Source organism: Aphis gossypii, chromosome 3 (genome assembly GCF_020184175.1).
Source record: "Aphis gossypii isolate Hap1 chromosome 3, ASM2018417v2, whole genome shotgun sequence".
NCBI lineage: Eukaryota > Metazoa > Arthropoda > Insecta > Hemiptera > Aphididae > Aphis > Aphis gossypii.
In genome coordinates this window covers 854,022-926,110 of record NC_065532.1, presented here as the reverse complement: position 1 = coordinate 926,110, position 72,089 = coordinate 854,022, and the positions used below count along the sequence as shown (strand labels likewise).

The 72,089-nt window shown below is 28.8% G+C and overlaps 4 protein-coding genes, 2 long non-coding RNA genes and 1 pseudogene across 6 annotated transcripts; 3 read left to right on the top strand and 4 right to left on the bottom strand.

The window, feature by feature from the left end:
* Nucleotides 1–12,685: 12,685 nt before the first annotated feature.
* On the bottom strand, nucleotides 12,686–13,849 carry LOC126550782 (putative nuclease HARBI1). The gene has a single exon (XM_050202910.1). It carries the CDS (start codon nucleotides 13,463–13,465, stop codon nucleotides 12,686–12,688), a length of 780 nt encoding a protein of 259 aa, XP_050058867.1. The 5' UTR covers nucleotides 13,466–13,849.
* A 10,211-nt stretch (nucleotides 13,850–24,060) lies between these two features.
* LOC126551292 (uncharacterized) lies at nucleotides 24,061–28,046 on the bottom strand. Its single transcript, XM_050204238.1, has 2 exons — nucleotides 27,323–28,046; nucleotides 24,061–26,025 (listed from the first exon to the last, which is right to left on the bottom strand). The coding sequence occupies exons 1-2, from the start codon at nucleotides 27,767–27,769 to the stop codon at nucleotides 25,213–25,215; spliced, it is 1,260 nt and encodes a 419-aa protein (XP_050060195.1). The 5' UTR covers nucleotides 27,770–28,046; the 3' UTR covers nucleotides 24,061–25,212.
* A 16,936-nt stretch (nucleotides 28,047–44,982) lies between these two features.
* Nucleotides 44,983–45,391, top strand: LOC126550780 (uncharacterized). Its single transcript, XM_050202901.1, has 2 exons — nucleotides 44,983–45,061; nucleotides 45,176–45,391. Exons 1-2 carry the CDS (start codon nucleotides 44,999–45,001, stop codon nucleotides 45,389–45,391), a joined length of 279 nt encoding a protein of 92 aa, XP_050058858.1. The 5' UTR covers nucleotides 44,983–44,998.
* Nucleotides 45,392–48,049: 2,658 nt separating this feature from the next.
* On the bottom strand, nucleotides 48,050–48,483 carry LOC126551272 (death-associated inhibitor of apoptosis 2-like). Its single transcript, XM_050204179.1, has one exon. It carries the CDS (start codon nucleotides 48,446–48,448, stop codon nucleotides 48,050–48,052), a length of 399 nt encoding a protein of 132 aa, XP_050060136.1. The 5' UTR covers nucleotides 48,449–48,483.
* A 2,903-nt stretch (nucleotides 48,484–51,386) lies between these two features.
* On the top strand, nucleotides 51,387–55,246 carry LOC126551253 (uncharacterized; annotated as a pseudogene).
* LOC126551255 (uncharacterized) lies at nucleotides 55,196–56,696 on the bottom strand. The gene is made up of 4 exons (XR_007605123.1): nucleotides 56,570–56,696; nucleotides 56,387–56,473; nucleotides 55,632–56,286; nucleotides 55,196–55,545 (listed from the first exon to the last, which is right to left on the bottom strand). It is a non-coding gene; the product is annotated as an uncharacterized LOC126551255 (long non-coding RNA).
* Nucleotides 56,697–59,216: 2,520 nt separating this feature from the next.
* Nucleotides 59,217–60,217, top strand: LOC126550875 (uncharacterized). Its single transcript, XR_007604926.1, has 2 exons — nucleotides 59,217–59,410; nucleotides 59,489–60,217. It is a non-coding gene; the product is annotated as an uncharacterized LOC126550875 (long non-coding RNA).
* The last annotated feature ends 11,872 nt before the right edge of the window (nucleotides 60,218–72,089 follow it).

The following is a 72,089-nucleotide window of genomic DNA, read 5'->3' as shown; positions in this document are numbered from 1 at the left end:
GCGGAAATAATATTCATAGTTTTTGTTTACATCCCGAGTGAGCTATCTGTTTTCATATAGTCTGTGCTGTTACTTTCGTTTTCACTATAACTATTTTCTTCTTCTTCCTTATTCATAAATTTATTTTTATACTCATTTATTATAACTTAAATTAATTATATTTTATTTTTTATTTCTTCAATTATTATTTGTTTTACGCAATTTACTATTTTTTCTCAATTATTAATTAAACATTAATCTCTTTAAATAATATTTATCAATATTATTTTATTACAAAATTTTTCCGTAAAAAATTTTTTATTATATTCCCCCAATTAATTCTCTTAAAATTTTTATTTTCTTAAACTTAAGATTTTTTTTTTATATCCTCTCTTTTTTTTTTTTATTTAAATATAAATGATATTACAATCTGTGTTTTACATCACAATAAGCAAATTGGATAATTTATGTACATGTTCAACTTGAAAAATATGAAGAGGGAGGCCAACCAGTGATGGAACCCAACGTGAATTTATTTTAGATTAACAAATCTCTGCAATATTTTCTTTTGAGCCTATGAATGGGATTTATGGGATGAGTAGATGAGATTTGTGATACTAACGGGTTAGTATGGGAAGGTAGTTTGGAGTAGAAGGATCTGTAATGTTTTTTGGCTAATTGGTCAACTGACTCAATTTTTAGGTCGGAGTGAAGTGAAGAGTTGGAATCAAACCAAGGAGCAGACGTTATCATACGGAGGGTAATGGACTGGAATGCTTGTATCGTGCAAATTTGGGACGGCTTAGCACAGCCCCAAATTTGGATTGCGTATGCCCATATTGGGCGCAAGAGAGATTTATACAATATAAGTTTGGTTTACACTGGAAGTTTTGACTTTAAAATCGGACGAAGTAGGTGAAGGCGGCTGTTGAGTGTTTTTCTTTTTTGTTTAAGATGTGGGCCCCAGGTTAAACGTTTATCAATGGTGATTCCGAGATATTTGACATTTGGAGATGATGGTATTTGAGTACCTTGAAAGTGAACAGGTGGGGGTTCTGTTCTTTTTAAAGTAAATGGTACATAAACAGATTTGTCTGGATTTATTTTTATTCGCCATTTGGTTGCCCAGTTGTCAATGGAATCTAAGTGTGCTTGTAAACAGTTGGATGTTTCGTCAGGGTCGTAATTAGCACAAAGTATTGCGGTGTCGTCTGCGTAAGTAGCCAAGGTGGTGTTTGTTGTAAATGGTATGTCGGCCGTATAAATATTAAATAGGTCAGGAGAGAGGTCGCTGCCTTGGGGCACACCGGCTTTAATGGAAAAGTGTGGTGAGTATGAGCTACCATATAGGATTTTGTATGAGCGGTTTTCGAGATATGAGCGAATAATTAGATAATATGGCGCAGGTAGAAAAAGTTTGAGTTTGTATAGTAGGCCATCGTGCCACACGCGGTCGAAAGCCTGCGCTACATCCAGGAAAACACCAGGACAGAATTTCTTCATTTCAAAGGATGATGATATTTTGTCTGTCAACCTATGAATTTGATGGACAGAGGAATGTTTTGCTCTAAAGCCAAATTGAGAGTTTGGGATAATTTTATGAGTTTGCATAATAGGTCTAATTCTTTTGAGTATTATTTTTTCGAACAGTTTTGCTAGAGTTGGAAGTAAGCTTATCGGCCTGTAGGAGGTGGCTAGAGTCTTTGGTTTATTTGGTTTAGGTATAAGTATTACAGATGACAACTTCCATATTAGCGGAAAATATGATAGTCTTAGCATAGCGTTGAAGATAAAAGTAATTAGTAGAATGGGTTGGCGAGGAAGATTTTTCAGAACTTTATTTGTAATTAGGTCGTGGCCAGGTGATTTCCCATCTTTTAATTTTTTAATTAAAAATAATATTTCGCTTGGCGAGGTATGTTTAGCAGGTAATGACATAGGAAGAGGGCTGTTGATAAATTGTTCAATGGTTTCAGAGTGGTCAGAGTTTGGTATTATATCGGAGTGAGGTATGAAAATTTTTGATAAAGGATTACCAAACAGATTTGCTTTTTCGATATCGGAGATGGCCAAGGAGCCGTCTGAGTCTGTTAGGGGAGGAAGTTGTTCCTTTATTCTAAGTAAATTTTTAGTTGTTTTTTAAAGAGAACCGTCTGTTTGGTTTAGTGATTGGAATTTATTTTCAAAAAATTCGGATTTATTTTTTAATAATAATTTTTTTATAGTGTTCGCTAAGTGGTTGTACAGTTTTTTATCAGATGGATAGTGATATTTTTGCCACCTAGAGCGCACACGCCGTTTTTCGGAAATCAGATTTGTAATATTTATAGGTAGATATGGATTGCTTGTATTGTGTTTACTTGATTGGGTAATTGGGTGTGAGGATTTAAATATAGCAGATTGAATTGACGTTACAAGATTTTGAGCAGCGCTTTCTATATCATCCTTATTTTTAAGGGATATATTAAGATAAGTTGTGTTTTGCATAATTTCGGAAAATTCGTCCCATTTGATTGGACCTTGAGATAATGATGGATGCGGAGGAGTTGGTTCAATTGATGCAATCGTAGTTAAAAGGATTGGAGTGTGATCCGAACTAAGGTCATTGAGATTGTTAACAGAATGTTTTATGTGTCTAGGTAGTGAAGATAAAAAGAAGTCAAGTATATCAGGGTGTCTGTTATGGTGTTGGGGCCAGTAAGTGGGGCCTTTTGGACTTATGAATATGTAAGGTGTATTTTTGGTTATATTTTGAAGCATTTTGCCTCTTTGGTTATCTGAAATGCAGCCCCATTGGGAGTGTTTGGCATTAAAATCGCCGCCCACTAAGAATTGTTGACCAAGAGATTTTAAAAATTGATTTAGTTGTCTTGAGGATATGGCCGGGTGAGGAGGAAGGTAAACTGATGAGATTTTGATAGGAACGTGGTTTAATGTTATCTGAATAGTTGTAGATTGGATGGTGGGAAGCTGAACGCTTGGAAGTAGTTGATGTTGTATTTTAGAAGATATTTATAAGATAGCAGTCCCAGCGTGGGCTGTTTTATCAGGGTGATCGGTTCTGAAAATTTTAAAACCTGGGAAGAAGAGTTTGGTATTTGGTTTGCAGTGGGTTTCTGTTATGAGCGATATGTCTATTTGTTTTTCCAATAATAAATGTAGTAATTCGGTTTCATGTTGTTTTAAGCCATTTGCGTTCCATAGTAATGATTTCAGTATGTTTAAATTTGGTTTTTTAGTTGACATTGATTATAAGTTTATTTATTACAGTTGTAAGTAGCGATATGAGTGGATTTATTATTAATTTAAATTCAGAAATGAAAGATGAAAGTTGTGTAGCTAAGTTTGATTCAGATTGATTTTCAGTATCATTTGGGAGAGTATGTTTAGGTAAGTTAGGATGGAGAGACTGTGAGGACAGCTTTGGAAAAGATGAGGTGTCATTAATGTTGGGAGGGAAAAGGTTGGTTTTGACACCGGAGTCCTCCCCCTTCTTTACAATAGAATTATATTTAACATCATTTCTTAGATTATATTTTTTATTTGGAGTATTTTTACCGTATTTGAAACTTTGAAGGTTTTTGTGGACTTGGCAGCCTCGGTAGTTAGCTGTGTGATTACCTCCACAGAGGGCGCAGGCTGGTAGTTCATCTTTGGATTTGGTGCAGGTGGAGGTTGAATGATTGGCGGCACATTTGACGCATCTTGGAGGGTGGGCACAGTATGATTTGGAGTGACCATACTCCTGGAAGTTTGTACATTGTATAATGATACGTCTTTTGTACGGCTCTTCAATTTTTATTTTTGTATTTAATAAAGAGGTGATATGAAAAATGTCTTTGTTTATTTCCGCAGGTTCCAAGTCAATAAAGAAAATTGGGAGTTTATTTTTAGTGGTTTTATTCAAGATGTTGGATACATTACGGACTGAGAAAGGTCCAATTTCATTTATTGCTATGCCTATTTCCGCTAGTGGAGTTGATGGGTGGATGTTTCGAATCACTACTCGGAAGGGTCTTTCATCTTGAGCTTGATATGTGTGATATTCGGCCTTACTCTCTTTTAGAAAATGGATGGTTGTTCTGTATGAATCAGCGTTGTTGGTTTGAATTTTTAAGTTGTTGACATTTGATTTAACAAAGAAACTGTCAGCACCAATTAGTTCAATTAAATGTGAACGAAATGCAGAAAAATCCAAAATTCCACTTATAAAGATGGGTGGAGGTGGTTTGACTTTTTGTTCGGCTTCGGTGTCCGGGTCGATATCAATGGGAATTTCAAAGGAATTTTCGGTTTCATCATTTTCGTTTGTAAGTACAGCGTATTTATTTGAAGATGCGAAAATAGGTTTATTTTTTTTAGTTGTTTCCATTTTTTCATTTGAGTTAGAGGAAAGATTTCGTTTAGATTTATGTTGGACTGTTATAAAATCGGTGTCAACATTTGGTGAGTTTGAGTAAAAAACATCATTTGAATCGCTCTGTATACGATTTTTTTGTGAAACATTTGAATTGGTACCATTATTTATTTTTGAATTTGTTGTTGAATTGACACCGTTCTTAATTGGTTTTTGTGAGTTGTGCATTGTGCGTTATCGGAATGCGATAAGGGAAAACGCGATAGGTCGGCCGCGGCCGCCAGCAGTGGATGTCGGGGACTCTTGCAGTATTTTATAGCCAATTATATTTACCAGGTTTTGGAAAAAAATCCAATTTGATGTTGTTTTGAGACCTTTTTTGGAGGTTTGAATGTATTTGGTTTCGTTTTCCGCATCCGTAGATACCGAAAACAAACGTCACGTCTGGTTGTTGATATGAAGAAATAAATAATAAAGTGTATAAGAAGAAATATACACGCGTGTGCATCGAACGGCATGCCATGCGATATCCTCTCTAAATTATTATATAGAAATTCACAATTATTTCTCAATTATTTTCTTTCTCATAAAACACGTCTCTTCTTGGCCCAATAAAATTCACAATTATTTTTCTTCACAAAATACGGCTCTTCTCGGCCCAATAAAATTCAATACTTATTTAAATCACAATATATATGGCTCAAATCCGCCCCAAAATAATTCTTTTCATCAACTTATAAAATATGGCACTTTTTCAGCCTAAAATAATTCAATATATAAGGACTTATTACTTGCATTCCCAATAATTCAATAAATAAGGTCTTAACTGCCTTAAATAAAATTTTCAATTAATATTCTCTCTAATTCTCAAGACAATTTTTTCTCGCGTGTTCCTTGACGTATAATTCACTTATAATTTTTTTCAAATAAATATTTATTCCGTATTTCTCACGTATAGTTCTTTGTAAATAAAATATTCCCCCTTAATTATAATTCTCCTTTTTTTTTTATTATTTTTTTTAATAAATTTATTTTTATACTATTTTTATAATAAACTTTCCAATAATTTTTCCGCATAAAAAAAAAAAATTCTTTTGTAAAAATATTTAACTTAAATAAAATAATTTAATTTTCGTATTTAAAAAAGCGGGCAAGTGAGTACCGCTGTGCTGTACATTAGGTGCTGTATGGAACATTATTATATATTATAGGAGTGTTAAATTTGAATCCAATGATAGTTATCATTGTATACGAAAAACGATTCTGAACGAAGATGATTTGTCAGCCTAGGATATAATTTCTAGTGGTTGGTGAAAAAGGTGGTTTATGTTTTAATTTCCTGAATACAACAAAATTTAAGTTCTTTTATAACAATTGTAAGCTAAACTTATGAAAAACCTTGTGTTAAATTTTCAACTCTTAGCTACTTATACAAAAATTTTTATGAAATATACCTACAAAATAATTTGCCAGTATTCATAGTTTTGACGAATTTTTGTTAATATTTGAACTTCAAATGCTAATAAAAAAAAATTGTGCCTATGTATTCTTATAATTTTTTAATCACTATAATAATAACTTATGAGGAACTTTGCATTAAATTTTCAAGTATTTTGATAGGGCCAAAAAGATTTTATCGACACATTAACAAACAATTTTCAGAAAAATTGAAAATTTCAGCTGTCTATGAATACCTCAAAAAAAGTCAAAATATTTTGAAAATTAAATCACGTAAAGAAAACGCGAATCTTAATAACTGGTAAAATGTTCAAGTATCTACGACTTATACTTTTTGAATAATAACAAATATTTAAAATCGTTATCGTTACGCTATTTCGTTAAAATTTAAAATTCAAACGCACTAAAAATTTTTCCTATAATGATGCTTCGAGTTTTCTCTATAGATACTTGAAGGTAAACTTATGGAAAACTTAGTGTTGTATTTTTAATCCTTAGTTATAAACACAAAAAATTTTATGATTTTTCAACTTCAAATAATTTGAAAATATTCATGCACTCAAAGAAATATCTTGTGTAGAATTAATAAAGTATGTTTGTTAATTATTAATACACTAATTATTGTTGAAAATAAAAAAATGTTGTTAGTATAACAAACTGATTGTTCATTTAATAAAATCTTTGATAACTTCAATAAACTTAATTTGTTAATATGTATACAATATTTAACAAACCATTAATATGGAAACTACCAATATTTTATAATTTTAACAAAGTTTTTTAGTTATTTTAATGAACCTTTTGAGTTTTGGTTAATTCAATTGACCCTGATGTCTGTTTATTATATATATACACTCACTGAACATTTAACAGACATCCCTGTTAAAACAAAAAACATATTCATTGTCTTAATCAATTATTTTTAAAGATTTATTATAGAACTATTTATAAGGTTTCTAATATTATGGAACATGGGTTTTTCTCATAAATCGTTGATAACCGATGGTCGGGCGGTCTCGGTTCGCGTCAACCGATCACATTGGCTCAATACAATTTACGTTTTCGTATTTCTTTGTCATTTAACTCCGTGACCGATGTGACTATTTTGTATTTTTGTAGTTAACATTTTAAATCATTGTTAATTAGTGACTATTAATTTGTTTTATTATACAAAAGTAGTGAGTACAAGACGTCAAGACAACGTTGACGTAACAAAGTGACGAACATTACTACGTTACTTATAGTTAATCACTAACGACAATATTTAAGGTACGTATAACAATTCTATATTAAACTATATTATTACTATAGAGCCAAGAGGACACTAATACTCGTATGAGTGATGTCTGCCCCCCTTGAAAACATCGACTGATACATAGGTATAATATATATTTTTTTATAAGTTTTTTATTTTTCATTGAACTCTCAAATTATAAATTAGTTCATTTACTTTGAATATAAGATCAATTTTGTCCATATCTATCATAATTTAGAATGATTTGTTTTATATGTAAAAATGATTTTCCGTTATTATCAACACTAGTGGGGCATTACAAAGTAATACATTTGTTGAAGCCGTCAAGTACATATGAATGTACTGAAAATCAATGTACTCAAATGTTTCCTAATTTAAATAGTTTTAAAAAGCACATTACACGAAAACATACCATAGACAATCTAGAAGGTACTGTTCCCAAAAAATTAAAACTTAAAGAAATTGAGAAATGTGATGTAGAAGTTAACAATACTGTAATATCTCAAATATCTGATGAAATTAGTACTAATAACGTCCCCGTAGAAATAGATAATAATTGTACATTGGTGTGTGAAAATACATTACCTGCTAGTACAGTGATTAATATTGAGAATGCTATTAATTTAATTTATCAAGCCGGTATTAACTTAACAATGTCACTACACAATAATAGTAACTTCACAAGAAAAGATGTTGTAAATATACAGAAAGAATTTTCGCAAAGTTTATTTAAACCTATTGCTGATTTGTTGAAAAATGTTGTAAATGATGCAGTTAAAGACCCATTAATAGTGTCTTCTTTTCATACTATTATTTCAGCTATTTCTGCACCATTCAAACTATGCTATTCGGAATATATTTTAGATAAATGGTTAAAAAATAACAATCTATACTCTGATATTCAGCAGTTCACTATAAACAATGAAATCAATTTAGTTTCTTCTCTTGGTGAAACTAACTATAGTGAAAATATTACAAAAGGAATATTAATGCCAATACAATTCCAATTTAAATCATTTTTTGAGCATAATGATAATTTACTAAAAACATTAACAGAATATGAACATTTAACAAACACCTCAGATGACAAGGTTTTAGCACATTTTGTTCAGGGTGCTTTATGGAAAGAAAAGATAGCTCCTAATCATAATAATATTGTTATACCATATTTTTTATATGTGGACGACTTTGGAGTAAATAACCCATTAAGTTCTCACTCTTCTTGCCATTCCATTTGTGCTATATATTATAGTTTCCCGTTAAGCGATCAATCTAAATTATGTAACATATTTATTGCAGCCTTACTGAAGTCAGTTGATATGAAACAATTTGGTAATGACCTATGCTTACAAAAATTAATTCATGAGTTAAATAAACTTGAAGTTGATGGTATACTTATTTCAAATAAAGAAGGTTTAAAAAATGTTCATTTTGTATTAGGTTTACTTGTTGGCGACAATTTAGGTTTGAATACTATTTTAGAGTTTAGCAAGTCATTTTCTGCAAATTACTTTTGCAGATTTTGCAAAGAAAATAAAAGTGTTACTCAAAAGTCATCTGAAGAAAATGTTTTATTACTTCGTAACTCTGAAAACTATTTAGACGATTTAAATATAAATGATTTTAAATTAACTGGTATTTATAAAGAGCCAATTTTCAACCAATTAATTTCATTTCACGCAACAACAAATTTTAGTGTTGATTTGATGCATGATATTTTTGAAGGGATCTGCCATTACAACATGTGCCATATTATTAAATACTACACAGAAAGTGTACAAATTTTCTCATTAGAAACTTTAAATTTAAGAAAACTTAACTTTAATTATGGTTGTATTGAAATTGGCAACATCTCACCACCTATTAAATTAAATAATATTAAAAAATTTCACTTAAAAATGACTGCCCGAGAAATGATGACATTTGTTCACTTTTTTTCATTAATGGTTGGTGACTTAGTCCCAGCTGATGATCCAGTATGGATGTTTTTTTTAAATTTTTCAGAAATAATAACTATACTCCTTTCATACCAAATTAAAGAGAACTCAAACATTCGTTTAGAACAACTTATTAAGTATCATAATTTAAATTATGTTTTACTATTTCAAGACACTTTGAAACCTAAATATCATATTCTATTACATTATCCATCAATTATTCGAAAATCTGGCCCTCCTAAACATTTTTGGTGTTTTAGATTTGAAGCTAAACATAAAGACTTGAAAACATATGCTCGAAACATTAGTTCTAGAAAAAATATTACATTATCATTGGCAAAAAAGTATCAATATAGTTATGCATTCAACATATTAAACAATATAAATAACAAAAATATTGAAATGAAAGAAATACATAAAATAATAAGTAACAGTTCTAAATTTCTACATAGAATTTATGGCTATCCATCTGATCATTTACTAAGTTACTCCCAAGTTAAATATAAGGGCACAACATATAAAACTGGATATTTTTTAACAAATTTTGTTGATGAAGTCTGTCTTTATGAGTTGTTAGAAATTGTTTATAACATAAATACTTTGGTAATTTTCTTTATAGTTCACCAAATTGAAATTGATGATTATTGTTCTCATTTAAGAGCTTATAAAGTTAATAAAAATAAAAATATAATATCAAAAACTGTTTTGTATCCTGAAGATTTTATTGGACCTCCAATTAGGGCCGGTTCTACCAACTATAGATAAAGTATGAGTTAACTATCTATTAGATACCGTTATCCAAGACATTTATCTTATTGATAATCAATGTGTGTTCTACAAATCATATTTGTGTTATGAATTACTATCTATTGGATTGTTAACCTGTAGTTAAAATACATTTTTAATTTGTTATTCTTTCCATGATATTGTTGTATTATCAGTAATAAATATAGTTGATTATTGATAATAATTAAAATATCATAATCTTAATTCTTAATATCGTAGTATCGTACTAACGTCTTTTAAAAAATTAAAACTGAACTGGTTACCTACTCAATTAAGATTTTTATATTTTTAATATATTTTATTATTAAAGTTATAAATTAAAATGTCGGCAATTAAAAATAAAGATAAATCTCGGTCAAAAAACTTTACTAGTGATGAAGTAAACAGGTTGATAAGTTTGGTGGAGAAGTATAAGAATGTCATTGAAAACAAAGAAACTGATTCAGAAACGTGGAAACAAAAGGATAGTTGCTGGCAAACGATACAAAATGAGTTTAATGTTAATGTGACTAGTGATTTTAGATCGGTTAAAACATTAAAAGATAAATACAATGGGTTGAAAAAGTGTGCAAGGAAAGAGTATGCTGAAAAACCAAAGAGTTGTTTAAAACTGGTGGTGGTGAAAAAAGAGTTGTGAAAATTAGTGATATATCACAAAGGATTCACAAATTGATATCAATTTCAATTACTGGGAATCCTAGTGAATTCGATAACGATCAAGGTAACATTTATTTTCATTTATTGCACTGATTAATTCACATAATTGACATTTAACAATGGTAAAGTAACAATGTAAAATTATTATTAATTTAAAATGGATAGTTAAATAATAATTATAATTAAAAACATATTTGAAAATTTATAGATCTTACTACCAGTAATGAAAATAATGCTCCTGAATTTGGCTTGGTTGATACCATGAATAATTCAGAAACTTCACATCATGAATACAACAATGAGTGTAAATTTTTAGTACTTTAACATAATAGGTTCCACATTTAATAACAATGTGGGAATGTGAAATGTATTTGTTCACTAAAATCAACTGTCAATACACATGATTGAATGGGGGTTTAATATAATATATAATATATTGTATCCAATACAATAATAAAAATTTAGATAATAATATACAAATAAAGGTAAGAAGAAAAATAATTAGGTACTATATAGCCTAATATGATACATATTCAACCAATATTCTATCTGCACATCAATAAGTAGGTACATACACAAATAAATTAACACACTAAATTTGATGTTACTAATTCAATACAACTATATTTATGCAATATGCATGCATAACATTTATACTTATATAAGCTTATTATTCTTATTGATCTGTTCTTTTTTTAGATAGTATTGGTTTTTATTTGAATTTTTTCCTTCTCTTATTTTTTAGATTAATTTTTTATGGGCTATGTTCATTTTTAATAATTTATCAGCATTTGCTAAGGTATCTAGCAAAAAGTTGAATGTATTAAATTATTAATTAATTAAACAAAAACGTCTCACGTTAGCTTAATATAGTGTTTTAATGATAAATACATTTTACACCAAGGTGGATATTTGGTTGATTTTATTTTTATGACAGCTAGCATCATCGAAGGTGGTCCTGTGCCCAAGTTACTAAATGTATTGTCCAGGGATGCATGTACAATTCAATATGGAAGGCTATTGAACTTTCTGGGTGTATATCCCCACCCAATATCCACCTTTGATTTTACAACATTGATATCATATACTTATTAATTCTTTTTTAATGTAGCTATAGCTTTGCATTCTTCATTTATGCAAACAGATTTACTGGAGCATGATAATTTGGATTTAGCTGATCTTAACCATGTAATTATGGACTTTTGCTATTTTTAGAATCGTTTTTTATTTTATTTATTTTATGATTCATGTATTGATGTTTATTATTGTATTTTGCTATGCATAGTTGGTTAATAGTAGTGAAGGGCCTGTTGCTATAACTTTGCCACTAACAGATGTGTCAAATGCTTCCTTTGAGAATTGGTCTCCGGCATCCTTAAAAACTCCGCGCCATCCTTTATTAGTTCCACCTACAAATCCTTCAAGCTATACTCCTGTTATCAAAAGTAACTTTATATATATATTGTATTATATTTCAACTTTATAAACTATATAATATGAATATGTAATGAAAGTTTAATCTTCATTCTGTTTTTATTTGGTAGGTAAATGGTAATGCATTTTCCTATATACCTATTTAATATCTGTATAATAATAGATACTTTAATTTATAATTATTAAGTATAAATATTGAAAATGTTAAATGCTTACTGGCAACTTCCATTCTATAATTTCATTTATATTTATTAACTAAATTGTAAAGTAAACTACTTCTGTACAATGGTTTATTTTTTTTGCATATTCATAATAATTTCATTCATATTATATAATATTATTTAATAATCATTGTAATAGTATATATTATTAATATGATTTATATATTTATAATGTGACAAATTTAACACAAACTATGTTATAATAGAAATAAAAAAAAATACAACTTATAATAACCATAAGAAAGTATTCAAAAGTTCTACTTCTACTGATCAGAAACAGATATCAGCCAGCACTACAGAAATGCTTAATAGTAAAAAAGAACTTATAGACCTGCAAAAAAAATATTTTCAACAAATGATTGACTACAACAAAGAAGAACATAATCTTAAGATACAATTTTTAAAAGAAGAACATGAATTAAAAATGAAAATGCTTCAAAAATAATTGATCTAATTAAAATTTTTTACTAACTTAATAGTTCTTTTTGGAATTTAATAATTTTAAGATATAATTATATAATAATAATAAAATAATATTTCCTAGTATACATTTAAAGTAAAATATATAAATATATTTAGTTGTTTTAAATATTCTTAAATTTTAAAGGTTTGAAAAATAGTCTCTAATTAAACTCGTTCTAACAGATGTTTTATTATTTCCTCTTTCTTCTACAGCTAATGGTACATTCCACTCTTCATGTATAGGTTCTTGGTTCATAATATATGGGTCTATTGGAGGTATTGATTCTCCTAATACTGAAGCCAAATTATGTAGTACGGCTGTAGCTACTATTATTGCTTGAGCTCTATCTGGTGTTGTTCTTATACCAAGTGACAATATTGGGAATCTCCTCTTCCATACTCCAAACAAACGTTCTATTGTATTTCGAGTTCTTATTTGAGATTCGTTGTATAATAATTCAGCATTTGTATTTGGAGAGATTAATGGAACTAGAATATATGGACGACACTCATAACCTCCATCACCTAATAAAATATTATCTCCCATTTCGTTTGTTTCAAATTTAAAATGTATTGTTGAGTTGTTAAATATGACTTGGTCATGGGTCGAACCAGGCCATCTTGCAACTATATCAAGAATCTCAAGTGAAGGTCCTCCGACTACTTGGACATTTAATGAAAAATAACCTTTCCTATTTCTATACACTTCTGCTATATTTCCTCCTAAAAATATAAACAAAAGTAAGTCGCCTAATTTAATATAATTTAAAAATAAATAATGGATGAAGTAGTTCAATAAATTACCAGGTGATTGAAGTTTGACATGAGTACAATCAATGGCACCTATAATTCTTGGAAATCGTGCTATATTGTAAAATTTCAATCTAGTTTCCTGAATACTACAATGATGGTCTGGCATTTTAATATACAACGGTCTTAAAGAAGCTATAGCTTCAGTAACTGTTCGAACAATATTACAGGCTGAAGTTTTACTCACGCCTACAAAGTCTCCAGCAGCAAGCAAAATTGTCCCTAATGCGTAAAACCTAAGTGTCAATAACAATTTCGTTATAGGCAATATGGCACGGTTTCTGAAAAGTAAATTAAAACAGAATTTTAATTTATATTTTTAATATAGAAACATATGAATACCCCCCCCCCTCAAACGTTTAGCCACTCTAGAGCTTTAACCACCCTAACACGTTGACGGACACTTGGAAGTACCATTTTGTTCAATAGGAATGCTTTAAAGTTTAAATTGACACATGGAATTACCATGTGATTATGTGAACCTATATATAAAACGGAAATAATTATCAATAATAATCAATAGTGCCAAAATGCGCAATAATATGCTTAATATGGGCAACTCAACTTTTTATTTCATAAGTAACCATTGGAAATATTACTGACACATCAGTAATGCCACTTTTTGGAAGGTATTTAGAATTCTGCTATAGCAGTAATAATATTTTAAATTGTCAATATAGATACAAATAGACGATTACTATTTAATATGCAGTAAAATTAATCGATTGTCCGTCAACGTGCTAAGTGCTAACGTAATGTGAAAAATTCCCAATTTTATAATTATAATACTGCCTAATCTGCTCTTGCTGATGGCTAATTTACTTTAGAAATAGTTAGATATAAATATACCTATAACAATAACTTCATATAAATATATACAATAAATTACTTACCTGTTCGTTTTTGACTTTAAATGAAATTCAATTTTAGATAAAAGTTCAATAACTGTGGTTTTTTTTAGTCTAAATCTCATAAAAAATTCATCATCATCCCACATTTCTAAATCGTCCATTCGATTTCGAAATACTTTTTTTTTTTCGTGGTTTCGGCAAATCTTCAATATTGTATTCATCTTCATCAGATATAATATCAAAATTGCAAAACATTTTTTTAGTTAAAAATTATTATAAGCTTATATAAGACTCGAATTTAAACTAAATCAATTGTATAGTAAAAGTATTAGGTACAGTTTTTATAACATCTTTTCACAATATGATAATAATCCGATATAACCATAGATTATCCTCCAGATAAAATACTTATTCAGTAGTAAAACTGTTTGACAAGTTACCAATAACTTTACCAACAGCTTCAGGGATAACTAGACATTGTAGAACGGTATAAGTCAAATTATCCGATGGATAAGTTTAACTATGAGTTATCTAAAGGTGGTAGAACCGGCCCTTAATATAAATAAAGTTATTAATGGAGATTTATTCATAAGACTAAAAGAATATTATTAAATTTAATTTTTGAGTGTTTAATGTATATATACTAATGTTTTGTCACTTGTAAATTATTATTTCATCAACTAGGTATACGCGATATGGTAAATTAAATAAGTATGTATATGGTGTATTATAAAATCTTAATTTTGTTTATATAGGTAGTTAATACATTGCTATATAATGGACAATTGGTTAGACATAAGTAATAGTTCTGAACAAACATTGTCTACAACTAAAGATTATACAGAAATAGGTCAGGTCTATGCACCTGAAATATCATCAAATGAAAAACATAGATCAACCTCATCGTCTATAACTCATAATGAAAAGTCTTCAATTACCTACATGAGTGATGATGAGTGTATGGAAATATGGAACATTCTAAAATCATGGAAACTTGAATGTGTTTACCAAACTTGCATAGGTAAGAATTGTAGAGGGTGATTGTTAAAAAAAAAACAGTACTATGCTTAAAAAAGAAATAGAATCATTTTTTCAAATATTTGTCATAGTTACAATTATAATAAATCAGTAAAGTCAAGAATACATTTTATTTTTAAATCATAAGCTATTCATTGAAAATGTGTAAAATTATTTATTGAGATAGGTACCAACTTACATTTTAATGAATCTACATTTGTAACAATCATACCCATAGTTAAACCACTTGAGTTAAAATTAAATCAATAGTTATTTCAAAAATACAAGATCACAATATAATGTAACAGTTAATTACTTCAGTACTGTACTGGAAAAATAACTGAGTATAATTTAATGTAAATACATTTTTATTTTAGATCAATTAATAGATACTGAAGTATTGAAATGTATGAATCACAAACATATTGGATTACTGATGGCAAACTTTCCACTTGGTCTGAGAATTAAATTTGAAAAATATGTCAAAAACTATCAACAAAATCAGTTGGGACTAATTGATGGTTCATTATTAGAAACTAAATCCATTCCATCAGCTTCAACTCTAACTCCATCAAATTCCTCAATAATGAATCTACCTGAAAATGTTTTTGATTTAGGTCCAATTTTAACTAAAAGTACCCAAGGTCCAATGATTGTTGACTATTATTATAAGCAGAAACATCTAAACGAATCATGTCGTACTTTACTTGTCGAAATTATAATCAATGATTTGATTAAGAGAAATAAGACTATGACTATCAATCTAGCCAATGATATAGCCAATGCAATTGTTATGTCGTTCCCTTCTGAAATAAAGGTAAAAAATTTATAACTATAATCTAAATTTAATTTTAAAATTTTTAATAATTAATGATAATTTTTTAGGATGTATATTTTTTGAGAGATGTATCTTGTAAAGCTCCAAAAGGTAAATTGTACTCAAAATATTTTAATACAATGAAAAAATTACAAAGTGTTGGATTGAAATTAACAAGTAAAACACACGAGTGTAATAAGAAAATTGTTTGTAGATCAGAAGATCAACTTAATTATTCACTTGGTAAGTAATTTATGAAATTTAATAAATTGTTTTGTCCTATTTTTAATCGTCTGATTTAATATTGAATAGGTACCTATGAAAATAATATTATTGATTTATTTAAAAACAAATTTATTTTTTGTAAATGTTACTAAATTATTGGTCGCAAAATTAGGTAGTAAAATTACCTAGTTCTGTAAACTATAATGTTCTAAAATATAATGATGATTTAAAAATTTATATCGTCTAATGATACAACTTATTATATAAAGTATTATAATATTTAATCGTATGTTATATTAAAGGTAGAATTTGAACAGTCGTATTTATTAATTTTAATATGCATATATTTGTTTGATACTTAATTATGTTTATTCTTATAAATACTTTAATTAGTAATACATATTTTGCATAGAAATTGAACCTGATGCTGAATATTTGTGTACAACTTTACAAGATACGGACTTATCTTGGCCTGAAATTGAGTCAATTTGGAAAAAAACAACAATGTTCAGGCTTCAGTTTATAAAGAATAACAACACTGCATCCATCTTCAAACAATGGAATCACTTTACGAAACCAATGGGCTATAAATTGGTAAATATTATATACCATAAATTATAATCTAAAAATCACTCAAATAAATAGAATTTCAGTCAATATTATATTTACTATAAATTAATTTTTAAAACTGAAAATCTATTTACATATCCAACCAATTGGTTACTTAAAAATAATATTTTATATTTTTTAGGTAGAGATAGATTTTAGTCACATGTACTCAAATTTTAAAAGCTTATCTACAAAATTTGAAAGCAAATCATCTTTGTTATTGAATATTTTTGATGAAAGAATAAAAGATAATGCAAGTAAAATACTGTTAAATCAGTTAAGAGAATTTTCAAATTTATGCGAAGGTAAGTTTAAATGAATAAGTAGATTCAATTTTTTTATTTTTCTAAATTTTGGACTATGGGTATAAAATTGTTTTTCTCATCACTCTGCATGTCTGCCTTAGTCGTTTTGTCATATTACTTTAATTGTTATAATTAATAACACTTCAGCATTGGTGCTAATAAAGGAAGATTTTTCCAAGTCACTTTGATTTAAAAGTTAGTAATTAGTACTAAGTATATATTCATTTTAAAAATATAATGACAGGAGGCCAGGAGAGGAATTAGTCCCCCCAAAAAAATTGGGCACTTTGCGCCTATGCACTTCAGTTCTATTTCTAAAGCTTATCCAAAATTTGATCATCACAGTATCTTCCATTTAAGGGCAACATTCCTTTTCCCTATGTTATTACAATTTTAGTATACAAACTAATCAACAATACATATGTGTTTTGTTCTAGATGGGAAGAACTTGGCTATAATTTATTTGATGCATTCCTTGTTTATACCTACTTCAAAAAAAAATAACCAGAGATGACAATGGGAAAAAATCTTGCATAAAATATTCTATCAAAGATTCACAAAACACTTTTATCATAGAAGCATCTACTCCCATGGAATTAGAAGTTGTCATATCAAAACTAAAAAAACAAGAAAATAATATACAACCATGTATACTAGTGGTTAGCACATTATTAGATCCTAAACAAATACTAGTGTATTTTGACGATGTTAAATACAAATTATTTTCTATTTTTAAAGCCGTCGATATTTGTTTTAAACTGTTCCATGTATTTAATCTCGAATATCCTAACGAATCAAGTAACGTTTGGCTATTTTTGCAAAATTATTTTTATGAAATTCATACTAAATATGATAAGAGATGTAGTTTGGTAAATCAAATTTGCTCAGAATTAGATGCAAATCATAATTTTTAGAATCAATGTATAATGAGGTGCCATATTTATATTTTTATTCTTTCACTTATAAACACAACACTTATTGATCATTTATAAGAACCTACCTATATTTTTTATTTTGCTATTGTAAAACAACAGTTATGCCATTTTTTTTTGTCAGTTTAAAACTTTACTTTTCACTATGATTTCAAAAAATTTTATTTGTATTATTCAGATTTTTACCTACTAAAAGCATTTGTTTTAAATAAAAAAGATAAATTTATTTTGAAAAGTATTTCCTATTATTATAGTAAGAAATAATATATTTTAGTATGTATTCCTTATTATATATTTTGCAAATAAATTTGTTATGTAAACTATTTGAGTGCAGCAATTTTATTTGGTAATAACTTATCACCTATATTATTATATTAATTATTAATAACTAAAATATTTTTTTTTTTAATAAATTGGTGAATTATACTTGGTCTAAATTTCTATTCATTATTGATCTAAGCAGCTTTAACTTATTTGAGGGAATAAACAATATTTTGATTTACTTACAAAAGGAGAATTTTGTTTTGCTTAGTTTAACTTTTCTTTAATCTAAATATTGAACAATAATTTTTATCAGTGCCATAATGGGGGGGGGGGCGGTGGAGAAGGGCAACTATGAGCAACCCCCCCACCACTGATTTTTTTTTCTGGCTATGGTACCGATTTGTATAATCAATAATTATTTTATTGATTTTACCTTTTGTGTTATCTTTGGTAAGTAGGTAACAATAAAAATATTTAACAACCGGTTCAGTAATTTGTAATAAGGTATGACTGGTTATGCTAACAAAAATTTAATTAATCGTACCTATGAGTGTAGTAGATTCTACCAATACAGTATTACATTAGGTTTGTAAAATAAACAAGGAAGTTTGTTAATGTTACAATTATTTTGATAATCTTTAATAAGGTAGGTATGTTAATGTTAACAATAATTTCATTAATCCTACCTATAGATTTGCTAGAATAAACTAACAGGGATAATGTTTGATTTGACAAAAATTAAATTGTGATATCAATAAATAGTTTGTAGAACGTATGTTAACAAAGTATTTGTTAGTTTAACTTAACTTATTATCAATTTTACCTAGATATTTCGTTGAGTGTGCTTTTGACGAATTTTTGTAAATATTTGAACTTCAAATGCTAATAAAAAAAAATTTAGGTACCAATATATTCTTATAATTTTTTAATCACTATAAGAATAACATATGAAGAACTTTGTATTAAATTTTCAAGTATTTTGATAGGGCCAAAAAAATTTTATCGACACTTCAAAAATATTTTTTCAGAAAAATTGAAAATTTCAGTTGTCTACAAATAGCTTAAAAAAAGTCAAAATATTTTGAAATTTAAATCACGTAAAGAAAACGCGAATCTTAATAACTGGTAAAATGTTCAAGTATCTATGACTTATACTTTTTGAATAATAACAAATATCAAAAATCGTTTGAGGCTAAACTGTTATTTAACGCGGTTTTTGTAACAATTTAAATTTCAAACACTCATAAAATTTTTTTTCTGAATCCGGTAGAGTTTTTTTTACAGATATTTGAAGAAAAATGTATGGAGAACCTTGTACCACATTTTCAAAACTTAGTTATAAAAGAAAAAAATTTTATGATTTTTCAACTTCAAAATTACTTGCAAATTTTCGCGTTTTCGACAGATTTCGTAAAAATTTGAACTATATAAAAAAAAATTGTGACTAACGATTTTTAATTTTTTTTAGCTACATTAAAAACAACTCATAAGGAACCTTGTATTAAATTTTCAAAACTTTTTGGTCATCCAAAAATTTTTTATCGACACTTTAAAAAAATTTCTCAAAAAAAATCGAAAATTTCAGTGGTCTATAAATAACTCATAAAAAGTCAACATTTTTTGAAAATTTAACTTTATACGGATAACACTGACATTAACATTTGGTGAAAATTTCAAGTATTTTCAGTGATTAGTTTTTGAATTACAACCATAAAAAAAAATCGATTTGGTCGAAAACTGGTTTTGCGTAAAAATTGCCGTTTTTTCGTCATTTTTTTTTTGTTTTTCTCGATTTTTTTGAAAACTGTTGGAAAATGTTAACTTTTTACCTCTATAATGCACCAAGGATATTCACTTTTACATCGGATACCATCCCCATATTTTGAAATTGGAGCATTATTTCGACTAGTTATGCTGTACACAGACACAAAAAAAAAACACACATCATTGTAAAATCAATACATTCATCACTTCGTTCAGAATCTAAAAGTGATGTGTAATATATCTCAAGGTTCATTCAACAACCATATGTCAAGTCATTAAATTTATGAGTTTTCCCCTAGTGAGAACATAGGGTTGAAGCTGATTCAAACACCAAATAACCTAATATATTACAAATTAAATAAAACAAATATCGATTCAATAACTATACAATTAGTTGATCAAGATCATAATCCGATAAACAATTTAGGTGAGAAATTTATAATCAATCTACATATTAAGCGTTACGGATCTTAATATGGGATTAAAATTCAATATAAGCCCATTACATAAAATAAATCTTGTAAGTCAAAAGACTAAAGCGGTACCGGTAACATCGAATAAAGTAAAAAAAATAACAACGAAAAATAAAACAATTTTAAAGGCTTTAGGTTATAAGTTAAAGCAGAATGCCTGAAAGTGATATTTTAGATATAAGTTCGCCGTTTGAAACCGATTCTAAAATTACGAAAATCGAATATCATTCATATACACCGTATACAACTTCATTTAATAATAACGATGAAATACGTATATCAATTCAACAAACAGATGTTTATCCATATCTGAATGAAAGCTTTATATATTTAGAAGGTCAAGTATCAGATGCTGGAAAAGTAAAACTTACTAATAACGGTTTTTCCTATCTCTTTGATCAAATACGACTTGAAATCAATGGAATAGAAGTAGATAGAACACGTGTACTTGGTATTACCAGTTCGTTAAAAGGTTATCTGTCAGGTACACTTGATAATTATAATTGTTATGAAAATGCTGGTTGGATTTTTAAAAATAGTTCAAACCCATCAAATAATAATGGAGAATTTAGTGCATGCATTCCGTTGAAATATTGGTTAGGTCTATTTGAAGACTTTAAAAAGATATTAGTTAATTCTAGATTAAAACGAATATTAACTCGATGTCATAACGATTTAAACGCTCTAAAGGTAATAACCAGTGCAAGTACAAATTCTGGAAAAGTTGATTTGAATAAAATAGTTTGGAAGGTTCCACATATTACTGTTGATGATGAAGAAAGGTTAAAATTATTAAAACTTATTGAAAAAGAAAAAAGTTTGTTTATCCCGTTCAGATCTTTTGAAACTTTTGAATATCCTGAACTCGGAATCACAAAAAAAGTAGTGTGGAACTTGAAGACAGCATCAAAATTAGAAAAACCACGATTTATCATAATTGGATTACAAAAAGGACGTAAAAATTCGTTAGAAAAAGATTGTAGTATATTTGATCACTGTAATATAACAAACGTTAAAGTATTTCTTAACTCAATAGCTTATCCATATGATAATTTGAATTTAGATTTTCCGAAAAATAATTTCACCTTATTATATGATATGTATACATCGTTTCAAGAATCGTACTATGAAAAAAATATACGAAACCCCTTATTAAGTCCCTCTACTTTTCTATCGAACGCTCCAATTGTAGTTATCGATACTTCAAAACAGAACTATTCGGCTACAGCATCATCAGTAGATGTTCAATTGGAAATTGAAGCATCGGAATCTCTTACAGGTGTAACTGCTTATTGTTTATTAATTCATGATCGCATTGTTGAATATGTACCTTTTACTAGAGAAGTAAGAAAACTAGTGTGAATAATATTAAAAAACTGATTTATAAAATACTTGATGTTAAATACTATTAATTAATTTAAAATAAATAAACAAAATGATAATAAAAAAAAATGTTTTTATTTATTTCAGAAATTTAAACGAAAATGATTCGTTTAACTAATAACTAATCATGTTTTATTTTCAGTAAAAGTAATAGGAAGATTTTTTATATTGAAAGAAGGACATTCCGCATTAAACATTTTTCGTGTCCCTATAAAAATGGAGCCAAACGCCTCATGGTTTCCCTGAAACAACGTGGGGCGTCTGACTCCATTTTAAAGCGGAAATTTCTTACACTGCAAGGGGACAATACTCCCTCAAACTTTTTTCATCTCCGCTGAAAAATGGAGCCAGACGCCCCATATTTATACTAATAAATGGTTAGAAAAACCATGGGGCGTCTGGCTCCATTTTACAGCGGGAATTTCTTACACTGCAAGGGGACCATACCCCCTCAAACTTTTTTCATCTCCACTGAAAAATGGAGCCAGACGCCCCATATTTATACTACTTATGAGTTCTACAATGCTTTTTTGAATATTCAAAATATCTTGAAACGTTATGTTATTCTTTACATGTAAACCAAGAACAAATTGTACAGCAGATTTATGGAGATCAGAAATTGCTGATTGATAATTAAAACTATTAAAAGTATCATTTTGTACAAATATTGAGGGTATATCAGATGTGGTACAAGTGGTACTAAGAGTAGTATCAATACTTGTATTGTTAATTATAGGGTTTTGGATAGGAAGAGAATCATTTGATGTTAACTTAATATGTTTGTTTTTAACATGCCTTTTAAACGAACTCAATCTCTGAAATGACTGAAAGCATGACTCTCCACAACAATCATAAGAACTATCAGGGCCAAGCGAATGAAATACTTTGAAATGGATAACTAATGACTGTAATTGTTTACACTCAGTTTTACATAAGTAACAAATCATTATCAAAACTAAATTAAAATGCCTACTTAAAAAAATTGATCAAAAAATCTGTTTAATTTCTTTTACTGTACCTATTCTGGAGTTACTAAATAGTTAATTTATTTATTAGATTTTATTAACGATAACCAAAGAATAACGATCTTAAACTTCAAAAGTTAAAATAACTTACCTACACAGGTACTTAATTATATTTAATATTTTAATGTAACATAATATTAATAACTAATACATACCTTCTATCTTCTAAGATGATATAACACGGGAACTTATATAAAATATAAAAAACACTAAAATCGTTATGACAAAACAGAGTTGAAGAGCGGACGGTAACGTGCTTAACGTATGGAAAATGCCAAATGTGAAATGAAATGGTTATGACGGTTATGTAATATGTTCAATGTTCTTACGTAGTAATATCTGCAGTCTGCAGGATGGGTCATTGTGGCGGAGCGGTGGGAACGTATCTGCTTGGATATCATCATGGAAATACCCCAATAATACAAAAATAATTTTAATCGTATAATGTATTTTTGTACATTTAAATTGAATATTTGATAAAACGACAAAATTGTCATTGTTATTTTATTTTAAGATTATCTTTTCTCATTTTACAAAAGTTTAGTTAATGATTTAATATTTTAATGAATAACTATATTGAAATAACAATATTGTTTCATTATTTTCATAAAATGATTTGTTTTTTCAATCATAGCGGTCAATTTTAGAACAATATTTTTTGTAATTGATTAATGAAGTATAATTTGCTATAATTACAATTAATTGTACAAATAACAAACATTTAGGTTGTTAATTTTATAAATTATTGATGGAGTATACAATGAGTTCGTTAATGGTATAACTTAATTGTTATTTCAACACTATTCTTATAGTATTAACAATATAGATGTTCGTTATTTAATTACAAAATTAATTTGTTAATTTTACCTAAGATATTTTTTTCAGTGTAACAATAACCTAAACATTGGGGGTGCAACAAAAACACTTTTATAATTACGATAAAGGTGTAACAAATATTCTTATAATTGGATTCTTAAAGTGAGCAGGTGATCAAGTACAGATTTTCTTAACCGTGAACGATTAACACATTACCGTAAAGGTGCGTTTACATTAGGGCCCGAACGCGAACAAACGCGAACGAATCGTACCGAATGCAGTAGTGTAAACGGTTTGCCGAACGCGAGCGAATGGGCGCCGAACGATTCGTTCGCGCTCGGTGACGCTCGCTCGGATGGCGGTACAATCAAAAGTAACGCTCGTTCAGTTCGAACGATATTCGGCCGTCATTTCTGATTCGGTTAAGTTCGGGACCAATTATCTCGCTCATCGCGGTTTTTGCAATTTGAATAATTTTTAAATTTAATTTATTAAGTGTAATAATATATTTTATTAAAAAATAAATAATGGATTGGACGGATGAAGAGTGTCTACTTCTCATTGAAATGTATAAAGCCAGACCAATTCTATGGGATCCGACCAATAGTCAATATAAGATGGCAAAAAGAAAAATTGATTATTGGGCTGAGATAAGTAAGGAGATGAAGAAAAATATAAATGAAGTTAAGAGGAAGATGGAAAGTTTACAAGCCTCATATAGAAGAGAACGTCGCCTTGAAGCAAACTCGAAACGTTCTGGTGCTGGAGCCGATGAAGTGTTTCATTCCAAGTGGTTTGCTTTTAAAGCTATGCAGTTTTTGAACGATACATTTTCGCCACGAGAAACTAAAGATACCTTTGATGTAAGTACTTTATATTTAAGTTATTAAAAATTACAAATGAATAATTATTTTTCTTAAATTTACTGGCAGTAATATCGAGAAAAGTTATGGTCATATTAAAATAGTATATGTCTGAAATATGCTTCTATAAACGTAATATTAAACATTTTATAATAACGTTTATTTTTAACCTTTTCACTGCTAAAATATTTGGTTATTATTTGGACAATGTTTTTGGTTTTCCGTTTGCATGACACATAAACTATGCTAAAAATAAAGTAAATTATTATTTTCTGGTTTCTAGTTTGAATACAAACTATACCTATTACAACATTATTATACAATATACACGATTTAATAATACAACATGCACATGATTAAACATTAGATGGATCATATGCATACGTAGCTCGCCTGGGTTTTAACAAATATAATGTCACAGTATTTAGAAAATTTTACTTATTAAATATAATTTGTATATTAATAATTTATTAAGTTAACCATTCTTGATATAATTTACTAAAAAATAAATTTTAAGCTAATTCTGCTTGCCACGATACTGCACCATTTCCACAAAAATAGTCTGCAAACTCATTTCTGTTTTCTTCTGCTAATCGTGTAGCTCTTCTTGCCACTCTTTCTAACGGACGTAAAGCATTGTTAGTTTCTTGTCTCCACGTTCCACCAATATTACGTCCTTCGACTTCGCGATCAAAAAAATCTGATGGTGAATATGCATCTCTCGAAGACTTATTTTTTCGTAAATAATTGTGCAAGTATACACATGCCGTGATTACAATCTCTGCTTTATTTGGTTCAAGCAGCATTGGTTTTCGAAGCACTCTGAACACTGCTGATAGAATGCCAAAAACATTTTCCACAACTCTTCGGGCTCTAGACAATCGATAATTGAATATTCTTTTGGTTGATCCTTTTGCATGACTTCCAGGATAGGGTTTAAGTATATTTTCCATTAAGGGAAAAGCTTCATCAGCTACAAACACGTATGGTACTATTTTTTCTCTTCCATTTAAATTGTTTGCTGGTGGAAGTTCTAATTCATTTCTTACAAGTTTTTTAAAAAATGGCGTATTCCGAAGAACTCCTGCATCCGAAATTCTGCCTTGACAACCGATATTTGCGTACAAAAAATTATAATCGGCATCAACTATCGCCATGAGAACAATACTAAACGTTGACTTATAATTAATGTAATCACTTCCACTACCAATAGGTGCCTGCAATTGCACATGTTTTCCATCAATTGCACCAAGGCAATGAGGAAAGTTCCAAGTTGTTTCATATTTTTTGGCAACATTTAACCAATCTTCTTGGGTTGTTGGCATCTAAAATAGTTTAAAATAAATAAATACAATTTATAACCATACTTAAACATAAGTATTTGTCATAATATATTATTAAAACATTATTTATATAATATAACAAATTTTATGAAATATATTACCTAATTAATATATTATATATACTACCATTATTATAATAAATTTATACTACCTATGTATTAACAAAAATATATTTAAATATAGTTTTACTTAAAAATTGTACATATATATTATAATAATTAATAAGCATATTATACATATTGTTTAATGTATATACTATACATTAAGAGTATTTATAGTAGTATATTTTTAAGTATAAAAATAATTTTAGTCTATTTAAAATTTTGAAGTAACTTATTTATTTTTTATTCCTAAGTTAATTTTTTCTATAAATATTTATTTACAGCCTGATAATAGTAAATTATTAGATGAATCTACTATAAACGTCAATGAAACTACTATTGACGAATTTTTGTGGGAAAACTCAGGGGAAACAGAGCAACCTCAAGAGCAAAGAAAAACATTTGTTTCTCCCAAAAAACTCCCAAGCAAACGTAAAAAAATAAATGATAGTGACAGAGTTATTCAAAATTTACAAAATATTATGCAAGATATTTCTGATAAAAGGCAAGCAAAAAAACAAAAAAATGATTCTACCATATTCGGAGAATTTATAGCTAGTAAACTAGAGCAGTTCGACGATCGAACAAAAACAATATTACAACATCAAATAAGCTCATTAATCTTTAATGCAGAATTAAGCTACAAATTCCAACTCCAAGTTAATCAGTCTCAAGAAACTTCAACATCACAAATTGCTACATCTTTGCCACATTTTCAGTCAATTTATTCTATACCACAACAGTCAACAGGAACATATCATACTTCAACATCTTCGCCTTCTATGGAGTTACCATATTCTACTTTAACACCTTCACCAACTCACCATTCTACGTTTTCAACTCAACCACAGTCACCGGACACATACTTTTCGTCATCGTCTTCACCATCTCTTCATTCTATGTCCTCGGTTCCGCCTCAGTCGCCACAGTCACAGTATATTCCTAACAACTTCACTGATTTGTAATTAAAAAATGCTTTCAATTTAAATTTAAATATTATTAACATGTATATTATAATAACAATAATTTTAAAAAATAAAATTAATTTGGTTACTTCATAATATAATATTCTACTTTATTGATTGCATGTCATATACCTACTCATACATAAATATAATACATAATATGTACTAACTTATATACTTATACGCTAGAAATATATAAGAAAAAATATTTACCTTTATATAATCTTGTAGTTCTTCAATTATTGCAGTGCATACTTCCGGAACTATGGACGAAATGGATGATTTTGATACTTTAAAAAGTAATGATAAACTTGCAAAAGAATCACCTGTGGCCAAGTATCTGAGGGTTAAAGCTAGTCTTTCATTTGCTGGTATAGATAATCTAAACTGTGTATCTTCTTTTCTTATTTTGGTTTCAATTAAATTGAGTAAATTGTTGAACGTTTCCGGTGTCATTCTACAGCAGTTCTTGAAATGGTCTCCGTCTTCATTTTTTAAGTCATTAAGTAACATACTACCACTATATAACTCTCTGTTCCGATACAGCGATCGCATCCACCAACGACGTTTTTTTCTTTGTTTCTTTTTCGCCAATAGTTTTGTAGTAATAGCACACGCACAAGCTAGCAATAAGTCATCGGCATCTTCACTTGACGACATTTTTAATAATAAATAAAAACAAAATAATTTAAAAAACAACAAATTTAAACAGAATGTACACGTGTTTACTGAATAGTAGTGTGACCACAACTGAATATTTTAAACCATATTGGCTTTCAAAGCGAATTCAATGCGAATCCTGAAGTACAAGCCCGAACGACCGCGAATTGTCCCGAACACAGTAAACGGCCGAATCATCAACAAATTCGCGTACGAATGTATTCGGTGGCATTCGCTAGCGTTTGTTCGCGTTCGGGCCCTAATGTAAACGCACCTTAACAGTTGTCGATCATCAACGGCGGCGGAGCGGCGTGAGAACATTGGCCGCATCGGCAATATTATATTATAACAATTATATTATGCGGCGGCATCGTTCATGGTCAAAGACAGATCATCGCACATATGCTTGCAACCCGGTAGAATAATATAGATATGTAATTACCACCCGATAGAATAATATAGATATCTAATTGACACACACCATCGCACGAATGACGCAGAAGCGTGGGAAGAAGCGGATACACGAGCACGGACCATCAGGGACCTAAAAATTCTAACTCTACCGGATTCAGACAAAACATTTTTATGAGTGTTTGAAATTTAAATTTTTACAAAACCGCGTTAAATAACAGTTTAGCCTCAAACGATTTTTGATATTTGTTATAATTCAAAAAGTATAAGTCGTAGATACTTGAAAATTTTACCAGTTATTAAGATTCGCGTTTTCTTTACGTGATTTAATTTTCAAAATATTTTGACTTTTTTTGAGCTATTTATAGACAACTGAAATTTTCAATTTTTCTGAAAATTGTTTTTTTATTTGTTGATAAAATCTTTTTGGCCCTATCAAAATACTTGAAAATTTAATGCAAAGTTCCTCATAAGTTATTATTATAGTGATTAAAAAATCATAAGAATACATAGGCACAATTTTTTTTTATTAGCATTTGAAGTTCAAATTTTGACGAAAATTCGAAAATATTTGCAAATTATTTTGTAGGTATATTTCATAAAAATTTTTGTATAAGTAGCTAAGAGTTGAAAATTTAATACAAGGTTTTTCATAAGTTTAACTTACTATTATTATAAAAGAACTTAAATTTTGTTGTATTCAGGCCATTAAAACATAAATCACCTTTTTCACCAACCACTAGAAATTATATCCTAGGCTGATAAATCATCTTCGTTCAGAATCGTTTTTCGTATACAATGATAACTATCATTGGATTCAAATTTAACACTCCTATAATATATAATAATGATCCATACGGCACCTAATGTACAGCAGAGCGGTACTCACTTGCCCGCTTTTTTTGAGTTAACACTGATTAAATTTGTCACTTTGTGTGATCGATGACCATCAATGTGCATGCGTGGTTCATAACTTTATTTCAAACCCCGATAAAGGTCCTATACTATTATTTACGTTAAAACGTATTATACCATTACTGAATATGGTTGTTCTAAAATCTATTTGATCAAGCCCGATATCAAAAGTTATTTTCTCTATCGATTTTATTCCAAAGTAATCGTTATCATTATTAAAGTCATCTATTTGGGTCAAAATTTGATTTTTAATATCCTTAATATCGTAAAACCCCTTTTTCAGTGTGATTGAACAGATTGGAAATTTATTATTATTTAGTAAACGATCGGGTTTTCTAAATATATTTCGAAGTTGTTATTAGTTTCGTTTATGTTTGCAAATGTATTATATGTTTGCAAATTTAACAAAGCAATTTCCGAGTCATCGTATACATCAATTGGTGGACAATAATGTACAGATAATGTGGTTGTATTACCAGATAAACTTAAAGTAACTGATTCTTGCATTGTAAAAAATTAAGACATAAATGTGCACAATTAAATGAATTAAAATCTTGATAATTTGTGTAGTTATATTTAATTTTGTTTCCTTTAAAATAGTTTTGTAGTTCAATCGGTGGAGGTAAATCACCGAAGCTATCAAAATATTCAACCTTATCTTTAATTTTATAAAACGCTACCCAATGACTTCCATTACCGGAAGATACGTCTAAGTTTAATATACCACATTCGATTGCGAGAGGTTTTTTAGGTAAGTTATCACGTGAAAATACTCCGCGGAAATGACTAATATTAAACTTTGTAACGTATTTTATAATATCTCTAGAAGTTAGTGGTCTGTTAGGTAGCGTATTCATCAGTTTTTTTTCCTTGATCCATTATTATTTAAATATAATCCATTACCTTTCTTTCTTTTTGAATTTTGTATTGCATTATACACACTGGCACTTCCTGACATTAAACTACCAAGTGCTGATAATCCTGCAAAAATAGGTATTAAGGGAATTGCACCACCTGTCTGACCTGGTGTTAAAATCAACCTTTTACCAACATTTTTTTTCTAACGTTTTTTTTTTTTTTCGCTAACATTATACCATTTATTTTTATTTTTGTAGTACGTTTCCGTTTACGTTTACAACCCATTCCTATTTTTCTTTTAGCTTTCATTGCGTTTATTACGGTGTACTCAACGATTTTCTATTTCTAGGTGTATCTTTTGCTTTAAATCTTTCCCAAGCCCGAAGTTCTAACACTTTATGTCTATCTTCTAAATGCTTTCTAGTTGTTGCAAAATATCGTGATCGTAACATGCAGTATCCAACGGGTTTATTCCTTTATCAACACAATCTAGTCACTTTTTTTAATTTTGCACCATGTCAACAATACTAATAGTTTGAAATACGAGCTTCAAACGGATGACTATTTATAAGTCAGTTTACAAATCCTTTACCAGTCTTACCTGATTTACACTTATGAGTTGAACGTATCATTTATAACTGATTATAAAGTAAAAATGCATGAGTATTTATACGAAAAAATGAACTTGATTGAGCAGAAAGATAAATTAGATATTACAAATGTTGATGTTCAGATAGAAAAAAAACCATCAAAACATGGATCATTATTACCTGATACCATACGTGCTATATTAGTTGGTCCTAGTGGTTCAGAAAAACAAATATAATGTATAATTTAATTACCCATGAAAACGGGTTAAGATTTGAAAATATTTATCTATACTCTAAAACCTCAAATCAAGAAAAATATGTTTTATTAAAAAAAATAATAGATGATATAAAAGGTGCTAATTTTTTCATTTTGACAAGTTCTGATAAAGTTATAAAACCAAACTTAACTAAAAAAAATTCCATTATAATTTTTGATGACGTTATATGTGGTCCGCAGTCAGTAATCAGAGAATACTTCTCAATTTGTAGACATTCAGGTGCTAGTTCAGTATTTTATTTAGCACAAACATATTCTAAAATACCAAAACAGTTAGTAAGAGATAACTCAAATTTTTTAATAATACTAAAAAAAGACGATACAAATTTACGACATATATTCAATGATCATTCGTCTACAGATATGGATTTCATTGAATTTCGGAAAATTTCCCATTTATGTTGGAATCATAGTGATTATGGGTTTATGGTTATTGATAAAACTCGGGAAATGAATGAAGGAAGATATAGATGTGGTTTTCATTCTTTTATTAAAATAAAATAAATGAAAGTATAAATATAAATATAAAGTATAACTGAAATTATATACATTGTGTTGTCAATAGTCATACGATACTGTTATATTCACATTATTATTTGAAATGATTATAGAAAAAGTTTTATTGGAAAATTTAATAACCTCAAAAAAAATATAAAACGAAAAATAATGGAAATGAAACGTGGTATCATAGATTCCGACAACTATTTTCGTGAAGCATTTAAACCAATAATAGAACCATTGAGCAACCAAACAGAAAAGAATACACAACCGGCTGATGAAATAAAACCGGAAACTTCAGACGTTAGTGATGATAATAATGATAACGAATTAAATTCATCATTTTCAAATTTTTTCAATAAACGTCCTACATCAAAACGATATGATAAATCATATGGTATGTATTATGATAAAGCCAGTGATTCATATAAAATAGGAGGCTACTCTGTAACTTTTAGTCATGGTAACTTACAGTTATTTAATAAATACTATCCATGGACTGAAGGACTATGGTCTTTACTATGTGAGAAAGAACCAAAAAATACAACTCTACAAGATATGGAATCTTATTTCGACATTTTAAAAACTTCACGAGCTCATTTAAAAGCAGATGGGAAACCTAAAACCTCAAAGTTTCATAAATGGACGAATGTTGTAAAACCTCTATACTGTCGTATACGCCGTGCCAGAGCCTGACGTATACTATAGGTATTTTCGGCTTCCAATGTCCAAACCGTCAAACAAGTAAATATAGATACCTGCAGTAAGAGCTTACGCAACCAATCTCTGGTGACCACGATAACGAGTACTGCACAAAGACTAGTTTTATAAGATTCTACGAGGGTTTATATTATACAACTCTAAGGTTGCTTTACTCTCAAACAACTGACCACGATAACGAGTACTGGATGTTTGAGAGTGGGTTCTCTTTGGCCTAGACAAAATAACACTATTTTCCAGCTGACCACGATAACGAGTACTGACAGAAAAATAATATTATAATGTCTTACTATTTTGTATAAGTGTTTTTCTCGCCACAAACGCTTAGGTACGTACTTTGAGAATTAATCACTCTCAAAAAAGTATAAGCCCTTTTACAAAGGTGAACAAATATTTATTAACTCAAAACAAAAAAAAAAAAATACATCCGAAAAGAATATTAAAAATTGACTCGTCCCTGAGTCATAACACACCACGACTGCTCGCTTCTCCTTCTCTCCTCGTTGCCGTAGTCTCATTAATAATTATATTTTGTTAACTCGGCATTTACTGCCCCCGCTCCGTATATGATATTTTGCGATGATATTGTATATAATACGATTATTTATACGTAATATAGATATATATATATATTAGTACTATACGCCATCATATTATTATTTTATTACAACAATACGATAGAATGAAAAATGAGGAAAAGCAATTAAACGAACAAATAGATAAAATTAATAACTCAAGAACTCCTCGATTAAGTTTAGCACAAATTACCGATCATTTATCTAGATCTAACACTAAACGTAGTAATATTCATAATAATACAACTATACCAAATGATCCATTTGAATTTCGTCCAACAGCAAACAGTTCTATGACTACAGATCCAAAGAATAAAAAAATGTTTAATTTTACTGCAACCCCAAAGGTTAAGAGAGGTTCTGGTTTATATAAAGATGTAATACCTCAAACACAATTAGTTTATTATGACGATCCGAATGAACTAGTAACTAGATTAAATCTTCTAAAATCATCACAAAATGTTGGTAATACTGGTGTCAATAATGAAATTATATCAATTTTAGAAGAATTACGCGAGAGAAATATTATAGTATAATGACAATCTTAACCAGTTTAGCTGAGGAGTTACATGGACCAGCGAGAAAAATATTCCTAGACGAAGCGTAGTAACACGGTTTAAAGATGATCTCTGGCAAGCTGATTTAATAGACATGCAACCACATTCTAGACAAAATAATGGTTTTAAATTCATTTTAATTATTATAGATACATTTGCCAAGTATGTGTGGGTAGAAGCACTAAAAAATAAAACAGCAAAGGAGTGTACAAAAGGTATAAAAAAAAATATTAAAAAAAAATCAACCAAAATTATTACAAACAGATAACGGAACAGAATTTTACAATAATGAATTTCAAAGTATAATGAATAAGTATCATATTAGACATTATTCAACATACAGCAGTATAAAGGCTGGTATGGTTGAACGCGTTATAAGAACCAGGGTTGCAAAAAAACAGTTTTTAAAAAACAAAACAAAAAAACCGTTTTTTTTGTTTAAAACAATGTTTTTTATGATTGAAACAGTTTTTTATTGTTAGTTAGTTTGTTTGTTTTAAACATTGTTTAAAATTGTTTTTTTTTGTTTAAAACTAGGTTTTTTTAAAAATAATTTGCTTTTTTAAAACGGTATTTTCTGTAACATTAACAGAACTAAAGAGGATTATAATTTACAGACTTTTATTGCAGATATGACTATATAAGTGTCAATAACTAATAACCAATGAGTAATGAGTAATACCTATAACAAATAAGTATAAATTGATTATAATAAGAAGAAAATATTCATTGACTATTAAATAGATAATAACGTTCAGTATGAGTTATGACTTAAAACTTTATGAGTACCAACTACCAGTAGGTACATAAAAAGGGTCAATTTAAAAATAATTATTCAACATCAATATTACAAATAATTTATAATTTTAGGTAACAAACTAACAAGTAACAACTAATAACATCAATAAATCTGTTTTATTTTATTCTTACAAACTTTATAATAAGTAAAATAAAAACATAAAAACATATAAAAATCAAAATTAATGAAAACTTATTTCTTAGTACAATGTAAGATAAATATTTCAAAATAAACAATTAGTTCTTTTAAAAACAATATAAATCAAAATTAATGAAAACTTATTTCTTAGTACAATGTAAGATAAATATTTCAAATTAAACAATTAGTTCTTTCAAAAACAATATAATAAATACTAATAATATAGGAATAGGAGACAACCTAAGTTTTATTTTTTTCTTAAGTGTCAATTCAGTCTTTAGTAAATTAGATACTGACTTAGTGTTTGTATATTATATAACAATAGTTTTAAAATTTAAACTTATAATAAAAAATAAAACAAAACAACAAATTCTTAAATAAAAAGCTTAAATAAATAATAAAATTTATAGCTGGAAAATGGTAGCAGCTTATTCTTTGTTTGGTTTATTTAAATGTTTGAAAATTGTTACAAGTTTTGAAGCTTTTTCCACTCCAAGACGGTTTCTAGTTTTTGAATGGACATAACCAAAGGTTGAAAAAAGTCTCTCTATACTGGCAGAGCTGCAAATTGATGTGAAAAGTTGCTCTACTAAATATGTTAAATCTTTGGAAATTTTATTTTGTTTTATTAATGCTTTCCACCACATAAGAGCTGAAATATTTTTTATTGCATTGTCACTGAATAAGTATCCTTTAAATGGGCTAGTTTGAGCTTGAAATGATATTATTTCTGACATAGCAGTTGGAAAATAAAGATTAACATATTCTAAAGCTGAATCATGTTGATCTTCATTTAATTTCTGTCCTCTATATTTTGGATGTAATATATTAGCTAAATAATGAACATCTTGAATAGCCATATCATACCTTTTCTCAAATATTTTTATTTCATCACTTTCAGTACTAAACTCGTTTATAAAAAAATCTTTGAGATCAATCCACATTTCAACCACATCTGCTATTGTACAATTATCTTTTTGTGATACATCTAAAGCCCAAGTCAATTTTTTTAACTTGACTATAAATGCTTCTGTATTGGTTTTCAAATTCATATCTATTACCATAGAAGTTATCTTAGAATCAATTGCTGCTCTATGATCAACACATACTTTGTATAAAATTGGCCAATTATCGATGTAGGATTGCAAACAGTCAAACATTGTATTCCAACGAACATCAAAAGGAAGTACCAAAGATGAACCACCAAGTTCTTTATATTTAGCAGCAGGAAAATGGTGAAACTTGAAATATTTAATAATTTGTTTTACCTTATTTTTAATAACTGTATCTTCTAAATCATGAGCTAGCAAATTTAAAATGTGTGATGAACAACCATAAGTTATTATATCTAAATGTGAATATTCATTAGAGCTCAAATCTGATGTACTAAGTTCTAATCGCATTTTCTTCATATTAGCAGCATTATCTGTAACCATACTGCGAACATCACAACCATATGACTTACATTTTTTTATCGATTCAACAGCCAATTTTAATAAATACTCTGCATTATGACTTTCAGCTTTTGTCTCAATTGTATCAATTAAACATACTATTTCATCTTCTAAATTGTACACCGATATGCATATTATGTGTTCATTGTGTATGTTGCTCCAACCGTCCATTGCCATACAAACAATTTTACCTTTAAGAATTTTTTTAATGTCTTCATCCACCTCGTTAAATACTTGATCTAACAATTTATTGCCAATTTGATCACGATTGGGAGGTTTGTAGCCAGGACGAATTAACTGAATCATTTTTTTAAACTCCTTATGTTCAACAAAAGCAAATGACGAATTTGTCGCATATATATATTTGGCAATTTGTACATCAAATGATTTTTTATCTTTATCACTAGTTCGTATAACAAACTTACTGATTGATGTAGATATTTGTGATCCTGTAGATGGTGTATCGGCACAAAAACGCTTTACGCGAGTTTCAACATTCATTGAACTATCATTAGTATGAGTAGTAGTATGCAATCTTAAACTACTAGAATCTATATTAATATTAGTAAAACATTAGATATTAATAACAAGTTAATACAATTTTGGTGACTTACTGTCTACTGATAATGTTGATAGTGTTAATAAGTAATAATATTAAACAGAGTGCAATACAATAATCAATGTTGCTAAACAGTCGATTGTAACAAAAGTTATAGCCAGTAGGCCATAACCCATAACTCATAAGTATTATAATTGCAAGTGAAAAGTACATGACTTGCGAAAAAAAATTGGTTGTACGGCAATATCAACATTATCAATTGTCATTTATGCCAAAAGAGTTATGTCTCATGTATTAAATTTACATACCATTATTATCAAAACATCCTAGTTCTTCATCGATTTGAACATCATTTGATATTGAAGCTACATTACATTTATTTAGATGTGTTTTCATTCGATCTACTAGCCCAGACATTTCAAAATTGCATTTTATACACTTCGCTCGAGTACCTTTAGTAGTACCATTTGGTTTTATTTCTAGAAAATAATTCCAAACAGGATCTTTTCTTCTACCCGTTGAAGCCATTATGTATAAAAGGATAAAACAAATGTAATTTGTAAAATGTAGATTGTAGACTATACCATATGGTTCATGAATCATGAGACATGACTACACGAGTGCATGACTAAATAAACTTATAGTTAATAATAGTTATAACTTATAATGGATAATGATAATATTTTTATTTTTTATAGATTATAATAAACACGAACATGGATTTAACAAAAAAAATTGAATCATTAACATCGTTAACCGTAATTTAGTTATCATTTTATCAATAATTATCATTATGAAAATTTCTATGACAGTGTGACCAACATCCAAGATTAATTTTTGAAAATAAGATAAATAGTTTTGTTTTAAATGACTATAAAAAAAACATGTTTTAAACGTTATGTTTTAAACGTTGATGTATTAACTGTTTAAAACAAGGAGTCATGTTTAAAACGTTTAAAACACACGTTTAAAACCAATTGTTTTAAACACTTGGCAACCCTGATAAGAACAATAAAAAATAAAATTTACAAATATTTTACATCAACAGGTTCATGGAATTGGATAAATTCAATTTTTAAATTAGTATATAATTATAATAATACAAAACATTCAACAATAAAATGTTCACCACACGAAGCTCGGATCAACCCGGTTACAATTAAAAGAAAAACATTACAAATTAATACATCAAATAAACTTAAATTAAAATTAATGACAAAGTAAGAATATCTAAGTATAAACATAATTTCAGTAAAGGTTATACACCAAATTGGTCAACAGAAGTGTTCACTATTTCTAAAATTTTAAATATAGATCCATTAACTTATCAACTAAAAGATAGTTCAAATAATATAATATTAGGCTGTTTTTATACACAAGAATTAAAAAAAACATTTTTTCCCGACACCTTTCTCATTGAACGTATTATAAAAAAAAATAAAAACAAATTATATGTTAAATGGTTAGGTTTTAACAACAGTCATAATTCGTGGATTGATGTAAACGATACTTTAAAATAGTAAATAAACGAAATGTATTAATCAATATTTATTATTTTAATTGTATAAACCATTTTATTATTACAATGTTTGGATCTATTTCATTTTTATGTTAATTTATTTTTTAATTGATTACCAAATGTTATAATTAAATTAAATCCGTTAATCTTTTTACTACCATATCCCTACTAATCTGGCAATCGATGTAAAACTTTGTCTAAAATAAAATAGAGTTCACTCAGATTTTCAATATCGATTTCTAATTTGGAATTATAGGTTTTGAACGAATATTCTAGGTTTGTTCATTCTGAAAAATTAAATGTTATACTGTTTAGCTAATTGTTTAAACATGCATTTTAGTAATAAAAATAAAAATAATGAATAAATAACGTTTTTTGTTTTTTTTAAATTGTATTTATCCTATATTTTATTTTATTAATATTATTATTTTTATTGAATACTATATCAATTTTACATAATTAAAAAAAATAAAATAAACTATTTTTTTAAACGATAGTGACCATATGCAATAGTATTAATACCATCCCGCATAATAATCCTTTTATCGTCATTCGCACTAAGAGCAATTTTATCTATAGATTTAGAATAAACAATATGGTGTTTTGATTGTATAAAATTCATAGATTTACATAATTGTTGACTAGCTGAATTATTGATATATGCATTTAATATATTTAAATATTCGTCAAACTTCATGTGATTATTAATAACATATTTTTTAACACCCTTAGCTCTTTTTACTTCATCTTTATTTGTTTTATATGCATAGAGTTTAGGACGTAAAGTAATAAATTCTAATAAGATTTCAGATTTTAATTCGTCTTTAAAATAACCTGGTTGATTTTTTCTACGATCACTAGAAAAATAGTGATTTTTCGGATAATTTGAAGTATCAAAGTAAGAAAATAATTTTCGTTTTATGTCATCGAAAAAGTTAGAAGTTCTTATTTCGTAAACTAACGAATCAGTATCTGAATACACAATGTTAATTTTATTTCTATACATATTTTTCATTACATTATAATGAAAATCATACATTATCGACTTTGAAATATCCAATATTGCAAATCCTACATAAATAGGCTTATCAAATTTAATTTTTTCCTTATTCATATGAATAGCCATTAAATTTTTTGTGTATATAGTTCGATCTTTAAATGTTGTTTTCGACATTAATCGATGTGCTTTTTTTTTCGTTAGATACTAGAAACATTGACATACGTTTTCTTACATTTTCCATACATTTTCCATAGACACTATTCACTAACAGTTTCCATAATTGTCGTTCAAACTCATTCCTTGACTTAACCCTCATATTTGTACATAAATTTATATATGGTGCCATCCAACGAGATTTTGAAAAACGCAGAATCCTATGAACTTTTTTCACTTTTAATCCATTAACGATGGCCTGTTTCAAATTTCTATAGTGAACTACATAATTAAATTTCGATTCTAATGTTGTTAATAGTTTTTTTACTTTTGAATTGGGAGGACATTTATTCTCAGGTAAAAATGGGAAATCATTATGATTGTCATGTAATTGTTTTGGATAAATAACATCTACTTCTAAAATATAACCATATTCAGTATCATCTTCAATTTGTGTTATATCTATTGTCAAATCGTTACACCATTCAAAATTTTTATGAGGTAAAGCAGATAGCATTGATTTTCCATATAGATTTACACAGTCCAAGTAAGCTAACCACGTTACAGGTTTGTTTGAATCATAATTAATATTTTGAATATTAGGAATGTAAGCTTTTACATGTCTTTTAACTGAATGACAAATTCCACCACGTAATCCGTTCTCCAAAAAAATTTGAATATCATACTGTTTAAGCCGTTCTAATTTAACATTAGTATGTTTTAACATACAATCGAATGCAAATCCTGGAGCGGTCATAAAATGTGAAGCATCGAGTTTAAGTGTTTGTAAACAAAGATCTCTAAAATTTTCAAAAACATCAGAAAGTAAACATACATCTGTTGCTAAGTATAAGTCACTATATTCTCCTAATGTTTTTATATTAAATTTTTTCCAAACCTTATGAGCATGCGCATAATCTTCATCACTAATATCTTCATCTTTTAATGAATTATAAAAAAACTGTTTTGGTGGTAAACAAGTTTCATTTAATTTATTAGGATGGTCAATATATTCATAAGGAAACACACCTTTTCGTGTAACTAAATTTAATGTCGACAAAGAAAATATTTTTAATGTTTCTCTAAATCTAGTTTTGTCTTTAGATAAATTATCAGCTAGTGAACTAAGAGACTCTGACATAAAACGAAATGTATCAATAAATTTTATATTGAATTTATCTTGAATAGTTTTACTAAATGATATATATTTTTCTGATGAATTAGGTATTACATGAATATCATTTTCATTACAACCAAGTTCACGAACAATAAAATGACTGTCATAGACCAAGTTATGAAAGTATATTGGAATAAATGAAACATTAGTTAATTCAAAATTACAATTTAAACAAACAGCTGATCTAAAACGTCCTGTAAAATGATTATGATCTCTTACTTTAAATAAATTATCGTTTTTAAATGATTTGAAGCAGCATTCACATAATCTAGCATTTTGAAATTTATGCTCTTCATCAACAGTTAATTTGTCCATGGGTATATTTATCTTATAAAGATTACACACTTTTGAACCTATATCTATCATTGTCTTTATGAAATGTTTTGCTGCATTACGATTTCTATAAACATGAAGTTTTGTTGGAATTTTATATTTTTTTATTAAATATTTAGGTATAATGTCATAATCTATTTTTACGTAAAATGCATAACTCATAGGTTTATATTTATGAGTTATCAATGTCTTAGTTTTAATGTCTTGGTTGTTTATTATAGGTTTTAAATAACATTCGAAATCAGAATAAATTACTATAGGTATTCGTTAAGATCTTTTAAAATTTTTAAAATAAATAGTATCGTCATCACCGTTATCAAACATTACAGGTCTTCCAAGCTTATGTTTTCCACAATTTTTTTTATGTTTTTTTAACCCATCAATACCCCATAGTTTGAATTTACAAGGAATATTACTAAAAACTGTAAAACATCTTTTACATATAATTAATTTAGATTTATGTTTCGTCTTTTGATTACGAATAAGTCTACAAAAATCATTAATAAAACAATAATGTGACGTTATACCATTATTAATTAAAAGCAGATCGAAATTGTTTTTACTTTCCACATTATTCTTATATAATGGGAAAACAACATTTTTATTATCTGAATTAAAAACACTAACTGATACATTATTTAAACGTTCAAATGATTTAATTTGATTAACTGGTGTCGGAAAATCGATACAATGAAAATTTAATCTACTTTTTTTTTCAAGTATTTTAAAATATTGATTAGGTACTAAATTTAGTTTTATCTGAACGAGTATTATATTTTGTTAAAATTGCATATTTAAAACATTTGTTATCATTATTTTTTACATTTATAACAGCTTTCTTATTCCTTATACATTCTGGTAAAATTACATAAGAAGATCCGGTTAAAGGGTTTACAATATTGATTCTTAATTGTAATGCATCAATTGAATATAAACTCCAACCACTTCCTTTAGTTACAAAATTACTTTCCTCTTTGTTAATTTTATCAAACATTTTTTTAAATAAATTTTCGAAATTTGAATTTGTATATGCCAACACATTCACTGTTTTAAATGAAATATCTCGGTATTCCTGTGTTAACACATGTACATAAACACAGTCGAGATATAAGTTAAATTTAATACTAGTTTGTTGTGTCATTTTTTTTAATTTACAAACAATCATTTCAAAACCGTAGTCAAAAAATTTATTAACGTCTATGAAATTATAATCGTTTTTTAAAACAAACGTTTTTGAACATTTTTTAAACCGATTTAATTGAATAAGTCCGCTTCCAATTACGTTCATACGTGTTCTTTTTGATATTACATTTCGTTGTATTTTACTGTAATTAAAAATAAATAATAATAATAATAATAATAATAATAATATAAAATTTACCATTAAATAACAATAAATAAATTATTATTACTAAATAAAAAAAAAAACTTATTAACCATTTATGCTTATTAAGTCATTATTTATTATTATTACAATCAATAGCGTTGACCATTGAACGATCGAGGTTAATTTTTAAAATATTACTGAGTTACTAATTACGATCTATTGTTATTAAAGATAAGTCAATATAATTTTATTATTTTATTTAATATGAACTGATAATATTGCTTTTTTATACATAAATAATTAACTTAGTAGGCTATAACTTTAAGCTGATCTGGTTTTTTTTTCAAAATTTTTTTAGTATCAAATCTCTGGTTTATATATATATATATATTATATTCATTAATCTTATTCATCCATCAAGTGATATTATGAAAGGTCGTTCTCAATGTCGTTTAATTTTAGATTTAATGTAAGTCTGCGATATAGCTGTAGAAATTAAGTATTAAATCGACATGTTAATATTTGTTAAAATCAAAATCGATTGTAATTATTTTTAACGGATGAGGTTAATTTTTCAATATTAGTACCTATAATGTAAGAACTTATATTATTTTATTATTTTACTTAATATAAACTGATAATTGTTTTTTATAGATAAATAGTTGAAAATACATTTCGTTAATTTTACATCACTAACTGCGTCGTGTATATAAGTTATATCATGGTTTTGATTACAAATTGAATCATGAGTTTCCTTCAACGATAAAAATCTACCATTTTTAATTATATAACCTGATTTATGGTTTAATATAATTTCATTACTTTTAAAATTAATTAATTTTAAATAAAAGATTTTATTGTTATCAGTATCGTATGCAGTCATATATTTATCATTAAATATTTATTAAAACCAAATCTTAGTAAAATGTTTCTATCTGAACTACCATTCCATAGTAAAATAATTGCATTTTGATTATTAAAATCAAGATAGTTTTTTAAAAAGCTTGTAGTTAGGTTCGACGTTTTTGATTTCATAGCTAAATGTAATTCGTTTAATATAACTTGAAGCTGATCTGGTTTCTTTTCAAAAATTTTTAGTAGCAAATCTCTAGTTTTTATATATGAATAATTATTCATTAATCTTATTCTTCCATCAGGTGATATTATTAAAGGTCGACCTCGTAGACGAATAATTTCAGATTTTACATGAGTCTGTGATATAGCTGCAGAAATAAGTATTAAATCTGTACGTTGATAGTTGCTGAATTCAAAATCAATTATAATTATTTTATTTTTTGGTTTTTGCCTGTAATTAAACAACATCAATTAATAGTATCATAGTATTATTTTTATCTATATTACTAAAATATATTTTAATAAAAATAAAATACCGATTTCATAATTTTTTATTTTATATAAAATTTAGGTTATTGAATGTACTTTATATATTTTATTGATTTATTTTTTTTATTTATGCGTAATATGAATTTATTTGATATTAAATATTTCATTATTCGTCTGATTTTTATTTCACTGAAATTTTGTAAAATATTAAAACATATTTTTTTTATAATCAATAATATAAATATTTTATAGACACATAACTTATTATTTTTAAAAAATATATAAAAAAATAAAAACAATCATATCTTTTATATTTATTCACTAAGACTAGCAGATTCACCGTGCAGCTTAATTAATCTATAATGATATAAACAATATTCAAATAAAATAATAATTTTCAATTTTGATTTTATATCATATATTTTTTAATCTGATCGTGTTTTACTATGCCATACTTTAATAAGTCATATTTATTAACTTTTATTATATAATATATATATATATGTATATATTAAATATTGAATTTGAATTCAACCAATTTATTTTTTTATATTTTATTCATTTTATTTATATTTCATATAATACGTATGTTTTCATTTTATTTTAAATATTTCATAATTAATTTTGATTTTTATTTCACTGAAATTTTGTAAATTATTAAAACATATTTATTTATAATCAATAATATAAATATTTTATAGACACATCACTTATTATTTTTAAAAAATATATAAATAAATACGATCATATCTTTTATATTGTTCACTAAGACTAACCGATTCACTAGCAGCTTAATTAATCTATAATGATATAAACAATATTCAAATAAAATAATAATTTTTAACTTTGATTTTATATCATATATTTTTTAATCTGATCGTGTTTTACAACTTTTATTATATATATTAAATATTGAATTTGAATTCAACCAATTTTATTTTTTTATATTTTATTCATTTTCATATTATACGTATTTATTAATTTATATTTTAAATATTTCATTATTCATCTGATTTTTTATTTCACTGACATTTTGTAAATTATTAAAACATATTTATTTATAATTAATTATATTTGTATTTTATCTTACTTATTGTTTTGCTGCATAGTTTGATGAATACCTCGGTCAATGTTGTTGCGTTGAATAAGTAGGTTTTAGTTTATCAATTAAAAATGAATTAAGAATCAAACTGTTTCTTCAAATTAATATTGTATTTAATTTAGATTAATTATTAATAAAACTTAACTAATATCAAAAACCTTGCTTGATGATAGTGTTGTAATAAAGTCAGCGACTTACACAAGTACTGAAAGACTGAGGATAATAGACTATAACCTACTCAAGAGCACTTTGTAAATGACTATAAGTCTAAAAACATTGAATGATTATGAACCAGATTTATAGTCTGATCCAGTGGTGTGATATGTGATCATGTGATCACGCCATATTACACTTTGATCACAGATATTTTTTATAGATTAGGTAAAAATATGATCACGCTATATTAAACTTTGACTACAGTAATTTTTTATAGAATAGGTAAAACTATGATCACGCCATATTACAACGCTACCACAGTTATTTTATAGATTAGGTAAAACTATGATCACACCATATGATACCACAACCTAACAAATCTGTATATAAGTGATCAGTAGACATTGATTATAGTTAGTGTTAAATCTCAACATTGTCTATAATTTTATGTTTCGTCGTTTCATACCGTAATATATCCGTTTGCTACAAGTCGATAACAAACCAAGTAACACAATTTGATCAGGTAAATGTTTTTAAACAATCTGTTATATTAAAAATTAAACTTATACTGATTATCATTTTTATTTAATGTATATTTAAAAAAATACATATATATATATATAAAATAATATGTCGTACTATTATACTAATGTATCTGCAGGCGAAAGCTCTTCAAATGATGATGTAAGTACCTATACCTATTTGTTTATGTATGTGTGTGTATGATATTAATATATTATTATTAATCTTCTTTAAAACCGGTAAAAATGCAGAATAAAAAAAGAAAAAATGATACTGAACCAAAAGTTAAAATGTCTAAGGCTGGAAAGGTAATAATTTGTATTGTATTATTTTTTTTAAATATTACACACACACACACACACACACACACACACACACACACCACACATTCATTTTTAATATAAATATATATGAATGTGTAGCAGCGAACAGAATCAATAGAGACGTACAAGGATGCCTTAGCTAGTGTAATTTCGAAAGGAAATATTGAAGATAACGTTTCTAACTCAATAACATTGACGGAAGGAAATTACACGTATACGATTCGGTGTCCAGTAGCGCCAAAATGCGATGACTACTACGTCATCCAACATTATAAAACTAGTGTTATAAAGGACATTCCGTCACTTGAAAGGTAAAAACCATGATAAAAAAAACCAATGATTAAATGATGAACTATAGTTAAACAACAGCGATACAATCATTTATTGATCACCAGATTATTTTTTTAATTTGACCGTTACCTATTATTATTCAACACAAATAAATTATTAAATTCTAATTAAAATAATAAGATTGAGGATTTTATCGTTGATATTTAACTATAACATGATTAAATAATAAAACATATTACGAATATTATTAAATAATGATTTTTAATAATAGATGGAAACATTCTGAATGTTCAGCTGCCGCCTTTTTTCTCGAACCGGTCCGCGTGAGCGCGCGACGGACGACGAATGTTCTAGAAATTTGCCCGTATCGGCTGTTGTCGCGCGTTCGTTATCACCATCAGGCTTTTCGCTGGACATACGTGCGTACGCGACAACGAGTGAGTCTGCCGTAAGCCGTTGTGGTTTTCGTGGTTTATCGTGCTGCGCGTCTTACGACGTCGCTGAAACCCACAGCGTCAATACGAAACCACGTGTTCTGTTTGTGCACGGCGCGTTCGATTGAAGTGGCTTTCATCCGTCATCCGCCGCCGAACGCATTACACCGTCATACGTTGTGGTGGAATACGCACGCATACGACTCGCGAGTGATCCATATTCTAAGGAGACGCTGCCGATCGTGGATGGTTTGGCAGTCTAATCGTGTGCGTCGTCGTGTGCGATTGTTGTGAGCTGTTCGTCGGGTGCGACTCGTTGCGGACGTTAATTATTGGAGGTGCATATACGTTGTCGTCGACTCCGTCATTCTCCGCCGTTGTATTCGCCATCTTCGGCACCGCCATTCCCCGCCGGTTCATAGGCCGTCGTCGACACCGCGACCCCCTCGTTGCCATCACCGTCACTCGCTGCCTACGCGGACGTCGGCGGCGTTTATAAATACGACGAATATAGGTCAACGGCCATTCCGTCAGCTGTCCACTACGCGTTCCGGTACGACACCTGGATACAGTGATAAGTCCTATCCATACTATTTTTCATATTATAATATTATACGTTGTGTATTCTGTCTTTTGTATTACCCCCTATTATTACTTAATTATTATTAGCAGGAGACGTCCTCGCCATTATATTGTGTATTATTATTATTATTATTATTATCTGCAACGAACAATACATGTTGTCTACAAACAATATTCATATATGATATTATTATTCCTTTTCTTTATTTATTAATATTGTAAGTGGTAACAACCGTTGTACGGTGCGAGTTGTCGGGTCAACTGTTCGCAAGAGCTCGACAGCGTAAACACTGAAGCTAGTGTGAAGTTGTATACTAGCAATAACTATCCTGCTGATAACGAAATATCAAATAAAATAAATGAACTTATTCGTACAATTTTAAATCGATGTTCATCGGATCCAAAACGGAAGATTGTAAAAAACAGTAAAAAATAAAAATGCAAATATATTATTATGTAAAAACTTTTTATTGGTAGTATAAATTATGACATTTAATAAAATTAATTAATCTTATTCTTTTACTATAATATTGAAATCAATTCTTAGAGTAATTATAACAATTATAATGGTATAAAGTTCAATACAAATTTTATTTTAAATCGTCATTAAATCATATAATATCATATCTGATAGTGAATTATTGTGGAATTGAAGTATTTCATATATAAAACAAGAATCATCGTTCTGTATACAACACATGCTAAAGTCAAAATTTTGAATATACTGATTAGTAAAATCATTTCGCTGACAAGATGATGGTAGAATATTGATGTCTGCTCTAATTAATGAATATACGGTATCAAAAGTTGACTGATATGAAACCAACTTTTTCTGCTTTTCTACAATATATGAATCGATACATTGTTGTAATTGTTTTAAACGACGTAAATCAGTATATGATAATGTAATAAAATGATCATTAACATGCAATTTAATAGTTAACTGATTTAAATTGACTGAATAATATATGTTATCAGTTATTTTCACACGTTTACAATTACTATGTAGATTATTAGTTATTGAACTATAATTGCTATCACACATTAGTGTACACCACTGAAGTAAATCGAAGGTTAACAATTTTTTAGTAACATTACATTCTAGTATTACAATAACAGAAATCGTTTTATTAACCAAAAATCCAACCGTTACACTTTTCTTGTTAAAAGGTCTAATACTGAATATTGATTTTGCGACAACAATTGATGGATTCATATTGTAAGACGACGTGATCTTTTTGATATAGACGATTTCTGATGATAATTTTTAAAAACGAATAGAAATAAATGTAATAACTGAAATAAACGTAAAACACAGATGTTATTTACACATATATATAATCGTTACAACACATATTTATAAACTAAGTGTATTACTTGTACATGTATGGTTATATACTAAACTGATCACATTAAAAAAAATTGAAGTGAACGTGAAATCAAATCAAATAACGTGTGGAAGGGAGAATTACTTACCTGATCTGTCGAACCCGAAACTGCAATTTTTTTAAATCTAATATATTTAATTATAATTAGACGCGTTATCTTACTTGACAACAAGTTCACGAGGTATAAAATCAAATATTAACACATTTAAGTTGATTAATTCAATATTTATTTTGAAATACAAATAAATTATAAAAGTAATAAGAAACATCAAAGTAAACTAACAAGTAATATCATTTGATTTAGACTTACAATCACAAACATGGCTAGCCTTTACATATTCGTTTTTTACATTTTCTATAAATTCATTTCCTTTACATAGTAATACAAATATACATTTAGGATTCCATTTTGCGTGTTCGACCCATGGTATATCATCGTTTGACCATTTTTGTAAGACAAGTCCACAGAAAAAACATTCAACTATATCACCTACACCGGTATATTTTAAACCAGATTCAGCTAACGAATATTTATTTTGACATGAAGTAGATGGATATGAGTTATATGTTTTTAATTTTGACATAAATGTGGTATAATCTGAATGTACTGGATATGAATTATTTCGTACTAAATAAACTAAAGATGGAAAATCGTTGGAAAATTTCTGTAAATTCATGGTTACAATAAAGCTCAAGATAAATACTTTAAAAAAACAAATCAATAAGCTAATTTACCAGAGAAATAATAAAAAAATATAACAAGACTTAATTAAGATGTATATCAAGATAAATACTTAAAAAAAACAAATCAATAAGCTAATTTATCAGAGAAATAATAAAAAAAATATAACACGACTTAATTGTTCAACCGTTAGTAACAAACTAAATGTTTTAAATTAAACACGAATAGAAATAAATGTAATAACTTAAATAAACGTGAAACACAGATGCTATTTACACAGATATGATCGTTTCAACGCATATTTATAAACTAAGTATATTAATTGTGCACGTATAGTTATATACTAAACTGATTATATTAAAAAAATTGAAATGCATGTGAAATCAAATCAAATAACGTGTGGAAGGGAGAATTACTTACCTAGGTTTTTTTTTTTCAGAAAAACCATGGGGCGTCTGACTCCATTTTACAGCGGGAATTTCTTACACTGCAAGGGGACCATACCCCCTCAAACTTTTTTCATCTCCGCTGAAAAATGGAGCCAGACGCCCCATATTTATACTAATAAATGGTTAGAAAAACCATGGGGCGTCTGGCTCCATTTTACAGCGGGAATTTCTTACACTGCAAGGGGACCATATCCCCTCAAACTTTTTTCATCTCCGCTGAAAAATGGAGCCAGACGCCCCATATTTATACTACTCTCATAACTAAACCTATAGCTGAGCTATTGGACTGTTTCGTGAAGGAAAAAATTAATGACCCAATATTATTATCATCATTTAAAAAATTGTCATTAGATATATCAAACACATTTACACTCTGTAGTACTGAATACCGTTTAATGAATTGGCTCATAGAAGAGCAGTACATTAATCATTTAAATCAGATAATTATAAATCGAGAAATAACTTCTGTATATGATAAAGGAGAAGTTATATATGATGAACATGTTACAAAAGGTCTATTAATGCCTATGAAATTCCAATTTAAAAATTTTTTGAACATGGGAATAATTTTCAACTATCACTTGATCGTTTAAATAATTTAAATTCATCTAACTCTTTAAAAAATTTCATACAAGGTGATTTATGGAAAACCAATTAGTGACTTTTTCTGATAAAATAGTGTTTCCATATTTTTTATTCATAGATGATCTTGAAATTAACAACCCGCTAGGATCTCATGCTACATTTCAAGCTGTTAGTGCTGTGTATTATTAATTTCCATTATTAGAAAACAATTCAAAGCTTAATAATATATTTTTGACAGTTATTATTAAATCAGTTGCTATGAAAGATTATGGTAATGAGTCCTGTCTTAAATGTCTTACAGATGATTTATATAGTTTTGAAAAAGAAGGCATAATTATCTCTACTCCTGAAAAAGGAGACACACGGGTTTATTTTATATTGGGGCTTGTTTTAGGAGATAATCTTGGGATAAATTCGATTTCAGAATTTTCCAGATCTTTTTTAGCTTCATACTTTTGTAGATTTTGTAGAGCTAGTATCTATATCACAAAACAATTATTTGAAGAAGATAGCTTTTTAATGAGGAATATTACTAATTATAATAATGATGTTGCTATTAATGATATTCGTAACACAGGAGTTCATGGTGATTCATTTTTAAATAGAATACCTTCTTTATAATACTAATACTAACCTTTCATGTTACTCAAAATTATTGCGTGGATGTAATACACGACTTGTTTGAAGGCATAGGTATGTCATTATGATATGTGCCATATTATTAAATATTTCACTGAAAATGTCAAGTATTCTTCTTTAGATACATTAAATTCAAGAAAAAGTAATTTTAATTATGGTTCAATAGAAATAGGAAATATTTCTCCTTCCATAAATACAAAACATTCGCAAAACGTCCATCTCAAAATGTCTGCCCGAGATATGATGACTTTTACACATTTTTTTCCTTTAATGGTCGGGGACTTAGTTCCTGAAAATGATGAAGTTTGGTTGTTCTTTTTAAATTTACTCTAAACTTTTGATATTATTTTATCTTACAGTATATCAGAACAAAAAATATTAAATCTAAAAAATTTAATTCAAAATCATAATAGACAATATGTTTTATTATTTCACGATTCATTAAAACCGAAGCACCACATATTGATTCATTATCCAACCATTATTAGGCAGTCTGGTCCACCAAGGCATTTTTGGTGCTTTAGATTTGAAGCGAAGCACAAAGAACTTAAATCATACGCACATGCTACTTCCTCTCGTAAAAATATAACTTATACTTTAGGAAAAAAAATGTAAATGAAATTTGCATATCAACTTTTCTATTCTACTCCTACTAATTTAATTATAAATAAAACCCACGAAATAAAAAATAATGAACATATACAATTTACTAAAAGTTTAATTTTACATCACCAATTTAAATGTTTTACCCCAGTAGATTACAAAGGAACATTATTTAAAGTAGATATGTTTGTCACCAGAGTGATTTATAGTTTCTCATGAAAATAAATGTTTAATTCTTGCTGAAGAATTTAATGTTGATTATTATCATTCGCATTTTGATGCATATGTTGTTGAAGACAATTTAACACAACCAGGTAATTTGAGTATTTTTAGTATTGATGATTTAAATGGGCCCCCAATTAATATTATTAGAGTCGCTAATAATACAATTATGATAAAACTTAAGGAATATTAATAACATCTTATAAACTTTATCAATGATAGTTTTTAAGGTTTTTTTTTTTTTTTTTTTTATATATATACATTTATACAATATATATTAACTGCATCCATATTTATGAATATATTTTTTTTTTATTTGCTTGTTTTAGGTACCTACCTAGGTACTTATTAAGATATTTTTAATATGTTTGTATAAAATAATATGTTTTAACTTAACATTTAATAATTAATTTGCTTATATGTATGTTAGACAAAATGGATCTAATTGATGACAAAGCAAGTAAAATCATAAATGGCTTTACATCAGATTTATTTAATGAAACTAATATTGATAATCTTGTTAATTTTCAAGACATGAATGAACCTCAACATTCTGTAATGAACGAGTATCCAAAGATTACAGAGGAAGATTCCTACAAGTTATGGTTATTGTTAAACGATTGGAACTTGGGCTATTTATATAATACATAAAAAAAAACAATGAATATAATATAACTGTATTGTTAATACCTATCACAAATTTAAAAAATGATTGATTTATGTGGAATGTTTAAGTAATATAACATCAGCTCAATGTGAAAAATTGTTGAAAAATTTTCCCCTGGGCATTCAAATAAAATTTGAAATTTGTTTATCAAAATGGAAAACAAATAGTCAAGTTCCAAATCAGTTAATAGAACTTCAGATTGTTAGCAAACATATTTCAGATGCAATTCCTATGATATTACCTGAAACTACAGCAGTAATTACAAAATCAGTATTAAGTCTAAGCAAAATACTTGAAGACCAATCACAGGGAGGGATCTTTGGTGCTCGCCAACTACAAAAAGTTTGGTTCATTAAATGATGCATCTAGATTAATACTGGTTGATATTATTATTAAAACAGCTATAAAAGGAAATATTATCATGACAATTAAAACTGCTGAAGAAATTTCCAATCAAATTGTTGCAGCTTTTCCTAATGAAGTTAACCCTTTCCAGCCCATTGGGTCCATTTGGATACGTATTGTATTCTTAAATGTTATTCCAATACAAATAGTTCAAAGACTCCAAATGGACCCATTAATTATAAACAATTTTATGTTTTATCAAATGGTACCACTGTTTCTAACATATGATTAATATTACTCGTGTTTTTATCGTATTTATTATGATAAGAATTAAATTACTTTTTTCGAAAGATTTGATAACTTCCGAAAATCATATTAAATTAAGTTTTTATTATTTTTTAGATTTGTAAATTTTATTTGATTGCTAAATAAGTAAAGATTCACTACGAATACTTCATTTTATTTTTATTTTACGTATTGACCTTAAATTTTTAGTAAATTTGAGTGTATCCATTTGGACCCATCGTTGAAAAAAAAAATGGATAATTTAAGCGATGACCAAATTATTGTTTTGTTGGAAGGTGATATTTCTGATCTTGATATTGAATTCTCAGACGAGGAAAATGAAGTTCAAGTAAATAATTTAGATTATCCCTCAGTTGATTTTAATGCTAGTTTAGGTGACAATTTTGAAAATAATAATGACTTAGAACAGTTAGAACGTAATGATAATCAATTATATTTTGAACAAATTTTACCACAAGAACACTCATATTTTTCTAGTGATGATGATTCTGAAGTTCCTTTATCTGTTCGTTATAATAAATATCGAAAATCATTACCTAAATGGATTAAAAAAGACATTGACTTTGTTAACACTGATTTTGACAATTGTTTTACGCATAACGAGGACGATTTAACTCCTTATAATTATTTTAAAAAATTTATTGATTCACAAATACTTGAGGAAATGGTATATCATACTAATTTATATTCTACCCGAAAAACAAGTTCTTCAATTAATACAACAGTATTAGAAATGGAAACTTTTATTGGTATTCATATATATTCTGGTATAGTAAAAATGCCCAGCTATCGCATGTATTGGTCAGATTGCACAAGGTTTGATATAATTGCTAATGCTATGTCGCGTAATTGTTTTGAAAAATTACGAAATAATTTTCACCTAAACGATAATCAAAATTTATGTCCACGGAACCATATAAATTATGATAAGTTGTTCAAAATAAGACCTTTTATCGACGCATTTCGTAAAAATTGTTTATTGACAGAACCTGAAGAATTTAATTCAATTGATGAATTTATTATTCTATTCAAAGGTCGTAGTAATTTAAAACAGTATAATAAAAAAAGCCCCACAAATGGGGTTTAAAGGTTTTGCACGTTGTGGTGGTAGTGGTATTATGTATGATTTTCAAATTTATACTGGAAAAAAATACAACAACTAAGTCAGAACTCGGTATAAGTGGTGACATCGTAAAAACTCTTGTTGAAAATGTACCAAGACACAACAACTATAAAGTTATATTTGATAATTGGTTTAGTTCCTATAAATTAGTTCGTGAACTAAAAGACAGTGGTATACACACGTTAGGTACAATTAGATCGAATCGTGTATCTGGTTGTAATTTACAAAATGATAAAATAATGAAAAATAATGGTAGAGGCTCCCATGACTACCTTACCGACGTGAATTCAAATATTATATTTCTAAAATGGTTTGATAACAAACCTGTACATTTAATTTCGTCGTACGTGGGCGTTGAACCAATGGATATGGTAAAAAGATGGTCAGTAAAGGACAAGAAACATATTCAAGTCGACCGCCCAGCCATTGTGAAAGAATATAACGAGCACATGGGAGGCGTAGATTTAATGGATATGTTAGTTGAGAGTTATATTGAATTGATATAAAAGCTAAACGATATTATTTAAGAATAATATTTCATTTAATAGATATAGCTGTTGTAAATAGTTGGTTATTATATAGGAGACACTGCTCTTTAAAAAAAACGAAATACATTCCGCTTTTAGACTTTCGGTCGCAAATCGCACTAGCACTTATTCAGTCAGGTAAAACACCTACTAGGAAACGAGGAAGACCCAGCGAAGGAAATAAATTGCCCACCACCAAGACACCTCGAATTCAAAGGCCTGTAGATGATGTACGTTATGATCAAATAGGTCATATGCCTGTCCCTATTGATGAAAAGCAAAGATGCAAACATTGCATCACATCTAAAATTAGATTTAAATGTAATAAATGTAATTTACCACTATGCATAAATAAAAATAAAAATTGTTTTATAGATTTCCATACTAAATAATATATTACAGTTGTTATTTGTTTTAAAGTTTAATTATTTTATTTTTTATTTGTTTTGTTTTATTTCCTGTTAACAAAAAGAATTTGTTTAATTTTTTTGAGGTTAAATTTATTTTATATTATGTAACAAGAAAAGTGTTTTTCATTATGTTTTATTTTATTTTATGTTTGAAAGTAGTATTAAAAGTTACAACAGTTAAATAAAGAGATTCATGATTATACCTATTGAGTGATGTTATACTTAAATTCAATTTACATTAGCGATGTCTAATGGGTCCAATTGGACCCGTTATGAAAAACATCCCGGAAAATGTCGAATTTTCATGAAATTATTTTTTTTCTATTTTTTATTGATTATTTGATAGCTAAGAAATAATATATTTTAATAGTATAAAAAAAAAAAAATTGGGCGGGAAAGGGTTAAGGTAATTTATTTTTTCAAAATTTTGTAAATTAGCAAACAATGATAAAAATGATTTTTATTAGGATTATTACTTTATGCGTGATGGAAATAAAGCGCCAAAAGGAAAATTATATGCAAAATACAAATATCACAATGTAATAAGAAATTTAAAGAATGGTGGACTAATCGAAGCAACAAAGAAACATAAACTTTCAAAATATGATGAAAATAGTAATGTTCGTCAGTTGAAAAACTTTGGTAAATATTTTGTTGCATTTAATTTGTTTTTACTTTTCTAACTAATAATATCCTGTAAGTACAATAAATAAGATCTGTATGTTTATTTTTTTGTTTTTATAGATTCCGAAACTGGTATCGATGAATACTTAAATAGTTTAAAACCCGATAATTGCTCATTCAATGAAATTGAAATTATCTGGAGAGCAACTGTGAAATATAGATTAAATTATATAAAAAATATTCAAAGTACCACCGATACATTAAAATACTGGATAAGCTACAAGCAAATTTAAGAAAGCACTCATTTACATTGTTTTGTTCATCAATAAATCGTACACAAAGAGCAAGTTGTTCAGTAACAGATATGTCAGTAGTTTCATCTGCCAAGACAGTGAAACACTGAGAATTGTTGACTTTTTTACAATTGTTTGCAAGATTAAATTTCCACATGATGAAATTATCTCATTTTGAATTTGTGGAGTTATATATTTATTACGACCCTCTGATTTTAAGATATTTGTTAAATATTCATCACCTTTACATCTGTATAATAAAATTGACCTGAAATTGCCTTGGTTCGATATTTCTTGAGCTGTAATATAATATTGAGTTACGAGATGTACTTTTTATATTTATGGAACAAATTTAATAATAATAATTTAAATAATAAGTACTAACTGAAAATATTTCCAGAATCCCTATGCCCCCTTAGAGCAATTTCTTGGCGACCACATAAGAGAATACACTCAATTATAGGAATGAGACGTTTCCTATTAGCTTGAATTTGTTTTAATCTGATTAAAATAATTTTAATTAACATAAAAGTATAAAACAAATAATTTCTTAGTTCTTACAACATATCTACTATCATCCAATTGATTAATTATTGCTGATTTGGTATTTTTTAACACTTTTAAAAATGATCAGCATCTAAAGTGGATAATGTATGGTATATTGTTTCTGAATGTTCACGAAATTCCTAAAACAATCATTCAATTAGTAAATATGGTATCTAAGAAACCTATAAATAGGTATTTTAAAAAATAGTAGTAAATTAACAATAAGTAAGTAAAAATAATAAATTACCTGTTTAGCTTTTTTCCATGTATCAAATGCTGTTTTAACAAAATATCCTAATGGCTGACCATTTTTGCCACCAACTTTAGCTAATAGAACACAGTATTTGCAAAAAGCACCATGGTTTTTCTCAGAGTATGTTAACCATTGGAATTCCATAAGCCACTTATATTGAAAGCGTAACCCACGTTTCTCATTTTTTTTAGTTAACGGAAATATATAATTTCCAAGGTGGTACCCACAAATTTGTAAGCACCTAAAATAAATATTTGAAATTATATTTAATCATGAATTATAAAATAATAAAATAAATAAAATAATATTATCAATTTATATAATATGAATTTTTAACTTACAAGATGTTTATCAGCATCAGACAAACTTTTATTCACAAAAGAACTAATATCATTTTTGTGGCAATGAAGGAAGTTTAAGTTTTCAATCTTTAATATATAATAAAAAATTATAAAAATCTTTAACTTTAAAAGTCAACATCCATAATTTAATTTTATGAATTATTTAAAACTCGTAGTTCTTACTTTATTTGAATGTGTTGGATTTAAATTATTGTCTTTTTCAATTTCATGTTCAGTATCTTTAGATAAATGGTGAATATTCTCAATTTCCTGTAAAATATATGCTTATAAGGAGGTACTTACGACCGAGCTATAGTATATAGTATAATCTATACAAATTAAAATATTTAAATAGTTGGATAATTCATTACCTACAAATACCTAAATGTCCTAAATATTTAGTAAATCTAATTGTATAATTCTTACCTCAGTGTTATCTGTATTTTTTTCTTCATTAGATTTTGTTTTTTTTTTGAGAAAAAGATAGAATTGTATTTTTTCTTTTATTTTCCATAATGTTATAGCAAGTTAGAATAATTGTAGTTAACAATTGTCATAAAAAAATATTCAGTTGTTATAGAAAGAAATAATTTTAAATTTAATAATAATATTATTTAAGCATTATTAATGTAATAACACTAATCACCGTCGAGCACTAAGTGACAAGTGTACAATTAATTTTACAAACAATATTTTATACTACAACACAAACGGTGAACCTCAACAAGCTCAACAATAATCTCGTAATATAAATAACTATATAAAATGATAACTGTTTCGGCGTATTAACTGCAGTCGCCAGTCGTTGTTTCTTATTATCGGTATTTCCCATACCTATTTATAGATTTATTTATATTAATTTAATTTAATATCTTTTGTCGTAATGCAGCACGACAAAATACAATCCCACAAGCCACAAATTAATAAATAAATATACATACTATAGAGGCTCTGGGGGGGGATCTATCCCCCTCATCCCCCCCTTATTTACGCCCCTGTAACAAGGTATTTGTTGTATTAATCGGGAGAATTGTTAGTATTAATCATAATGTAGATTTAACAATGCTCATGATGTAGGAATGACAATTTCTTTGTCAGCTCAGGAGTAACAAAGATATTGTTAAATTGACCTAAGTTTTCATTATTTTTACCTATGTATTATTTTCAGTGTAGCTATAGTATGTAGTAATTTATATACTAGGTATATTTAATATAAGTATCGTATATAAGCACGTTGCCTATTTCATGCTATTATTTAATAAAATATTAATATTATTATTATATAAAAATATCAAATTATATTTTGTGTTGTATAAATGGTCATACACACACACACATACAAATAAATGAATACATATACTTCCATCTTCGTTAGATGAGCTTTCTTCCTTTGAAATACGTATTTGTATAATACGATGATGGCATTGTAATTTTGTGTCTTAAATAACAAATTTAAACTAGTTCAAGTTTGATTTTTTAATATATTAGATTTTTAAAAAAAACATTTACCTACCTGATCAAAGTGATTTACTTAATATGTTGAATTGTAGCAAGCGGATATGTTACGGTGTGAAGTGACGACGCATAAACTTCAATAGGTAACGTTGAAATCAAACACTAACTAAAATCGATGAGTGCCAGCTAATTAAATACAGATTCATAAGATTGTTGTATATTATGGTGTGAATGTGTGATTGTGTTTCAGTTAATCTGGTCAGATAATTATGGATAAAAATAAATATAAATGCAGTACCTGCAATTTTTTTTTAGGCTTTCTACATATTTTATTCTTATAGAAGACATTTGATCTTATTGACTAAAATCAATGACCGCTGATTATATTGAGATTATCAAGGTTGTGGGATGAAATATGGCGTGATCGTAGTTTCAAGTATTCTAGTAATATATAAATAGGTAGGTAGTACTTATAGTAAAATACAAGTAAACTATCAATTTAGTTCTTAAATACTTTGTGTTTGTGAATTCATTTTTCAACGTACAAAGTGAACATTCATTCTTTGTATAATAGTTATCAAGTTTTTAATACTACAATATGTAAGTAACGTTTATAATATTAATATGTATAATTATAAATAAATATATTTTACACATTTTAAATTTTCAGTTTAAATAAATCAGATGAATAATGTTATGTTTAAAAAATACTTATAATTATTATAAAAAAAAATATTAAAAAGTGTGTAAAATATAAATGAAATTGATCGAATTTTAGTGAAATAAAAATCAGGTGAATAAATTATATATTTAAAAAATACTTAAAATAATTATAATAAAAAAAAATATGAATAAAATGAATAAATAGTTTATTATAAACAATATAAACTAGAGATGGGACCATGGGCGTATAGGCCCACCGGGAAATCGGGATTTTCCCGGTAGGCCCTCGCCTATGTTAAAATTTTGAGGCCCCTCCTGGCTCTCCGACTTCAGTCCCATGATATTATACTACATTATACAAATAACAAATATCAGCTTGAATTTTAATTTTAATTAAAAATAGTTACGTGTTACAAATTACAAATGAATCTTCGATTAGAACTGGCAGTGTTAACAATCAAGTTATCGTTATCGTGTGACGTGAGTTGCCAATTGTTGAGGGTAATACCACAGATTATAATCTGTGGTAATACCGTATGGGCATGATATTTCTCTTCCATAGTCCCATGTATATAGTTATAAATACCGACTTGATAACAAAATCGTTTAGATTATTATTGTTCTATTTTTAGTAATAGGTTGTAACGAAATGACTTTTACACGTAATTTTTCTTTAACTTGTCATTTACATATACTTTATTTACACACAAAATAATAGTTGTAACAATTAACACAAGATTACAATATTTTCTTTTAATGTGCTTATTTGCTCTTCGAGCATATAATAAAAAGAACGTAAAACATGTACGTGATACAATTAATATAGAATAGTGTAGGTCTGACTCACGGTGTCCAAGTGGTGTGGCCAGATGACGGGGAAGAGTTAGTCTGGATGATATTGTGCATGTATACTACTACGGTACTGCCGTAGTCCGTACACAATACCACCAGAGGGAGAGGAAAAACGCGTCTATCTCTGTATAGGTATACTACTACGGTACTGCCGTAGTCCGTATACAAAGATAGGCGGTCAGAGGTCGGGGTTGTCGGTGGCGTCAGTGACTGGATCGCTGCTGATCTTGAGTCCTGGGCTGCGGGGTCGTCGGCGTTCGGATCGCTGTTGAGCTTGATCGGCGTCGTCGGCGTTCGGGTTGCTGTTGAGCTTGATCGGCGTCGTCGGCGTTCGGGTTGCTGTTGAGCTTGGTCGGCGTCGTCGGTGTTCGGGTCGCTGTCGATTAGTAACTATAGTACTTCGGAGACCACGATACAGGGCGTTAATACAGGCGAGCCGTATTCCTCTGTACCATCTCCGTTATACTATAGCTAGCTAATCGGAAGAGCGGATAACTTGCTTTTCTGACCATCGACGGGCCGTATTTATGCCTAGTCACGTGCTTCTCGGGCGGCAGTTGTTCGGGAATGCATTGCTATGTTTTGTCGTATTTCGTTCGCTTATCTACGGCTTTTGCTATTGTATACAGGTATTACGCATTTATTAATCGATCCCGATGATGTTCGTAATGATTATTAACCGGCGGACGACCTTTGAATATAGTAAATTGTCCGTAAACACCAGTTAATTAAAAGTATGAGCGCGATAGCGCTATCTGTTGCGCGCATAAGGTAACACTGGGAGACGCACCGCGTAATTTCTAGTACGACCGTAGGCCGCGGGTAGTGGTAGTCGTATGACATAACGATTTCTCGTTACAAGGTTTATTCACATTATTTGTTCATGTTATTGATAACTTGTGCCTACTAAAGTACTAAGTACGATGGTGGACATTGTATCGTTCGGTCGTTAATTATAAATTGTATGCAGTTTCACTAGTCTCAGTAATAATTTTATTATTTTTATTTGTATATCATTTCTACTTACGAATTACGATTACAACTATGCCAAGAAAATTTGAAAGTGGTTCTTCGAAGAGAAAACGGAAAGAATATGAATTATTATGCAAAATATCAAATGATAGAACCCAGAAAAAACTTTGTTTCTCCAATTTCAAAGGTAGGTTGGTTAAAATAAAAAATCAATAACTTTCATGTAAGAAACAAGTTTCAAAATGTTAAGAAATACATAATAGGTATTATGATTTTCAGTTTTTAATCTTAACTAATATTTATGATTATTTATGTTGAAGAAATTTATTTGGTAACTCGCATTTACACATATATAAATAATATAAAAAAAATAGTTGATTTCATCTTTGTATTTGCTTTTAAATTGAAAATATCAGCTATTTATTAGGTATTTATTAGGTACATTGAAAGATTTTATTCTATGAATAAATTGATGAATTATTTTGAATAATTCATTATAAATGTTTATTTATATAGGTACTGTTAAAGTGTTAAATATAACTACTATTTTAGTATGCATCTACTTTTTTCAATTTTATTCATAAAAAGTTTTATTATTGCCATTTTAACCACAGACAAAAAAAATGATAGTGATGATTCACATTTCAAATCAGCTGAAAATCAATTGAATGTACTCAATAGTGGAACAATCGTTGTAGAAAATAAACACCCTACTATAAACAGTAAGATATAAAACATTATTTACCTACACAAATTAATGTATAATACTTGGACAATTTTTAACTTTCAAAAGCATCTAAAATTTAGGTGCATGTATTTAATGATGATTCACTATTTGAATCTTAAATAATAATTGATCAAAGTAGTATATATTTTTTAATTAGATTTTTGCTTAATCATATAACAGTTTTGCAATCTTCCTAGTTTATTAGATATTTTAATCACTGACAAAGAAAATGATAGTGATGATTCACATTTCAAATCAGCTGAAAATCAATTGAATAAACTCAATAGTGGTACAATTTTTTATACACAATAGCTTAATGATAATAATTAATATTGTAACAAATATTAATAAGTTTCTTATTTTTTTCCAACATTACCTGAAAACTATTTTAAAAAACCAACACTTGCAAATTTTTCAAAATTTTGGTCATTCCTTCCAATTCAACCGAAGATTAATGTTCCTTTTGCACCAATAAAAGCTTTTAATCGAAATGATGGTGGGAATCGTAAATGGGTATCTTATAGTTTCAAACATAAAGCTTTATTTTGTTGTATTTGTATCTGTTATGGTGATGGAACCGGTCCATTTTCCGAAGGGTTTGTCGATTGGAAACATATTAAATATTTTATACTCGTATAAGTGAGCATGAAAATTCAAAAAAAACATAAGATGAGTGTAGATGCTCACATAATGAAAAAGAAGTATGGCTCTATTGATTCTCTTGTTACATATAGCCACAGTTCAATAATGAAAAAAGAAGTTGAAAATAGAAGACTAGTATTACTTCGCATTATTGATATAATTAAATTAATTGGAAAGCAGGGGCTTAGTTATCGAGCCAAAAATAATGAAGCAGCTTACACATTAATCAATCCATCCTTAGACCATGGCAATTTTCTAGAATTTTTTTATTAGTAGGTAAATATGATCCAATACTTATGGCTCACTTAGAAAAATCCATTAAAAATAGCATTAAAAGCCACAATAATGGTTCTACACAAGGAGGAGGTTATGTAAATTTTTTATCAAAAACAACTGTCAACAATATTATTGATATTATTTCAAAAAAAATTAAGTCTTTTATATCAAAAGAGGTTATAGAAGCTGGTATATATTCAGTACAACTTGACACGACCCAAGATATTTCTGTCGTTGATCAGTGCTCTCTAATTATAAGGTATTTAAGAGGCACATCTGTTTGTGAAAGATTAATTGGTATGATAAAATGTACTTCAACCGAAGGAATAGACTTTGCAGAGTTATTAATAAAAGTTCTACATAGTTTGGACATAAACCCAAAGAATTGTGATGGAAATGCTACAGACGGAGCAGCAAATATGCTAAATAATAATAATAATAATGGGTTTTCTATTAAGTTAAGTGAAGTGGCAAATAAACAAATACATGTGTGGTGTTACGCACATGTGTTAAACTTAGCAATAAGTGATATCACTTGCAAAATTGTACAATCTATTACTTTATTTGGTATTTTACATGGATGTGCTGTTTTCATTCGTGAATCGCATACACGCATGGATATATGGACAACAAGAAATTCAAAAAAAGAGTTTTTATTATCGAAGCAACTCGTTGGTGGTCTAAAGATGCTGCTTTAACAAAAATCTTTGGAAGTTTTAATAACCCTGAGCTTGGAATTTTTGTTGATCTTGTATTATAAATATTATCATAATATTATATTAGGTTAGGTAATAATATTATATTATATTATAATAGGAGTGTGTGCATCATAAGACATAAGTCATACATGTATAACGAGACATAAGTAGGTACATAACCATTAATTCACTAAATATGAACATTGAACAGTAGGTACTGGACACGCAACAATAGTAAAAAAAAAGTATCACCATTCGTTATCATTATTCAGATCTAGTTGATTATAGTGAAAGCAGAAAAGAAAGAGTAGAAAGGCGACATCGTTCACCACCTGGGTGTGAACGTTTTAGTAGTTGGTAGTAGTGAACGTAATATATCGGTATGGCGGTGACCGTTCGGTCTGTCGTTCAGTGAACTTCGGTGGCGAACACTGTGAACGTTTTATTAAGGTGGCGGAAACCGTTCTGTGTACACTGTACAGTGTACAGTGTAGGTGAACGATGAACGACGTCGTTCATCTATATGTGAACTAGTCCTAATCGTTCACTTTGGAGAATAGTTCAATTGAACTAGTTCGTTCACGAACGACACATCTCTAAATTATAAACAAAAATAAATATTACGAGGGTGATACATTTCTATCTCAGTAATAGTTAAATACTTAACAGATAATAATAATACGATGATTGTTAATAGATTTTATTTATTTCAGACAAAATCCAAAAAATAAAATAATTATAATAGATTTTGAATTCACCAACTATCAACGGTTTAATTTAATACTTATTTCTGTTGCAATATCAGTCTCACAAAAAATAAAAAATTGAACGATTACGAGGTAGACCATTAATAATATCACCTGAGGATAGAATACAATTAATGAATAATTTTACATTATATAAAAACTAGAGATTTGCTATAAAAAAGGTTTGAAAATAAACCAAATCAGCTTTAAGTTATTCTAAATCAATTAAATTTAGCTATGGAAATAAAAACTTCTAATTTAACTAAAAACTATTTAAAAAACTACCTTAATTTTAATAATCAAAATGCAATTATTTTACTATGGAATGGTAGTTCAGATAGAAAAATTTTACTAAGATTTGGTTTTAATAAATATTTAATGATAAATATATGACTGCATACGATACTGATAACAATAAAATCTTTCATTTAAAATTAATTAATTTTAAAAGTAATGAAATTTTATTAAACCATAAATTAGGTCATATAATTAAAAATGGAAGATTTTTGTCATTGAAAGAAACTCATGATTCAATTTGTGATCAAAACCATGATATAACTTATTTACACGACGCAGTTAATTATGTGAAATTAACAAAATGTATTTTTAATTATTTATGTATAAAACACAATTATCAAATCTTATTAAGTAAAATAATAAAATAATATTAATGAATATAATATAATAATGAATCAATATTGTACATTGTAATGATGAGATGGTTTATAAAATCTAAACAATTAATATTGATAGCTACATTTTTGAATCTAGATATATTCGTAACTTTGTACAGTGATACTATACAACACGTTCGATAGATGACAATTGTTGGTTTGTACGCTTGACTTGTAAGCAGATGGCATAGATCCAGTGACTTCTGTCTCACGTCTGAGGGTCTATCGCTCATGAGCTGTCCCTCTTACGTGTGCTACATACAGTTTTGCAACACACTCCAATGATTCAAATCCGATCATTCGGTGGCTATCATGTCGTGGAATAACATATCTGAATCTCAATGTATTGGTTTTTTGTATGCAAATAAAATTGAGTTTAGAATTATTGCTAAAGGTGAATAATGGAATCATTTTCTACACTTATTTTTTTTTTTTTTTTTTTTTTTTTTTTTTTTTTTTTTTTTTTTTTTTTAATCAAGAGAATTGTACAATCTGTAATTTAAGGTTTACAATAAGCACAAGTGATATTAGAATAGAATAATATTGAAAAGATGAAATAATAAGGTAATAAGCAACGGGTTGATAATTACAATTATTTAAAAATTCAGACAGGGGGCGTGAGAGAAAAGACCATCCATTGATGGGACTTCATGACATGTGTTGGTGGAGGTTAGTCTAAAAGTAAATCACGACACCACGTTCGTTTTAGTCGCCTTCTGGGGTCACCAAGAATAGTGGGGATAGATAGTTCTAAAATCAAGGGATTGCGGTGATTGCGAAGATTGGTGTGCATGCGTTTGTAGAAGGACTTGGCAACGTTTTTGACAGTTTGGATGGAAAGATCTTTATGGAGAGTATCATTAGAGACATAAAATGGGGCATTAGTTATTTTTCGAAGAAATTTTGATTGAAAAGTTTGAATTTTATTAATATTGGAGGGTTTGGCAGTACCCCATAATTGGATGCCATATGTCCATATTGGTTTGAGAAGTAATTTGTATAAGAGAAGTTTAATTTTAAGGTTTAGATGTTTTGATGTTAATAGATAGCGTAATTGACGAGTCCGATTATTTAGAGCAAGCCGTTTTGTGTGGATATGCGTTGCCCAGGTTAGCCAGCGGTCTAGATGAAGTCCTAGGTAGCGAACATTTTGGGCAGATGGAAGTGGAAGGTGATTAAGGTACACAGGAGGGCAAATAGCTTGCCGAAGCGTGAATGTACAGTGAACGGATTTGGTTTCATTGACTTTTATCCCCCAATCTTTATACCATATTGATAGGAGATTTAGGTAGTTTTGGATGAAGTTTGAGGCAGTTTCAGGGTTTGTGTGGAGAGCCAAGAGTGCCTTATCGTCGGCAAAGTCCCCAGTTATAGTATAGTCAGTAGTAGGACTTAGTCAGTAGTAGGTTGATCAGATGTGAATAGATTGAATAGTAATGGAGCTGCAACTGCTCCTTGGGGAACACCAGCATAGATCGGGAATATTTCGGATATAGCAGATCCTAAACGGACAGAGAAGTGTTTGTCTTTAAGGTAGGATTTAAACAGCAAATAGTAGTAGGGGGCGAGAAAAGTTTTAAGCTTAAGGAGGAGGCCCTCATGCCAGGCGATGTCAAAAGCTTGCGCCACGTCGAGGAATACACCTGTGCATATTAGCTTTTTTTCCAGAGTGTAGGATATGTTATCAACTAGGCGATCTGGTGAATGGTTGAGTGATTATGACGAAAACCAAATTGGTTGTTAGGCAGGTTAGATTCAATGACGGGTAGGATGCGCTTTAGGATAATTTTTTCAAAGATTTTTGAAAATAATGGAAGAAGGCTGATTGGCCTGTAAGCTTTAGGAGAGTCTGGTGGTTTTCCTGGCTTGAGAATCATGATAATTACAGAGAACTTCCATAGGACTGGAAAATATGAGCCTCAGCGTAGAATTATATATGTGCGTGAGCATTAGTAAGGCTTTTTTGGGTAACTTCACTACTACTTCAGATGTAATTAGGTCATAACCTGGGGTTTTACGACGAGGAGATTGCTGTATTGCGTGTTCAACTTCGCTCGGGCGAATGTGTTTAGGTGGAAGGGTCATAGGTAGAGCGCAGAGTAGGGAGCGGTTTACTGTTTGAATATGATGTGACTGGATGTTGGGAAGAGGGTAGAAGATCAGTGATGACCTCACTATGATAGCGGCTCCAGCGTGTGCTGTGCCATCTGGGTGGTTAGTTTTGAAAGTTTAATATCCAGGTAGATAAAAGTTTGAAGAATTAGTAAAGTGTGTTTCAGAGATGAGTGCAATATCAATCCTATTGTTTTGGAGTGTAGCTAAAATTTCATTTTTGTGGTTTGCGAGCCCATTCGAGTTCCAGGTTAGGATGAGAGACTTGGATGTAGGATTATTTGGCATTATTAATATTTGTGAGATTTGAGAGGACAGTGGTGAGGAGCACAATTAGAGGGTTTAGGATGGCTTTGAACTCGTTGATGCATTTAAGAAACTCGCTTTCATTGTTGTTGGAAGATATAGGAATAGGTTTTGGAGGTAGGTGACCCTCAGTTACATTTGCATACGAACGTGGCTGCGGCTTGGACGAGAATTCGGTAGCTGGGGGGTGTTGTTGGGGTTGTTCGACGTTGATGGCAGAGTTGAACGGCAGCGGTTGTTGAGATTTCTTTCTTGAGAAGTTGTTGTGCTTGCGAGTCAGTTGCTTGTATACTGTGCATCCTTTATAGTTGGCTGGGTGCGCACCTTCGCAGAGGGTACATTTAGCCGGAAGCTCTGGGAATTTTGGACAGGTGGTAGAGAGCTGTTTTCCACCACACTTGACGCACTTGGGGTTGTGAGCGCAGTAGGTGTGGGTGTGGCCGTAAGATTGGCAGTTTTGGCACTGTGGTATTTGTCGCTTTTTGTATGGTTCTTCAATTTTGATTTTCGTGTGCAAAAGAGAGGTTATGGAGAAAATATCGCTATCACTATCGTTTGGGTCTAAGTCGACAAAGAAGAGAGGTAGAGGTGTTTTTGTTTGTTGGTGTCTGACATTGGTGACGTTTCTTACAGTGTGGCCAATTTCTTCTATTGCGGATGCGATGTCAGCCTCCGGAGTAGAGGGATGGAGGTTTCTGATTACTATCATTAGGGGCTTATCAGATTGTGGCTGATATGTGTGGTATTGTGCGTTGGTTTATTTTAGGTAATGAATTATATTTCTGTAACTGTTAGGAGTGTCTGCTTGGATTTTAAGGTGAGTAGTGGTCGATTTGCACGAGAAACTATCAGGGGCAGAGACTTCTGTTAGGTGGTTGCGTAGTCCAAGGTAGTCGTGGACGCCTTTGATAAATATGGGTGGAGGCAAAATGATTTTAGGTGTGACTTCGGTGATATTCTGTTGCCCCTGATTTGAGGTTTCTGATTTAGCGTCAATTTCAACATTATTATTGGCATTGATATCGTTGACGTCGTCGGTGGAGAGTGGTGCGAACCGATTTGGTGTAAAGAAAAGTTTAGTTTTCTTAGAAGTTACGATAGGCGGTGATTGCGATGGAGAGATGGATGATGATGAAAGGGAACGTTTATTTTCATTTTTACTAGTAACAATTTTATTTTTCACAATTTTAATTGGGGATACAGTTGGCTTTGGGTTTGGCATATCGCAGGTTTGTTGTTATCTGAGGTCCAAAGGTCGCCGCACTATACGGTGACCGTGACCTTGCGTAGTTATGTAATCTTGTGGTTATTACATAACGGAAAATATTTGTCGTGATATTTAGAAACTATAATAGTAGAACTAGTAAATAAATTTTACTATTGCATTTGAGGAAGTAGCTCTTCCCGTAATGTGTGGATTGAACCTTGGTAAGACGTTGACGGAGAAAAAGAGTCGTACGAAGCAAAAATGATATTTTATTTTTTCCTGTTGCAAGACAGAGGTACAATGGAACGTAATCCGAGACGAGTATCGAAATGCGTGAGCACTGTCGGACTGCTTGCGCGAGAGTGTACGCTTATTATAATAATAAAAAACATAATTTTTTTACAAACATACAATACAATGTAGTAACTCTATGATAGGATGGTTTATAAAATATGGATAATTAATGTTGATTGTTACGTCAAGTCGATAAATTATAAATTCTATAACTATTTTAAAGTGTCGTTTACATTCACCTACGAATTATAACTATTATTAAAACCTAACCATTTAACATACAATTTGTTTTTATGTTTTATTATAATACGTTCAATGAGAAAAGTGTTGGGAAAAAATGTTTTTTTTTCAATTCTTGCGTGTAAAAATTTCATAATATTATACTATTTAAACTATCTTTTAGTTGGTAAGTTAATGGATCTGTATTTAAAATTTTAGAAATAGTGAAAACTTCCGTTGACCAATTTGGTGTATAACCTTTACTAAAATTATGTTCATACTTTGATATTCTTACTTTTTCGTTGATTTTAAATTTTATTTTATTTTATGTATTAACTTGTAATGTTTTTGTTTTTATTCTAATCGGTTTGGACCGAGCTTCATGTAGTGTACATTTTATTGTTGAATGTTATGTATTATTACAAGTATATACTAATTTTGAAATTGAATTGTATCAATTCCATGAACCTGTTGAAGTGAAATGTTTGTAAAATTTATTTTTTATTGTTCTTATAACACGTTCAACCATGCCAGCCTTTATACTGCTATATGTTGAATAATGTCTAATATTGTATTTTTTCATAACATTTTGAAATTCATTATTGTAAAACTATGTACTATTATTTGTTTGTTATAATATTGGTTGATTTTTTTTTTCAATAGTTTTATTAATACTTTTGTACATTCCTTCGCTGTTTTATTTTTCAGTGCTTCCACCCACAAATATTTAGTAAATGTATCTATTATTATTAAAATGTATTTAAAACCTTTATTTTGTCTAGAATGTAGTTGCATATCTATTAAATCAGCTTGCCAAAGATCATCTTTAAACCGTGTTATCATGGTACATCTAGGAAATATTTTTCTTGCTGGTCAATGTAGCTCATCAGCTATTCTCTGTAAGGTTGACATTATACTATAATATGTAATATACTATAATAAATTGAAATAATTTCATTATTAACACCAGTATTATCAGCACTTTGTGATCATGTTAAGAGATTTAATCTAGTTACTAATTCATTTGGATCGTCATAATAAACTAATTGTGTTTGTTGTACATCTTTATATAAACCAGAACCTTTAGACTTTGGTGTCGCAGTAAAATTAAACATTTTTTCAATTGGAGGATTTATAGACATTGAACTGTTTGCTGTTGGATGAAAATTCAAATGGTTAATTTGCTATAGTTGTATCATTACGAACATTACTACGTTTAGCGTTGGAACTAGATAAATGATCATTAAATTGTGTTAAACTTAATCGAGGGATTTTAGAGTTATTCATTTTATCTATTTCTTTGTTTAATTATTTTTCCTCATTTTTCATTCGATCATACAAGGGTTTTACAACTGTAACCCATTTATGAAACCTTGAGGTTTTAGGTTTACCATCTGCTTTTAAATGAACTCGTGAAGTTTTTAAAATATCGTAATAAGATTCCATATCTTCAACAGTCGCAGTTTTTGGTTCTTTTTCACATAGTAAAGAATATAGTCCTATAGTCCATGGATAGTGTCTATTAATCAATTGTAAGTTACCATGATTAAAAGTTACAGAGTGATCACCTATTTTAAATGTATCACTAGCTTTATCATAATACATGCCATGAGATTTATCATAACGTTTTGACGTAGGTCATTTATATAAAAAATTCGAAAATAATGAGTTTAATTCATTATCATTATCATCATCACTAACGTATGGCGTTTCTAGTTTTTTTTTGATCAGTCGGCTGTGTGTTACATCGATTATTGTTTTCTGTTCGTATGTTTATTGGTTCAATTATTGGTTTAAATGCTTCACAGAAATATTTTTCGGAATCTATGATACCACGTTTCATTTCCATTATTTTTCGTTTAATATTTTTTTTTTTGATGTTATTAAATTTTCTAACAAAACTTTTTCTTGGTTCATTCTAAGTAATAAATCAATATAGGTAACTGTATAGTACAATAGTATGACTACTGTCAGCATTATGTGTTTAATTACAGTGATATACGTAATAATCAGTTATGATCGAAGCGTTCAACGTATAAGTGTAAATCAGGTAAGACTGGTAAAATATTTACCAAATTTCCTTATAAATAGTAAATAAAAGAAAAATAGGTATGGAGCGTAAAGGTAAACAGAAACGTGTTACAAAAATAAAAATAAATAGTATACTGGCGGCGAAGAAAAAAAGAAAGTCAAAGAAAAAGAATGTCGTTGAAAGATTGATTTTGATACCGGATCAGTCAGGAGGTTTGAGGAGTATTTTATAAATAAGAATTTTATTAAGTAGTGTGACATGTTTGGATGAAAGGAGGAGGCGAAGTTGTCTTAGACGATTATTAAGTACTATTCGTTTGTTATATATGTGGGCAGCCCATGTTAGTCGGCGGTCCAGATGTAGACCTAGGTAATGCACATTTTGGGCGGTTGAGAGAGGTTGGTTGTTAAGTGTGATAGAAGGGCAGTTTATGGGTCTGAGTGTGAAAGTGCATTGAATTGTGAGTTGATTTAGATTCATTTAGTTTGAATCCCCATTCTTTGTACCACGTCGAGAGAATCTCAAGGTGGATTTGGATTCTGTAACATACCTCAAGAGGGTCATGGTGGAGGGCTAGGATGGCTTTATCATCAGCGAAGTCACCAGCGATGGTAACGTTGATAGTTACAGGTTGAACAGGAGAGGCGCCACTACTACAGCTCTTTGTGGTAATCCAGCTCTAATTGATGTTATGTCAGATAAGGCTGAGTAATATCTTACTGAGAAATGTCGGTCTTCTAGATAGGACTTGTAGATTAAATAGAAGATGGGAGGAAATATTGACTTTAATTTGAAAAGGAGGCCATCGTGCCATACCTTGTCAAACGCTTGTGCTACGTCTAGGAAGGCGCCTGTGCACATTAGTTTCTTTTCAAGTGAATAGGAAATTTTGTCAACTATTCGATGAACCTGGTGTATGGTGGCATGGTTACTACGGAAACCGAATAGATTGTCTGGGAGGTTTGTGTCGATGATTGGGAGGAGCCGTTTGAGTGTGAGCTTTTCAAATGCTCTGGAGAAGAAGGGTAGAAGTATGATTGATCTAAATGAGCTGGGAGAGTAAGCTGGTTTCCCGGATTTGAGTATCATAATTATGATCGAGAATTTCCAAGCAAAGGAAAGTATGAGAGCCTGAGCATGGAGTTATAGATGTGTGTAAGTGACAAGATGGCTTTTTTTAGGGAGTTGGGATGTAATGAGGTCATACCCCGGAGTCTTACGACGCTCAGATTTATTGATTATAAACTCGACTTCGCTGGTTCTGATGTATTTTGGTGGAAAGGTCATAGGTAGTGGATTAGATAGGAAATGATTTATTTCAACTATTTTATTGTTAAGTATGATGTCAATGTGTGGTTGGACCGTTGAGTGTAAATGGTGACGAAAAGCGTTCCTTTTTTCCGATATAAGAGTTCTGACAAAATGTGGAAGATTATAGGTGGGTTTGAGTCGGTCAGGAATAGTGGAGGAGAACCATGGTGCTTGTTAAATTACGTTGTTAGGGTGTTAACAGCGTCATCTATGTCTTGACGTGATTTTATTCTAGTTTTGAGGTCAATATGGTTAATAAATTGAGTTCTGAAGGCTTCCCAGTCCATACGACCTTGGATAAGACTAGGTTTGCTTGGCTTTCTAGAGGGAGTGGCGTCTAAAGTGAGGACTGCCGAGTGATCAGAGCACAGAACATTGAGGTTGGTTAATGTGTTGTGTAGGCTATTAGGAATTTTTGTAACGAATATATATAGAATATCTGGCTTTTTTCTTAAGGATGTAGGCTGGTAGGTTGGAAAATTAGGAGCCAAGATTTTAGTTATTTTGCTGTGATAGG

What these genes read in the sequence shown, in the direction of transcription:
- LOC126550782 (XM_050202910.1), bottom strand. Translation starts at nt 13,465, where the DNA reads ATGCCAGACCATCATTGTAGTATTCAGGAAACTAGATTGAAATTTTAC.
- LOC126551292 (XM_050204238.1), bottom strand. Translation starts at nt 27,769, where the DNA reads ATGTCGTCAAGTGAAGATGCCGATGACTTATTGCTAGCTTGTGCGTGT. An exon ending in AACTACAAGATTATATAAAG is followed by an intron (nt 26,026 to 27,322) that starts GTAAATATTTTT and finishes AAACTATTTTAG; the next exon opens with ATGCCAACAACCCAAGAAGA.
- LOC126550780 (XM_050202901.1), top strand. Translation starts at nt 44,999, where the DNA reads ATGCAGAATAAAAAAAGAAAAAATGATACTGAACCAAAAGTTAAAATG. An exon ending in AAATGTCTAAGGCTGGAAAG is followed by an intron (nt 45,062 to 45,175) that starts GTAATAATTTGT and finishes ATGAATGTGTAG; the next exon opens with CAGCGAACAGAATCAATAGA.
- LOC126551272 (XM_050204179.1), bottom strand. Translation starts at nt 48,448, where the DNA reads ATGAATTTACAGAAATTTTCCAACGATTTTCCATCTTTAGTTTATTTA.